The sequence below is a fragment of the Hypanus sabinus genome, unplaced genomic scaffold (genome assembly GCF_030144855.1).
Source record: "Hypanus sabinus isolate sHypSab1 unplaced genomic scaffold, sHypSab1.hap1 scaffold_1710, whole genome shotgun sequence".
Classification (NCBI taxonomy): domain Eukaryota; kingdom Metazoa; phylum Chordata; class Chondrichthyes; order Myliobatiformes; family Dasyatidae; genus Hypanus; species Hypanus sabinus.
Window position 1 is genome coordinate 1 of NW_026779795.1, and position 71,759 is coordinate 71,759.

Here is a 71,759-nt window from a genome sequence, read left to right on the forward strand (position 1 = left end):
GGGGAGGGGAGCTGGACGTCCCCCCACAGGTCCGGGAGGGTACGGGGGGGGGGGATCGGTCACTGGGAGCAGGGATCCTTCCCCCGGGGTGGGGGAGGGGAGCTGGACGTCCCCCCACAGGTCCGGGAGGGACGGGGGGTGGGGGATCGGTCTCTGGGGCAGGGAAAACCTTCCCCCGGGGTGGGGGAGGGGAGCTGGACGTCCCCCCACAGGTCCGGGAGGGACGGGGGGTGGGGGAGGGGAGCTGGACGTCCCCCCACAGGTCCGGGAGGGACGGGGGGTGGGGGAGGGGAGCTGGACGTCCCCCCACAGGTCCGGGAGGGACGGGGGGTGGGGGAGGGGAGCTGGACGTCCCCCCACAGGTCCGGGAGGGACGGGGGGTGGGGGATCGGTCTCTGGGGCAGGGAACCTTCCCCGGGGTGGGGGAGGGGAGCTGGACGTCCCCCCACAGGTCCGGGAGGGACGGGGGGGTGGGGGAGGGGAGCTGGACGTCCCCCCACAGGTCCGGGAGGGACGGGGGGGTGGGGGATCGGTCTCTGGGGCAGGGATCCTTCCCCCGGGGTGGGGCGAGGGGAGCTGGACGTCCCCCCACAGGTCCGGGAGGGACGGGGGGTGGGGGATCGGTCTCTGGGGCAGGGATCCTTCCCCCGGGGTGGGGGAGGGGAGCTGGACGTCCCCCCACAGGTCCGGGAGGGACGGGGGGTGGGGGAGGGGAGCTGGACGTCCCCCCACAGGTCCGGAAGGGACGGGGGGGTGGGGGATCGGTCTCTGGGGCAGGGATCCTTCCCCCGGGGTGGGGGAGGGGAGCTGGACGTCCCCCCCACAGGTCCGGGAGGGACGGGGGGTGGGGGATCGGTCTCTGGGGCAGGGAACCTTCCCCCGGGGTGGGGGAGGGGAGCTGGACGTCCCCCCACAGGTCCGGGAGGGACGGGGGGTGGGGGAGGGGAGCTGGACGTCCCCCCACAGGTCCGGAAGGGACGGGGGGTGGGGGATCGGTCTCTGGGGCAGGGATCCTTCCCCCGGGGTGGGGGAGGGGAGCTGGACGTCCCCCCACAGGTCCGGGAGGGACGGGGGGGGGGGATCGGTCTCTGGGGCAGGGATCCTTCCCCCGGGGTGGGGGAGGGGAGCTGGACGTCCCCCCACAGGTCCGGGAGGGACGGGGGGTGGGGGATCGGTCTCTGGGGCAGGGATCCTTCCCCGGGGTGGGGGAGGGGAGCTGGACGTCCCCCCACAGGTCCGGGAGGGACGGGGGGGGGGGGATCGGTCACTGGGGCAGGAAACCTTCCCCCGGGGTGGGGGAGGGGAGCTGGACATCCCCCCACAGGTCCGGGAGGGACGGGGGGGTGGGGGAGGGGGAGCTGGACGTCCCCCCACAGGTCCGGGAGGGACGGGGGGGTGGGGGATCGGTCTCTGGGGCAGGGAACCTTCCCCCGGGGTGGGGGGAGGGGAGCTGGACGTCCCCCCACAGGTCCGGGAGGGACGGGGGGTGGGGGAGGGGAGCTGGACGTCCCCCCACAGGTCCGGGAGGGACGGGGGGTGGGGGAGGGGAGCTGGACGTCCCCCCACAGGTCCGGGAGGGACGGGGGGGTGGGGGATCGGTCTCTGGGGCAGGGAACCTTCCCCCGGGGTGGGGGGAGGGGAGCTGGACGTCCCCCCACAGGTCCGGGAGGGACGGGGGGTGGGGGAGGGGAGCTGGACGTCCCCCCACAGGTCCGGAAGGGACGGGGGGTGGGGGATCGGTCTCTGGGGCAGGGATCCTTCCCCCGGGGTGGGGGAGGGGAGCTGGACGTCCCCCCACAGGTCCGGGAGGGACGGGGGGGGGGATCGGTCACTGGGGCAGGAAACCTTCCCCCGGGGTGGGGGAGGGGAGCTGGACATCCCCCCACAGGTCCGGGAGGGACGGGGGGTGGGGGAGGGGAGCTGGACGTCCCCCCACAGGTCCGGGAGGGACGGGGGGTGGGGGATCGGTCTCTGGGGCAGGGATCCTTCCCCCGGGGTGGGGGAGGGGAGCTGGAAGTCCCCCCACAGGTCCGGGAGGGACGGGGGGGGGGGGATCGGTCACTGGGGCAGGAAACCTTCCCCCGGGGTGGGGGAGGGGAGCTGGACGTCCCCCCACAGGTCCGGGAGGGACGGGGGGTGGGGGATCGGTCTCTGGGGCAGGAAACCTTCCCCCGGGGTGGGGGAGGGGAGCTGGACGTCCCCCCACAGGTCCGGGAGGGACGGGGGGTGGGGGATCGGTCACTGGGGCAGGGATCCTTCCCCCGGGGTGGGGGAGGGGAGCTGGACGTCCCCCCACAGGTCCGGGAGGGACGGGGGGGTGGGGGAGGGGAGCTGGACGTCCCCCCACAGGTCCGGGAGGGACGGGGGGTGGGGGATCGGTCTCTGGGGCAGGGATCCTTCCCCCGGGGTGGGGGAGGGGAGCTGGACGTCCCCCCACAGGTCCGGGAGGGACGGGGGGTGGGGGAGGGGAGCTGGACGTCCCCCCACAGGTCCGGGAGGGACGGGGGGTGGGGGATCGGTCACTGGGGCAGGGATCCTTCCCCCGGGGTGGGGGAGGGGAGCTGGACGTCCCCCCACAGGTCTGGGAGGGACGGGGGGGGGGGGCGGATCGGTCACTGCGGCAGGAAACCTTCCCCTGGGGTGGGGGTGGGGGAGGGGAGCTGGACGTCCCCCCACAGGTCCGGGAGGGACGGGGGGGTGGGGGGGGATCGGTCACTGGGGCAGGAAACCTTCCCCTGGGGTGGGGGTGGGGGAGGGGAGCTGGAAGTCCCCCCACAGGTCCGGGAGGGACGGGGGGGTGGGGGGGGATCGGTCACTGCGGCAGGAAACCTTCCCCTGGGGTGGGGGTGGGGGAGGGGAGCTGGACGTCCCCCCACAGGTCCGGGAGGGACGGGGGGGTGGGGGATCGGTCACTGGGGCAGGAAACCTTCCCCTGGGGTGGGGGAGGGGGAGCGGAGCTGGACGTCGTCTGTGGAAGGAGCTGCCGGAGGAAGTGGTCGAGGCGGGTACATTAACAACACTCGGACAGGGACACGGACAGGAAAGGTTTAGAGGGATACGGGTGGTCCGTCTGTGGAAGGAGCTGCCGGAGGAAGTGGTCGAGGCGGGTACATTAATGACACTCGGACAGGGACACGGATAGGAAAGGTTTAGAGGGATACGGGTGGTCTGTCTGTGGAAGGAGCTGCCGGAGGAAGTGGTCGAGGCGGGTACGTTAACGACACTCGGACAGGGACGCGGATAGGAAAGGTTCAGAGGGATACGGGTGGTCCGCCTGTGGGAGGAGCTGCCGGAGGAAGTGGTCGAGGCGGGTACATTAACGACACTCGGACAGGGACACGGTTAGGAAAGGTTCAGAGGGATACGGGTGGTCCGCCTGTGGGAGGAGCTGCCGGAGGAAGTGGTCGAGGCGGGTACATTAACGACACTCGGACAGGGACACGGACAGGAAAGGTTTAGAGGGATACGGGTGGTCCGTCTGTGGAAGGAGCTGCCGGAGGAAGTGGTCGAGGCGGGTACATTAACGACACTCGGACAGGGACGCGGATAGGAAAGGTTCAGAGGGATACGGGTGGTCCGCCTGTGGGAGGAGCTGCCGGAGGAAGTGGTCGAGGCGGGTACATTAACGACACTCGGACAGGGACACGGATAGGAAAGGTTTAGAGGGATACGGGTGGTCCGTCTGTGGAAGGAGCTGCCGGAGGAAGTGGTCGAGGCGGGTACATTAACGACACTCGGACAGGGACACGGATAGGAAAGGTTTAGAGGGATACGGGTGGTCCGTCTGAGGAAGGAGCTGCCGGAGGGAGTGGTCGAGGTGGGTACATTAACGACACTCAGACAGGGACACGGATAGGGAAGGTTTAGAGGGATACGGGTGGTCCGTCTGTGGAAGGAGCTGCCGGAGGAAGTGGTCGAGGCGGGTACATTAACGACACTCGGACAGGGACACGGACAGGAAAGGTTCAGAGGGATACGGGTGGTCCGTCTGTGGAAGGAGCTGCCGGAGGAAGTGGTCGAGGCGGGTACATTAACGACACTCGGACAGGGACACGGATAGGAAAGGTTCAGAGGGATACGGGTGGTCCATCTGTGGAAGGAGCTGCCGGAGGAAGTGGTCGAGGCGGGTACATTAACGACACTCGGACAGGGACACGGATAGGAAAGGTTCAGAGGGATACGGGTGGTCCGTCTGTGGAGGGAGCTGCCGGAGGAAGTGGTCGAGGCGGGTACATTAATGACACTCGGACAGGGACACGGATAGGAAAGGTTCAGAGGGATACGGGTGGTCCGTCTGTGGAAGGAGCTGCCGGAGGAAGTGGTCGAGGCGGGTACATTAACGACACTCGGACAGGGACACGGATAGGAAAGGTTTGGAGGGATACGGGTGGTCCGTCTGTGGAAGGAGCTGCCGCAGGAAGTGGTCGAGGCGGGTACATTAACGACACTCGGACAGGGACACAGATAGGAAAGGTTCAGAGGGATACGGGTGGTCCGTCTGTGGAAGGAGCTGTCGGAGGAAGTGGTCAAGGCGGGTACATTAACGACACTCAGGGCAGGAAGGGTTCAGAGAGATCCAGGCAGAGGGTATTGGCTCGGACGTGGGTCTGAGGGCCAGCACAATGCGGATGTGCTGAAGGGTCTGTTTTTGAGCGGTGAGATTCTGACCTTACGCCCCTCCCCTCCCCTCCCCTCCCCTCTCCCGCCAGACTCCGAGGATGCTGGAGGCCGCCCCTGGGGACAGGGCGAAGGAGGGAGAGATCCCGCCGAGGAAACTCCGCAGATTGGGTGAGTGTCAGCCAGGGTGGGGGATGGGGGGGTCCTCTCGAGGGAGGGTAGGGGAGAGGATAGCCAGGAGCTGCCCCCTCCCCCCCAGCCCTCTCCTCCTCCACGACCCCTCAGCTCCAACTCCTCCAGCCTCTCTCCAGTGACCCCCCACCCCCGGCAGACACAGTGGAGGGGCTCTGCAGTGAACTACCTGTCTCTACACCCCCCCCCCCCCGCCCACTGCTCCTGTGGCTCCTCCCACAGACCCCTGTATAAAGGCGATTGGAGGCACTGCTCCTCCCCCAGTCTCCGGGATGTTGTGTGATGGTCTCTTGCTGCTGGCAGTGCTTTCTTCCAGCCATTAAAAGCCCAACTCGCCTCATGTCTCCGAGAGTTATTGACGGTGCATCGTCCTCTTAATATCTTGTGCACCTCTACCATGTCTCCTCTCATCCTCCTCCTCTCCAGAGAATAAAGCTCCAGCTCCCTTAATCTCTGATCATCATGCACAATCTCTATACCAGGCAGCATCCTGGTAAATCTCCTCTGTTCCCTTTCCAATGCTTCCACATCCTTCCTATAGTGAGGCGACCAGAACTGGACACAGTACTCCAAGTGTGGCCCAACCAGAGTTTTATAGAGCTGCATCATTACCCCGTGACTCTTAAACTCTATCCCTCGACTTAAGAAAGCTAACACCCCATAAGCTTTCGTAACTACCCTATCTACCTGTGAGGCAACTTTCAGGGATCTGTGGACATGTATCCCCAGATCCCTCTGCTCCTCCACACTACCCAGTATCCTGCCATTTACTTTGTACTCTGCCTTGGAGTTTGTCCTTCCAAAATGAACCACCTCACTCTTCTCCGGGTTGAACTCCATCTGCCACTTCTCAGCCCACTTCTGCATCCCATCAATGTCCCTCTGCAATCTTCGACAATCCTCTACACTCTCCACAACACCAACAACCTTTGTGTCGTCTGCTAACCTGCCAACCCACCCTTCCACCCCCACATCCCGGTCGTTAATGATTCTCGCTCTCTTTCGACTGAAGCCGCACACGGACGCAGTGGCTGAGCACTCGGCTGCCCCCCGTCTCCTCTCTCCCTCCCGCTTCTCCTCCAGCTCTCACCCCGCGGACACAGTTCCCTGGCCTGACTGACTCTCTCGGCTTGCTCCTCTCCCCCGCAGAGACGGCCGAGGGCTCCCTGGACGACGGCGACGGGCCCCCTCTCCTGCTGCGTGCTCCCCTGCTCGGAGGAGTTCTACCGGCGTCATCGGGAGACGGTGAGAAACCGGGGCCCAGCTCCCGGCCCTCGCGTGCGGCCGAGCTACAGAATCTGGGGCTGCTCGTAGCTCACAAGGGAGAAGGAGATCTCCGATCTCAGACCATATAACAATTACAGCACGGAAACAGGCCGTCTCGGCCCTTCTAGTCCGTGCCGAACGCTGACTCTCACCTAGTCCCACCGACCCATATAACCATATCACAATTACACACGGAAACAGGCCGTCTCGGCCCTTATGGTCCGTGCCGAACACTTACTCTCACCTAGTCCCACTGGCCCATATAACCATATCACAATTACACACGGAAACAGGCCGTCTCGGCCCTTATGGTCCGTGCCGAACACTGACTCTCACCTAGTCCCACTGGCCCATATAACCATATCACAATTACACACGGAAACAGGCCGTCTCGGCCCTTATGGTCCGTGCCGAACACTTACTCTCACCTAGTCCCACTGGCCCATATAACCATATCACAATTACACACGGAAACAGGCCGTCTCGGCTCTTCTAGTCCGTGCAGAACGGTTACTCTCACCTAGTCCCACTGGCCCATATAACCATATCACAGATACACACGGAAACAGGCCGTCTCGGCCCTTCTAGTCCGTGCCGAACACTGACTCTCACCTAGTCCCACTGGCCCATATAACCATATCACAATTACACACGGAAACAGGCCGTCTCGGCCCTTCTAGTCCGTGCCGAACGCTGACTCTCACCTAGTCCCACTGGCCCGTATAACCATATCACAATTACACACGGAAACAGGCCGTCTCGGCCCTTATGGTCCGTGCCGAACACTGACTCTCACCTAGTCCCACTGGCCCGTATAACCATATCACAATTACACACGGAAACAGGCCGTCTCGGCCCTTATGGTCCGTGCCGAACACTGACTCTCACCTAGTCCCACCGACCCATATAACCATATCACAATTACACACGGAAACAGGCCGTCTCGGCCCTTCTAGTCCGTGCCGAACACTTACTCTCACCTAGTCCCACTGGCCCATATAACCATATCACAATTACACACGGAAACAGGCCGTCTCGGCCCTTATGGTCCGTGCCGAACACTTACTCTCACCTAGTCCCACTGGCCCATATAACCATATCACAATTACACACGGAAACAGGCCGTCTCGGCCCTTCTAGTCCGTGCCGAACGCTTACTCTCACCTAGTCCCACTGGCCCATATAACCATATCACAATTACACACGGAAACAGGCCGTCTCGGCCCTTCTAGTCCGTGCAGAACGGTTACTCTCACCTAGTCCCACTGGCCCATATAACCATATCACAGATACACACGGAAACAGGCCGTCTCGGCCCTTCTAGTCCGTGCCGAACGCTGACTCTCACCTAGTCCCACTGGCCCATATAACCATATCACAATTACAGCACAGAAACAGGTCATCTCGGCCCTTCTAGTCCGTGCCGAACGCTTACTCTCACCTAGTCCCACTGGATCATATAACCATATCACAATTACAGCACGGAAACAGGCCGTCTCGGCCCTTCTAGTCCGTGCAGAACGGTTACTCTCACCTAGTCCCACTGGCCCATATAACCATATCACAATTACACACAGAAACAGGCCGTCTCAGCCCTTCTAGTCTGTGCCGAACGCTGACTCCCGCCTAGTCCCACTGGCCCATATAACCATATCACAATTACAGCACGGAAACAGGCCATCTCGGCCCTTCTAGTCCGTGCCGAACGCTTACTCTCACCTAGTCCCACTGGCCCATATAACCATATCACAATTACAGCACGGAAACAGGCCGTCTCGGCCCTTCTAGTCCGTGCCGAACGCTTACTCTCACCTAGTCCCACTGGCCCATATAACCATATCACAATTACACATGGAAACAGGCCATCTCGGCCCTTCTAGTCCGTGCCGAACGCTGACTCTCACCTAGTCCCACTGGCCCATATAACCATATCACAATTACAGCACAGAAACAGGTCATCTCGGCCCTTCTAGTCTGTGCCGAACGCTTACTCTCACCTAGTCCCACTGGATCATATAACCATATCACAATTACAGCACGGAAACAGGCCGTCTCGGCCCTTCTAGTCCGTGCCAAACGCTTACTCTCACCTAGTCCCACTGGCCCACATAACCATATCACAATTACAGCACAGAAACAGGCCGTCTCGGCCCTTCTAGTCTGTGCCGAACGCTGACTCCCACCTAGTCCCACTGGCCCATATAACCATATCACAATTACACACGGAAACAGGCCATCTCGGCCCTTCTAGTCCGTGCCGAACGCTTACTCTCACCTAGTCGCACTGGCCCATATAACCATATCACAATTACAGCACGGAAACGGGCCATCTCGGCCCTTCTAGTCCGTGCCGAACGCTTACTCTCACCTAGTCGCACTGGCCCATATAACCACATCACAATTACAGCACGGAAACAGGTCATCTCGGCCCTTCTAGTCCGTGCCGAACGCTTACTCTCACCTAGCCCCACTGGCCCATATAACCATATCACAATTACAGCATGGAAACAGGCCATCTCGGCCCTTCTAGTCCGTGCTGAACGCTTACTCCCACCTAGTCCCACTGGCCCATATAACCACATCACAATTACAGCATGGAAACAGGGCATCTCGGCCCTTCTAGTCCGTGCCAAACGCTTACTCTCACCTAGTCCCACTGGCCCATATTACCATATCACAATTACAGCACGGAAACAGGCCATCTCGGCCCTTCTAGTCCCTGCTGAACGCTGACTCTCACCTAGTCCCACTGGCCCATATAACCATATCACAATTACATACGGAAACAGGCCATCTCGGCCCTTCTAGTCCGTGTCGAACGCTTACTCTCATCTAGTCCCACCGACCCGCACTCAGCCCATAACCCTCCATTCCTTTCCTGTCCATATACCTATCCAATTTTACTTTAAATGACAATACCGAACCTGCCTCTACCACTTCTACTGGAAGCTCGTTCCACACAGCTACCACTCTCTGAGTGAAGAAACTCCCCCTCGTGTTAACCCTAAACTTTTGCCCCCTAACTCTCAACTCATGTCCTCTTGTTTGAACCTCCCCTACTCTCAATGGAGATGGCACCACGTCCTCTTTAATATTCTTCTCCCCTTGGAATGAATGCCAACTTTGCAAGTTTCTGCAGGTATACAGGGGAGGGAACTCTAATTGCCTGTGTCACCGTCTGGCATCGGGAAGGGTGGGGAGTGGCCTCTGCACAAGATCAGAGAGTTGTTAACCCTATCGTGGGCACCAGCCTGCCCGACGTCCAGGACGTCTTCAAGGAGCGGTGCCTCAAAAAGGCGGCGTCCGTCACCGAGGACCCCCGTTGCCCAGGGGCGCGCCCTCTTCTCATTGCCACCGTCGGGGAGGAGGCACAGGAGCCTGCGGGCACACACTCGGCCATTCTGAAACAGCTTCTTCCCCTTGGCCGTCAGATCTTTGAATGGGCACTGAACCCTAAAACACTACCTCGCTGTGTTTGAATTTCACAATCAGGTTTATAATCACCGATTCAATTTTACTTCAAATGTCAATACGGAACCTGCCTCTGCCACTTCTACTGGAAGCTCGTTCCACACAGCTACCACTCTCCGAGTGAAGAAATTCCCCCTTGTGTTACCCCTAAACTTTTGCCCCCTTATTCCCAACTCTTCGTGTCCTCTTGTTTGAATCTCCGCTACTCTCAATGGAAAAATGCCAATCCACGTCAACTCTATCTATCCCCCTCTGTCTGAGCATAGTCCGTCCCCCCTCAAATCCGTGCGCTCCCTCAGGTCAGCCGGTTAGGAAACACCTCAAATCCTCTCCTGCCCTGTGGAATGCCCGGGCTTCCTCCCAGAGTCGAAAAGTGCGCCAGTTAGTGAGAGCCGAGAGGGAGTGTTACTGCTATACCGGACCCCGGTCAGACCCCACTTGGAGTACTGTGCTCAGTTCTGGTCGCCTCACTACAGGAAGGACGTGGAAACCATAGAAAGGGTGCGGAGGAGATTTACAAGGATGTTGCCTGGATTGAGTTTAGGAGCCGAGGGGTAATGTTACAGCTCTATAGGACCCTGGTCAGACCCCACTTGGAGTACTGTGCTCAGTTCCGGTTGCCTCACTACAGGAAGGACGTGGAAGCCATAGAAAGGGTGCGGAGGAGATTTACAAGGATGTTGCCTGGATTGAGTTTAGGAGCCGAGAGGTAATGTTACAGCTCTATAGGACCCTGGTCAGACCCCACTTGGAGTACTGTGCTCAGTTCTGGTCGCCTCACTACAGGAGGGACGTGGAAACCATAGAAAGGGTGCGGAGGAGATTTACAAGGATGTTGCCTGGATTGAGTTTAGGAGCCGAGAGGTATTGTTACAGCTCTATAGGACCCTGGTCAGACCCCACTTGGAGTACTGTGCTCAGTTCTGGTCGCCGCACTGCAGGAAGGACGTGGAAGCCATAGAAAGGGTGCGGAGGAGATTTACAAGGATGTTGCCTGGATTGAGTTTAGGAGCCGAGGGGTAATGTTACAGCTCTATAGGACCCTGGTCAGACCCCACTTGGAGTACTGTGCTCAGTTCTGTTCGCCTCACTACAGGAAGGACGTGGAAGCCATAGAAAGGGTGCGGAGGAGATTTACAAGGATGTTGCCTGGATTGAGTTTAGGAGCCGAGAGGTAATGTTACAGCTCTATAGGACCCTGGTCAGACCCCACTTGGAGTACTGTGCTCAGTTCTGGTCGCCTCACTACAGGAAGGACGTGGAAGCCATAGAAAGGGTGCGGAGGAGATTTACAAGGATGTTGCCTGGATTGGGGAGCGTGCCCTGTGAGAATAGGTTGAGTGAACTCGGCCTTTTCTCCTCGGAGCGACGGAGGGTGAGAGGTGACCCGATAGAGGGGTACGAGATGATGAGAGGCATTGATGGTGTGGATAGTCAGAGGCTTTTTCCCCAGGGCTGAAATGGTTGCCACAAGAGGACACAGGTTTGAGGTGCTGGGGGGCAGGTACAGAGGGGATGTCAGGGGTAAGTTTTTCACTCAGAGAGTGGTGAGTGTGTGGAATGGGCTGCCGGCGACGGTGGTGGAGGCGGATATGAGAGGGTCTTTTAAGGGACTTTTGGATGGGTCGGTGCAGTGGGGTCTGACCAGAGTCCTATAGAGCTGTAACATCACCTCTTGGCTCCTAAACTCAATCCAGGCAACATCCTTGTAAATCTCCTCCGCACCCTTTCTATGGTTTCCACATCCTTCCTGTAGTGAGGCGACCAGAACTGAGCACAGTACCCCAAGTGGGGTCTGACCAGGGTCCTATAGAGCTGTAACATTACCCCTCGGCTCCTAAACTCAATCCAGGCAACATCCTTGTAAATCTCCTCCGCACCCTTTCTATGGTTTCCACGTCCTTCCTGTAGTGAGGCGACCAGAATTGAGCACAGTACTCCAAGTGGGGTCTGACCAGGGTCCTATAGAGCTGTAACATTACCCCTCGGCTCCTAAACTCAATCCAGGCAACATCCTTGTAAATCTCCTCCGCACCCTTTCTATGGCTTCCACGTCCTTCCTGTAGTGAGGCGACCAGAACTGAGCACAGTACCCCAAGTGGGGTCTGACCAGGGTCCTATAGAGCTGTAACATTACCCCTCGGCTCCTAAACTCAATCCAGGCAACATCCTTGTAAATCTCCTCCGCACCCTTTCTATGGTTTCCACGTCCTTCCTGTAGTGAGGCGACCAGAACTGAGCACAGTACCCCAAGTGGGGTCTGACCAGGGTCCTATAGAGCTGTAACATTACCCCTCGGCTCCTAAACTCAATCCAGGCAACATCCTTGTAAATCTCCTCCGCACCCTTTCTATGGTTTCCACGTCCTTCCTGTAGTGAGGCGACCAGAATTGAGCACAGTACTCCAAGTGGGGTCTGACCAGGGTCCTATAGAGCTGTAACATTACCCCTCGGCTCCTAAACTCAATCCAGGCAACATCCTTGTAAATCTCCTCCGCACCCTTTCTATGGCTTCCACGTCCTTCCTGTAGTGAGGCGACCAGAACTGAGCACAGTACTCCAAGTGGGGTCTGACCAGGGTCCTATATAGCTGTAACATTAGCTCTCGGCTCCTAAACTCAATCCAGGCAACATCCTTGTAAATCTCCTCCGCACCCTTTCTATGGCTTCCACGTCCTTCCTGTAGTGAGGCGACCAGAACTGAGCACAGTACTCCAAGTGGGGTCTGACCAGGGTCCTATAGAGCTGTAACATTACCCCTCGGCTCCTAAACTCAATCCAGGCAACATCCTTGTAAATCTCCTCCGCACCCTTTCTATGGTTTCCACGTCCTTCCTGTAGTGAAGCGACCAGAACTGAGCACAGTACTCCAAGTGGGGTCTGACCAGGGTCCTATAGAGCTGTAACATTACCCCTCGGCTCCTAAACTCAATCCCACGATCGATGAAGGCCAACACACCGTCCGCCTTCTTAACCACAGAGTCAACCTGCGCAGCTGCTTTGATAAGATTACGGGACGCATATTTAACTGTGGATCGTTGGAATAATGAAATATATAGCTGCATTCCACTTGAATTTCAGAAATGGAAATGATATATTTTTGAAAAATTGGCACCCCTATGTACAAAAGGTAGGATTAAATATATAGGTCCTTTGAAGATAAAATTATAAGTTATTTGGGGAAAATAAAAACTGAAGTTATTTTGAACTCCATGGAGCATGTGGATAGGGATCTAAGTGGGGGGGGGGGTGGGCCAATATTAATTTTTCTCTATTCTAATATTGTATTTGTTTTATGTAATTCTCTTAAAAGTTCAATGAATAAGTAATTACGGGAGTAATAATAATTACTTATTACGGGAGGTAGAGATGCGCAGGGGGTGTCCTTCTCCCCCACTGACACTCGAGGGTGCGTGTTTAAGATCAAGAGGCTCGAATCTCCTCTGGGCGTTCACAGTCTGCACTCTCCTTACGTCCGTCTGCCCGTCCAAAGCTTTCTTAAAAACCTCTAAATAATGCCGTAATCAGACACCCACTTCTCTGCTGTCGGCGCGCAGTCCGCCCCCCTCCACCCGTCCCGGCACATCCACGAGACTCCATCGCAGACGCCTCTGCCGTCTCCTCCCCACCCACCCCGGCAGGCCGCCCGGGGCAACAAATTCCACAGATTCACCACCCTCTGGCGGAAGGGATTTCTCCGCATCTCCGTTTTAAATGGATGCCCCTCTATCCTGAGGCTGTGCCATCACGTCCTAGACTCCCCCACCAGGGGAAACATCCTCTCCACATCCACTCTATCTGTGTCCTCTGGTCCTAGACTCCCCTCAATAGGAAACATCCTCTCCACATCCACTCTATCTGTGTCCTCTGGTCCTAGACTCCCCTCAATAGGAAACATCCTCTCCACATCCACTCTATCAGTGTCCTCTGGTCCTAGACTCGCTCACGATAGGAAACATCCTCTCCACATCCACTCTATCGGTGTCCTCTGGTCCTAGACTCGCTCACGATAGGAAACATCCTCTCCACATCCACTCTATCGGTGTCCTCTGGTCCTAGACTCCCCCACTATAGGAAACATCCTCTCCACATCCACTCTATCTGTGTCCTCTGGTCCTAGACTCCCCCACTACAGGAAACATCCTCTCTACATCCACTCTATCTGTATCCTCTGGTCCTAGACTCCCCCACTACAGGAAACATCCTCTCCACATCCACTCTATCAGTGTCCTCTGGTCCTAGACTCGCTTACGATAGGAAACATCCTCTCCACATCCACTCTATCAGTGTCCTCTGGTCCTAGACTCCCCGACTACAGGAAACATCCTCTCCACATCCACTCTATCCATGTCTTCTGGTCCTAGACTCCCCCACTACAGGAAACATCCTCACCACATCCACTCTATCTGTGTCCTCTGGTCCTAGACTCCCCCCACTACAGGAAACATCCTCTCCACATCCACTCTATCTGTGTCCTCTGGTCCTAGACTCCCCCCACTACAGGAAACATCCACTCCACATCCACTCAATCTGTGTCCTCTGGTCCTAGACTCCCCCACTACAGGAAACATCCTCTCCACATCCACTCTATCTGTGTCCTCTGTTCCTAGACTCCCCGACTACAGGAAACATCCTCTCCACATCCACTCTATCTGTGTCTTCTGGTCCTAGACTCCCCCACTACAGGAAACATCCTCTCCACATCCACTCTATCTGTGTCCTCTGGTCCTAGACTCCCCCACCAGGGGAAACATCCTCTCCACATCCACTCTATCAGTGTCCTCTGGTCCTAGACTCCCCCACTACAGGAAACATCCTCTCCACATCCACTCTATCTGTGTCCTCTGGTCCTAGACTCCCCCACTATAGGAAACATCCTCTCCAAATCCACTCTCTCTGTGTCCTCTGGTCCTGGACTCCCCCACTACAGGAAACATCCTCTCCACATCCACTCTGTCTGTGTCCTCTGGTCCTGGACTCCCCCACTACAGGAAACATCCTCTCCACATCCACTCTATCTGTGTCCTCTGGTCCTGGACTCCCCCACTACAGGAAACATCCTCTCCACATCCACTCTATCTGTGTCCTCTGGTCCTAGACTCCCCCACTACAGGAAACATCCTCCCCACATCCACTCTATCAGTGTCCTCTGGTCCTAGACTCCCCCACTACAGGAAACATCCTCTCCACATCCACTCTATCTGTGTCCTCTGGTCCTAGACTCCCCCACTACAGGAAATATCCTCTCCACATCCACTCTATCTGTGTCCTCTGGTCCTAGACTCCCCCACTACAGGAAACATCCTCTCCACATCCACTCTATCTGTGTCCTCTGGTCCTGGACTCCCCCACTACAGGAAACATCCTCTCCACATCCACTCTGTCTGTTTCCTCTGGTCCTAGACTCCCCCACTACAGGAAACACCCTCTCCACATCCACTCTGTGTCCTCTAGTCCAAGACTCCCCCACTACAGGAAACATCCTCTCCACATCCACTCTATCTGTGTCCTCTGGTCCTACACTCCCCCACTACAGGAGACATCCTCTCCACATCCACTCTATCTGTGTCCTCTGGTCCTAGATTCCCCCACTATAGGAAACATCCTCTCCACATCCACTCTATCTGTGTCCTCTTGTCCTGGACTCCCCAGTATAGGAAACATCCTCTCCACATCCACTCTATCTGTGTCCTCTGGTCCTAGACTCCCCCACTATAGGAAACATCCTCTCCACATCCACTCTATCTGTGTCCTCTGGTCCTGGACTCCCCAACTACAGGAAACGTCCTCTCCACATCCACTCTATCTGTGTCCTCTGGTCCGAGACTCCCCCACTACAGGAAACATCCTCTCCGCATCCACTCTATCTGTGTCCTCTGGTCCTAGACTCTCCCACTATAGGAAACATCCTCTCCACTTCCACTCTATCTGTGTCCTCTGGTCCTAGACTCCCCCACTATAGGAAACATCCTCTCCACATCCACTCTATCTGTGTCCTCTGGTCCTAGACTCCCCCACTACAGGAAACATCCTCTCCACATCCACTCTATCTGTGTCCTCTGGTCCTAGACTCCCCCACTATAGGAAACATCCACTCCACATCCACTCTATCTGTGTCCTCTGGTCCTAGACTCCCCCACTATAGGAAACATCCTCTCCACATCTACTCTATCTGTGTCCTCTCGTCTTAGACTCCCCCACTACAGGAAACATCCTCTCCACATCCACTCTATCTGTGTCCTCTGGTCCTAGGCTCCCCCACTACAGGAAACATCTTCTCCACATTCACTCTATCTGTGTCCTCTGGCCCTAGGCTCTCCCACTACAGGAAACATCCTCTCCACATCCACTCTATCTGTGTCCTCTGGTCCTAGACTCCCCCACTACAGGAAACATCCTCTCCACTTCAGCTCTACCTGTGTCCTCTGGTCCTAGACTCCCCCACTACAGGAAACATCCTCTCCACATCCACTCTATCTGTGTCCTCTGGTCCAAGACTCCCTCACTACAGGAAACATCCTCTCCACATCCACTCTATCTGTGTCCTCTGGTCCTAGACTCCCTCACTACAGGAAACATCCTCTCCACATCCACTCTATCTGTGTCCTCTGGTCCTAGACTCCCCCACTACAGGAAACATCCTCTCCGCATCCACTCTATCTGTGTCCTCTGGTCCTAGACTCCCCCACTATAGGAAACATCCTCTGCACATCCACTCTATCTGTGTCCTCTGGTCCTAGACTCCCCCACTACAGGAAACATCCTCTCCACATCCACTCTATCTGTGCCCTCCGGTCCTAGAATCCCCACAACAGGAAACATCCTCTCCAGGCCTCTCAACATTCGAAAGGTTTCCCTCATCTTTCTAAATTCCAGTGAGTACAGGCCCAGAGCCATCGAACGTCCTTTGTATGTTAACCCTTTCATTCCCAGAATCCTGCTTGTAAAACTCCTCCAGACCCTCTCCAATGCCAGCACGTCTTTTCTAAGACAAGGGGCCCAAAACTGTTCACAATACTCGAGGCGAGGCCTCACCGGTGCCTCATAAAGCCCCAGCACCTCATCCCTGCCCTCGTACTTGAGACCTCTCGAAATGAGTACTGACGTGGCATTTTGTCTTCCTCGTCTGGTGGGGAATTGGTGATTGTAAATTGCCCCGTGCTTGGGCTGGAGTTAAATGGGGGGGGGGGGGGTGGGAGTGCCGGGCGGCGAGGCGTCTCGAGGGGGACGTTCCGCGTTTTCTAAATGCATGAAGTCCAGATGGTAGTGTCCAGGCTGCGCTTATATAATTGATCTTATTTAGAGATCCAGCCCAGAATAGGCCCCTTGGCCTGCCAAGCGTATCAGATTAAATTAAATCCCCTATCTATAGCAGTGCAAAATTGAGTCGCGTTTTAAAAAAGAACAATAGGCGTCGAGGCAGGGCCGGCTCAGGGTCCTGACTGAGTTGGGGACGGCGGCTGTTCCTGAATCGTCGAGTGAGGGCGGCACTGAGACGGGGGCACGCCTTGGGTGCCGGGCGTCATTAACGACGGAGGCCGGAACCGGCGACTCTCTGCCGCCCGTTCCGATCCTGTGAGGCCGCAGACGCCACGCCCGACGGTGTCAGAGCCTGTCAGAACGCGCCTCCCCCCCGAGGTGCGCCCGTGTTGACCGCCACGAATCCGCGCAGACTGTCTCCCGGATAGGAAGCCGAGGATCCGATGGTGGAGGGAGGTACAGGGGCCCAGGCTCTGCAGCTGCTCAGATCAGGATTGTGGGAGTGATGGCGTTAACGGACGGTAGGTGCAGGAGTCGGCCATTCGGCCCTTCGAGCCAGCCCCGCCATTCACTGTGATCGTGGCTGATCGTCCACAATCAGTACCCCGTTCCTGCCCACTCCCCATATCCCTCGACCCCGCTATCTATAAGAGCTCTATCTAACTCTCTCTCGAATGCATCCAGAGACTTGGCCTCCACTGCCTTCTGGGGCAGAGCATTCCACAGATCCACCACTCTCTGGGTGAAAAAGTTTATCCGCATCTCCGTTCGAAATGGCCGACCCCTCATTCTTAAACTGTGGCCTCTAGTTCTGGACTCACCCATCAGCGGGAACATGCTTCCTGCCTCCAGCGTGTCCAGTCCCTTAATAATCTTATGTGTTTCAATCAGATCCCCTCTCATCCTTCCAAATTCCAGTGTGTACAAGCCCAGTCGCTCCAATCATTCAACATATGACAGTCCCGCCATTCCGGGAATTAACTTGGTGAACCTACGCTGCACTCCCTCAATAGCAAGAATGTCCTTCCTCAAATTTGGAGACCAAAACTGCACACAATACTCCAGGTGGGGTCTCACCAGGGCCCTGTACAGCTGCAGAAGGACGTCTTTACTCCTATACTCAATTCCTCTTGTTATAAAGGCCAGCATGCCATTAGCTTTCTTCACGGCCTGCTGTACCTGCATGCTTGCTTTCATTGACTGATGAACAAGAACACCTAGATCTCGTTGTGCTTCCCCTTTTCCTAACTTCTTGAGTGCTCAGCTCCAGTCGATGAACGTGATGTAGGCGCTTGCGTTGTCCAGGCGGTCTAAATCTGCGTGGAGAGCCGTTGAGGTTGCGCCTGCCTTCGACCGGTTGTGGCGGTGTGTGAATTGTAGCGTGTCCAGGCCCTTGCACACCTGGAACCACACCTGCACGTGCACGAGGAGCAGAAATCTTTCCACCGCGTCTCTGTGTAAACGTGCGAGTTACGATGAAAAGAGCAGTACAGAGTACTCTCAGATCAGCGTGGTTTCATCAGTCCGATGGCCTGCTGGAAGAGGCTATCTCGGAGCCCGCCGGTCCTGGCTTTTCAGCTGCGGTACCGTTTCCCGGACGGTAGCAGCCCGAGCAGTTTGTGGTTGGGGTGACTCGGGGCCCCCAGTGATCCTTCGGGCCCCTTTTTTACACTCCTGTCTCTGTAAACGTCCTGAATGGTGGGAGGTCCGCACCACTCTCGGCCGAGCCCCGCGATCGAATGAGGTGCGGTTCCCGTACCGGGCAGCGATGCAGCCGGTTAGGGTGCTCTCGACTGTGCCCCTGTAGGAAGGATTTTGGGGCCCCACACCAAACTTTGCCAACCGTCCGAGGTGGGAGAGGCTCGGCCGGTGTGTTCAGACCCCGTGCGGCCCTCGGTGAAGGGGATGCCCAGGAACTCACCAGCTTGACCCTAGCCCGATGACAGGACCAATTAACCTACTATTGGTCACGTCTTTGGACCGCGGGAGGAAACCGGGGGAAACGCCCGTGGCCACGGGGAGACCAAACACTCTCTTGGTTGGGGTGGGCGCTGTTGTTTGCGCGTACGCGCTCTGCGTCCTTCCTCGGCCCCTGACCCCCTCCTCTCTAATGGAATGCTGGCCTTTATTACAAAGGGAATTGAGTACAAGAGCAAGGAAATCCTCTTGCATTTGTACAGAGCCCTGGTGAGACCACACCTGGAGTATTGTGTACAGTTTTGGTCTCCAGGGTTAAGGAAGGACATCCTGGCTGCAGAGGAAGTGCAGCGTAGATTTACCAGGTTAATTCCTGGGATGTCCGGACTGTCTTACGCAGAGAGGTTAGAGAGACTGGGCTTGTACACGCTGGGATTCAGGAGATTGAGAGGGGATCTGATTGTAGTGAATAAGATTATTAAGGGATTGGACAAGATAGAGGCAGGAAATATGTTCCAGATGCTGGGAGAGTCCAGTACCAGAGGGCATGGTTTGAGAATAAGGGATAGGTCATTTAGGACAGAGTTAAGGAGAAACTTCTTCTCCCAGAGAGTTGTGGGGGTCTGAAATGCACTGCCTCGGAAGGCAGTGGAGGCCAATTCTCTGGATGCTTTCAAGAAGGAGCTAGATAGGTATCTTATGGATAGGGGAATCAAGGGATATGGGGACAAGGCAGGGACTGGGTATTGATAGCAGATGATCAGCCATGATCTCAGAATGGCGGTGCAGGCTCGAGGGGCCGAATGGTCTCCTTCTGCACCTCTTGTCTATAAATATGGAGCATATGCAGCTCTTTTGGAAGAGGACAACGAAGCTTGAGAGGAAGAGCGGCGGCGGCCATTTTCAAATTGTCCAATTGCTTCTCAGATCGGAGTTCTGAGTGGCGGGACTGCGCAGGCGCGTGAAGGAGGCCCGGGAAGGAGGGAAGATATATAAAGAACGCCGCCTTAAGAAGCGGGCAGTGAGCCGGGCGCAGAGTGTAGGGCTTGGGCTCAGAGGGCTTAGGCGGAAGAGGGCTTATCTTTTAGTTCTTGTAGTTTCAGTTATTTGGGAGGTATGAGTGTGAGGGCAGCTTGTTGTTCTCGGTGTCGGATGTGGGAGATCCTGGAGTCTCCGAGCCTCCCGGACGTCCACATCTGCGCCAGGTGCGCCGAACTGCAGCTCCTGAGGGACCGAGTTAGGGAACTGGAGCTGCAGCTCGATGACCTTCGCCTGGTCAGGGAGAGTGAGGAGGTGATAGAGAGGAGTTACAGGCAGGTGGTCACTCCGGGACCACGGGAGGCAGATAGGTGGGTTACAGTCAGGAAGGGGAAGAGGCAGGTACTAGAGAGTACCCCAGTGGCTGTACCCCTTGACAATAAGTACTCATGTTTGAGTACTGTTGGGGGGGACAACCTACCTGGTGGGAGTGACAGTGGCCGAGCCTCCGGCACAGAGGACGGCCCTGTAGCTCAGAAGGGTATGGTTAGAAGAAAGAGGTCCATAGTAATAGCGGACTTAATAGTCTGGGGCTCAGACAGGCGTTTCTGTGGAGGTGACCGGGAGTCCCGGATGGTAATTTGCCTCCCTGGTGCCAGGGTTCGGGACGTTTCTGATCGCGTCCAAGATATCCTGAAGTGGGAGGGTGAGGAGCCAGAGGTCGTGGTACATGTAGGTACCAATGACATAGGAAGGAAAGGGGAAGAGGTCCTGAAACGAGAGTATAGGGAGTTAGGAAGGCAGTTAAGAAGAAGGACCGCAAAGGTAGTAATCTCGGGATTACAGTGAGACAGTGAGAGTAGGAATAGAATTAGGTGGAGGATGAATGCGTGGCTGTGGGATTGGAGCAGGGGGCAGGGATTCAAGTTTCTGGATCATTGGGACCTCTTCTGGGGCAGGAGTGACCTGTTCAAGAAGGACGGGTTACACTTGAATCGTGGGGGGACAAATATCCTAGCGGGGAGGATTGCTAGGGCTACAGGGCAGACTTTAAACTAGTAAGATGGGGGGGTGGGAGACTATTTGAGGAGACTATGGGAGAGGAGGTTAGTTCACCAGTGGAGCAAGTAAATAGACAGTGTGTGAGGGAGGAAAGGCAGGTGATGGAGAAGGGATGCGCTCAGCCCGAAGATGTAGGGGAGAAGAAAGAAAAGGATAATAAATTTGAATGCATTGTTAGGGATGGAAAGAGGAGGAGATGGAGAATATCTTAAATGTATCTATTTTAACGCTAGGAGCATTGTAAGAAAGGTGAATGAGCTTAAAGCGTGGATTGATACCTGGAATTATGATGTTGTAGCTATTAGTGAAACATGGTTGCAGGAGGGGTGTGATTGGCAACTAAATATTCCTGGATTTAGTTGCTTCAGGTGTGATAGAGTAGGGGGGGCCAGAGGAGGAGGTGTTGCATTGCTTGTCCGAGAAAATCTTATGGCGGTGCTTTGGAAGGATAGATTAGAGAGCTCCTCTAGGGAGGCCATTTGGGTGGAATTGAAGAATGGGAAAGGTGCAGTAACACTGATAGGAGTGTATTATAGGCCACCTAATGGGGCGCGTGAGTTGGAAGAGCAAATGTGTAAGGAGATAGCAGAAATTTGTAGTAAACACAAGGTGATGATTGTGGGAGATTTTAATTTTCCACACGTAGACTGGGAAGCTCATTCTGTAAAAGGGCTGGATGGTTTAGAGTTTGTGAAATGTGTGCAGGATAGTTTTTTGCAACAATACATAGAAGTACCGACTAGAGATGGGGCAGTGTTGGATCTCCTGTTAGGGAATGCGATAGGTCAGCTGACAGATGTATGTGTTGGGGAGCACTTCGGGTCCAGTGATCACAATAGCATTAGCTTCAATATAATTATGGAGAAGGACAGGACTGGACCTAGAGTTGAGATTTTTGATTGGAGAAAGGCTAACTTTGAGGAGATGCGAAAGGATTTAGAGAGAGTGGATTGGGTCAAGTTGTTTTATGGGAAGGATGGAATAGAGAAGTGGAGGTCATTTAAGGGTGAAATTATGAGGGTACAGAATCTTTATGTTCCTGTTAGGGTGAAAGGAAAGGTTAAAGGTTTGAGAGCACCATGGTTTTCAAGGGATATTAGAAATTTGGTTCAGAAAAAGAGGGATGTCTACAATAGATATAGGCAGCATGGAGTAAAGGAATTGCTCGAGGAATATAAAGAATGTAAAAGGAATCTTAAGAAAGAGATTAGAAAAGCTAAAAGAAGATACGAGGTTGGTTTGGCAAATAAGGTGAAATTAAATCCGAAAGGTTTCTACAGTTATATTAAAAGCAAGAGGACAGTGAGGGATAAAATTGGCCCCTTAGAGAATCAGAGTGGTCAGCTATGTGTGGAACCGAAGGAGATGGGAGAGATTGTGAATGATTTCTTCTCTTCGGTATTCACTAAGGAGAAGGATATTGAATTGTCTGAGGTGTGGGAAACAAGTAAGGAAGTTATGGAACCTATGACAATTAAAGAGGTGGAGGTACTGGCGCTTTTAAGAAATTTAAAAGTGGATAAATCTCCGGATCCTGACAGGATATTCCCCAGGACCTTGAGGGAAGTTTGTGTAGAAATAGCAGGAGCTCTGACGGAGATCTTTAATATGTCATTAGAAACGGGGATTGTGCCGGAGGATTGGCGTATTGCTCATGTGGTTCCATTGTTTAAAAAGGGTTCTGGAAGGAAGCCTAGCAATTATAGACCTGTCAGTTTGACATCAGTGGTGGGTAAGTTAATGGAAAGTATTCTTAGAGATAGTATTTATAATTATCTGGATAGACGGGATCTGATTAGAAGTAGCCAGCATGGATTTGTGCGTGGAAGGTCATGTTTGACAAACCTTATTGAATTTTTTGAAGAAGTTACGAGGAATGTTGACGAGGGTAAGGCAGTGGATGTAGTCTATATGGACTTCAGCAAAGCCTTTGACAAAGTTCCAGATGGAAGGTTAGTTAAGAAGGTTCAGTCGTTAGGTATTCATGCTGGAGTAATAAAATGGATTCAACAGTGGCTAGATGGGAGATGCCAGAGAGTAGTGGTGGATAATTGTTTATCGGGATGGAGGCCGGTGACTAGCGGGGTGCCTCAGGGATCTGTTTTGGGCCCAATGTTGTTTGTAATATACATAAATGATCTGGATGATGGGGTGGTAAATTGGATTAGTAAGTATGCCGATGATACTAAGGTAGGAGGTGTTGTGGATAATGAGGTGGGTTTTCAAAGCTTGCAGGGAGATTTATGCCGGTTAGAAGAATGGGCTGAAAGTTGGCAGATGGAGTTTAATGCTGAGAAGTGTGAGGTTCTACATTTTGGCAGGAATAATCCAAATAGAACATACAGGGTAAATGGTAGGACATTGAGGAATGCAGAGGAACAGAGAGATCAAGGAATAACTGTGCATAGTTCCCTGAAGGTGGAGTCTCATGTAGATAGGGTGGTGAAGAGGGCTTTTGGAACGCTGGCCTTTATAAATTGACTACAGAAGTTGGGATGTAATGCTAAAGTTGTACAAGGCATTGGTAAGGCCAAATTTGGAATATTGTGTGCAGTTCTGGTCACCGAATTATAGGAAAGATATCAATAAATTAGAGAGAGTGCAGAGACGATTTACTAGGATGTTACCTGGGTTTCAGCAATTAAGTTACAGAGAAAGGTTGAACAAGTTAGGTCTCTATTCATTGGAGCGTAGAAGGTTGAGGGGGGATTTGATCAAGGTATTTAAAATTTTGAGAGGGATGGATAGAGTTGACGTGAATAGGCTGTTTCCATTGAGAGTAGGGGAGATTCAAACTAGAGGACATGATTTGAGAGTCAGGGGGCAGAAGTTCAAGGGAAACACGAGGGGGTATTTCTTTACTCAAAGAGAGATAGCTGTGTGGAATGAGCTTCCTGTAGAAGTAGTAGAGGCCAGTTCAGTTGTGTCATTTAAGGTAAAATTGGATAGGTATATGGACAGGAAAGGAGTGGAGGGTTATGGGCTGAGTGCGGGTCGGTGGGACTAGGTGAGAGTAAGCGTTCGGCACGGACTAGAAGGGCCGAGATGGCCTGTTTCCATGCTGTAATTGTGATATGGTTACATGGGCCAGTGGGACAAGGTGAGAGTAAGCGTTCGGCACGGACTAGAAGGGCCGAGATGGCCTGTTTCCGTGTGTAATTGTGATATGGTTATATGGGCCAGTGGGACTAGGTGAGAGTAAGCGTTCGGCACGGACTAGAAGGGCCGAGATGGCCTGTTTCCATGCTGTAATTGTGATATGGTTATATGGGCCAGTGGGACTAGGTGAGAGTCAGCGTTCGGCACGGACTAGAAGGGCCGAGATGGCCTGTTTCTGTGCTGTAATTGTGATATGGTTATATGGGCCAGTGGGACTAGGTGAGAGTAAGCGTTCGGCACGGACTAGAAGGGCCGAGATGGCCTGTTTCCGTGCTGGAATTGTGATATGGTTATATGGGCCAGTGGGACTAGGTGAGAGTAAGCGTTCGGCACGGACTAGAAGGGCCGAGATGGCCTGTTTCCATGCTGGAATTGTGATATGGTTATATGGGCCAGTGGGACAAGGTGAGAGTAAGCGTTCGGCACGGACTAAAAGGGCCGAGACGGCCTGTTTCCGTGCTGTAATTGTGATATGGTTATATGGGCCAGTGGGACTAGGTGAGAGTCAGCATTCGGCACGGACTAGAAGGGCCGAGATGGCCTGTTTCCGTGTGTAATTGTGATATGGTAATATGGGCCAGTGGGACTAGGTGAGAGTAAGCGTTCGGCACGGACTAGAAAGGCCGAGATGGCCTGTTTCCGTGCTGTAATTGTGATATGGTTATATGGGCCAGTGGGACTAGGTGAGAGTCAGCGTTCGGCACGGACTAGAAGGGCCGAGATGGCCTGTTTCCGTGTGTAATTGTGATATGGTTATATGGGCCAGTGGGACTAGGTGAGAGTAAGCGTTTGGCACGGACTAGAAGGGCCGAGATAGCCTGTTTCCGTGTGTAATTGTGATATGGTTATATGGGCCAGTGGGACTAGGTGAGAGTCAGCGTTCGGCACGGACTAGAAGGGCCGAGATGGACTGTTTCCGTGCTGTAATTGTGATATGGTTATATGGGCCAGTGGGACTAGGTGAGAGTCAGCGTTCGGCACGGACTAGAAGGGCCGAGATGGCCTGTTTCCGTGTGTAATTGTGATATGGTTATATGGGCCAGTGGGACTAGGTGAGAGTAAGCGTTTGGCACGGACTAGAAGGGCCGAGATGGACTGTTTCCGTGCTGTAATTGTGATATGGTTATATGGGCCAGTGGGACTAGGTGAGAGTAAGCGTTCGGCACGGACTAGAAGGGCCGAGATGGCCTGTTTCTGTGCTGTAATTGTGATATGGTTATATGGGCCAGTGGGACTAGGTGAGAGTAAGTGTTCGGCACGGACTAGAAGGGCCGAGATGGCATGTTTCCATGCTGGAATTGTGATATGGTTATATGGGCCAGTGGGACAAGGTGAGAGTAAGCGTTCGGCACGGACTAGAAGGGCCGAGAATGCCTGTTTCCGTGCTGGAATTGTGATATGGTTATATGGGCCAGTGGGACAAGTGAGAGTAAGCGTTCGGCACGGACTAGAAGGGCCGAGATGGCCTGTTTCCATGCTGTAATTGTGATATGGTTATATGGGCCAGTGGGACTAGGTGAGAGTCAGCGTTCGGCACGGACTAGAAGGGCCGAGATGGCCTGTTTCCGTGCTGTAATTGTGATATGGTTATATGGGCCAGTGGGACTAGGTGAGAGTCAGCGTTCGGCACGGACTAGAAGGGCCGAGATGGCCTGTTTCCGTGTGTAATTGTGATATGGTTATATGGGCCAGTGGGACTAGGTGAGAGTCAGCGTTCGGCACGGACTAGAAGGGCCGAGATGGACTGTTTCCGTGCTGTAATTGTGATATGGTTATATGGGCCAGTGGGACTAGGTGAGAGTCAGCGTTCGGCACGGACTAGAAGGGCCGAGATGGCCTGTTTCCGTGTGTAATTGTGATATGGTTATATGGGCCAGTGGGACTAGGTGAGAGTCAGCGTTCGGCACGGAGTAGAAGGGCCGAGATGGACTGTTTCCGTGCTGTAATTGTGATATGGTTATATGGGCCAGTGGGACTAGGTGAGAGTAAGCGTTCGGCACGGACTAGAAGGGCCGAGATGGCCTGTTTCTGTGCTGTAATTGTGATATGGTTATATGGGCCAGTGGGACTAGGTGAGAGTAAGCGTTCGGCACGGACTAGAAGGGCCGAGATGGCCTGTTTCCATGCTGGAATTGTGATATGGTTATATGGGCCAGTGGGACTAGGTGAGAGTAAGCGTTCGGCAAGGACTAGAAGGGCCGAGATGGCCTGTTTCCGTGTGTAATTGTGATATGGTTATATGGGCCAGTGAGACTAGGTGAGAGTAAGCGTTCGGCACGGACTAGAAGGGCCGAGACGGCCTGTTTCCGTGCTGTAATTGTGATATGGTTATATGGGCCAGTGGGACTAGGTGAGAGTCAGCGTTCGGCACGGACTAGAAGAGCCGAGATGGCCTGTTTCCGTGTGTAATTGTGATATGGTAATATGGGCCAGTGGGACTAGGTGAGAGTAAGCGTTTGGCACGGACTAGAAAGGCCGAGATGGCCTGTTTCCGTGCTGTAATTGTGATATGGTTATATGGGCCAGTGGGACTAGGTGAGAGTCAGCGTTCGGCACGGACTAGAAGGGCCGAGATGGCCTGTTTCCGTGTGTAATTGTGATATGGTTATTTGGGCCAGTGGGACTAGGTGAGAGTAAGCGTTTGGCACGGACTAGAAGGGCCGAGATAGCCTGTTTCCGTGTGTAATTGTGATATGGTTATATGGGCCAGTGGGACTAGGTGAGAGTCAGCGTTCGGCACGGACTAGAAGGGCCGAGATGGACTGTTTCCGTGCTGTAATTGTGATATGGTTATATGGGCCAGTGGGACTAGGTGAGAGTCAGCGTTCGGCATGGACTAGAAGGGCCGAGATGGCCTGTTTCCGTGTGTAATTGTGATATGGTTATATGGGCCAGTGGGACTAGGTGAGAGTAAGCGTTCGGCACGGACTAGAAGGGCCGAGATGGTCTGTTTCCGTGCTGTAATTGTGATATGGTTATATGGGCCAGTGGGACTAGGTGAGAGTAAGCGTTCGGCACGGACTAGAAGGGCCGAGATGGCCTGTTTCTGTGCTGTAATTGTGATATGGTTATATGGGCCAGTGGGACTAGGTGAGAGTAAGCGTTCGGCACGGACTAGAAGTGCCGAGATGGCCTGTTTCCGTGCTGGAATTGTGATATGGTTATATGGGCCAGTGGGACAAGGTGAGAGTAAGCGTTCGGCACGGACTAGAAGGGCCGAGAATGCCTGATTCCGTGCTGTAATTGTGATATGGTTATATGGGCCAGTGGGACAAGTGAGAGTAAGCGTTCGGCAAGGACTAGAAGGGCCGAGATGGCCTGTTTCCGTGTGTAATTGTGATATGGTTATATGGGCCAGTGGGACTAGGTGAGAGTAAGCGTTCGGCACAGACTAGAAGGGCCGAGATGGCCTGTTTCCGTGTGTAATTGTGATATGGCTGTATGGGCCAGTGGGACTAGCTGAGAGTAAGCGTTCGGCACGGACTAGAAGGGCCGAGATGGCCTGTTTCCGTGTGTAATTGTGATATGGTTATATGGGCCAGTGGGACTAGGTTAGAGTCAGCGTTCGGCACGGACTAGAAGGGCCGAGATGGCCTGTTTCCGTGTGTAATTGTGATATGGTTATATGGGCCAGTGGGACTAGGTGAGAGTAAGCGTTCGGCACTTTCTAGAAGGGCCGAGATGGACTGTTTCCGTGTGTAATTGTGATATGGCTGTATGGGCCAGTGGGACTAGGTGAGAGTAAGCGTTCGGCACGGACTAGAAGGGCCGAGATGGCCTGTTTCCGTGTTGTAATTGTGATATGGTTATATGGGCCAGTGGGACTAGGTGAGAGTCAGCATTCGGCACGGACTAGAAGGGCCGAGATGGCCTGTTTCCGTGTTGTAATTGTGATATGGTTATATGGGCCAGTGGGACTAGGTGAGAGTAAGCGTTCGGTACGGAGTAGAAGGGCCGAGACGGCCTGTTTCCGTGTTGTAATTGTGATATGGTTATATGGGCCAGTGGGACTAGGTGAGAGTAAGCGCTCGGCACGGACTAGAAGGGCCGAGATGGCCTGTTTACGTGTGTAATTGTGATATGGTTATATGGGCCAGTGGGACTAGGTGAGAGTAAGCGTTCGGCACGGACTAGAAGGGCCGAGACGGCCTGTTTCCGTGTGTAATCGTGACATGGTTATATGGGCCAGTGGGACTAGGTGAGAGTCAGCGTTCGGCACGGACTAGAAGGGCCGAGATGGCCTGTTTCCGTGTGTAATTGTGATATGGTTATATGGGCCAGTGGGACTAGGTGAGAGTAAGCGTTCGGCACGGACTAGAAGGGCCGAGATGGACTGTTTCCGTGCTGTAATTGTGATATGGTTATATGGGCCAGTGGGACTAGGTGAGAGTAAGCGTTGGGCACGGACTAGAAGGGCCGAGACGGCCTGTTTCCGTGCTGTAATTGTGCTATGGTTATATGGGCCAGTGGGACTAGGTGAGAGTCAGCGTTCGGCACGGACTAGAAGGGCCGAGATGGCCTGTTTCCGTGTGTAATTGTGATATGGTTATATGGGCCAGTGGGACTAGGTGAGAGTAAGCGTTCGGCACTTTCTAGAAGGGCCGAGATGGACTGTTTCCGTGTGTAATTGTGATATGGCTGTATGGGCCAGTGGGACTAGGTGAGAGTAAGCGTTCGGCACGGACTAGAAGGGCCGAGATGGCCTGTTTCCGTGTGTAATTGTGATATGGTTATATGGGCCAGTGGGACTAGGTGAGAGTTAGCGTTCGGCACGGACTAGAAGGGCCGAGATGGCCTGTTTCCGTGTGTAATTGTGATATGGTTATATGGGCCAGTGGGACTAGGTGAGAGTAAGCGTTCGGCACTTTCTAGAAGGGCCGAGATGGACTGTTTCCGTGTGTAATTGTGATATGGCTGTATGGGCCAGTGGGACTAGGTGAGAGTCAGCGTTCGGCATGGACTAGAAGGGCCGAGATGGCCTGTTTCCGTGTGTAATTGTGATATGGTTATATGGGCCAGTGGGACTAGGTGAGAGTAAGCGTTCGGCACGGACTAGAAGGGCCGAGATGGCCTGTTTCCGTGTGTAATTGTGATATGGTTATATGGGCCAGAGGGACGAGGTGAGAGTCAGCGTTCGGCACGGACTAGAAGGGCCGAGATGGCCTGTTTCCGTGTGTAATTGTGATATGGTTATATGGGCCAGTGGGACTAGGTGAGAGTAAGCATTCGGCACGGACTAGAAGGGCCGAGATGGCCTGTTTACATGCTGTAATTGTGATATGGTTATATGGGCCAGTGGGACTAGGTGAGAGTAAGCGTTGGGCACGGACTAGAAGGGCCGAGATGGCCTGTTTCCGTGCTGTAATTGTGATATGGTTATATGGGCCAGTGGGACTAGGTGAGAGTCAGTGCTCGGCACGGACTAGAAGGGCCGAGACGGCCTGTTTCCGTGTGTAATTGTGATATGGTTATATGGGCCAGTGGGACTAGGTGAGAGTCAGCGTTCGGCACGGACTAGAAGGGCCGAGACGGCCTGTTTCCGTGTGTAATTGTGATATGGTTATATGGGCCAGTGGGACTAGGTGAGAGTCAGCGTTCGGCACTGACTAGAAGGGCCGAGATGGTCTGTTTCCGTGCTGTAATTGTGATATGGTTATATGGGCCAGTGAGACTAGGTGAGAGTAAGCGTTCGGCACGGACTAGAAGGGCCGAGATGGTCTGTTTCCATGCTGTAATTGTGATATGGTTATATGGACCAGTGGGACTAGGTGAGATTCAGCGTTCGGCACGGACTAGAAGGGCCGAGATGGTCTGTTTCCGTGTGTAATTGCGATATGGTTATATGGGCCAGTGGGACTAGGTGAGAGTAAGTGTTCGGCACGGACCAGAAGGTCCGAGATGACCTGTTTCCGTGTGTAATTGTGATATGGTTATATGGGCCAGTGGGACTAGGTGAGAGTCAGCATTCGGCATGGACTAGAAGGGCCGAGATGTCCTGTTTCCGTGTGTAATTGTGATATGGTTATATGGGCCAGTGGGAGTAGGTGAGAGTAAGCGTTCAGCACGGACTAGAAGGGCCGAGATGGCCTGTTTCCGTGTGTAATTGTGATATGGTTATATGGGCTAGTCGGACTAGGTGAGAGTAAGCGTTCAGCACAGACTAGTAGGGCCGAGATGGCCTGTTTCCGTGTGTAATTGTGATATGGTTATATGGGCCAGTGGGACTAGGTGAGAGTCAGAGTTCGGCACAGACTAGAAGGGCCGAGATGGCCTGTTTCCGTGTGTAATTGTGATATGGTTATATGGGCCAGTGGGACTAGGTGAGAGTCAGCGTTCGGCACAGACTAGAAGGGCTGAGATGACCTGTTTCCGTGTGTAATTGTGATATGGTTATATGGGCCAGTGGGACTAGGTGAGAGTCAGCGTTCGGCACGGACTAGAAGGGCTGAGATGGCCTGTTTCCGTGTGTAATTGTGATATCGTTATATGGGCCAGTGGGACTAGGTGAGAGTAAGCGTTCGGCATGGACTAGAAGGGCCGAGACGGCCTGTTTCCGTGTGTAATTGTGATATGGTTATATGGGCCAGTGGGACTAGGTGAGAGTCAGCGTTCCGCATGGACTAGAAGGGCCGAGACGGCCTGTTTCCGTGTGTAATTGTGATATCGTTATATGGGCCAGTGGGACTAGGTGAGAGTAAGCGTTCGGCATGGACTAGAAGGGCCGAGACGGCCTGTTTCCGTGTGTAATTGTGATATGGTTATATGGGCCAGTGGGACTAGGTGAGAGTCAGCGTTCGGCACGCACTAGAAGGGCCGAGATGGCCTGTTTCCGTGCTGTAATTGTGATATGGTTATATGGGCCAGTGGCACTAGGTGAGAGTCAGCGTTCCGCATGGACTAGAAGGGCTGAGATGACCTGTTTCCGTGTGTATTTGTGATATGGTTATATGGTTATAATGGAGTACGGTTGCGGTGGGCGCTGACCTCCTCCTCTCCCCGCAGTCCTACAGGATGGTGTCGCAGCCCAAAGGCCTGGCCGTGATCGTCAGCAACGTGCGGTTCGGGGGCGCGCAGGAGCTGGTGGACCGGCAGGGCGGCGAGGTTGACCACTGGGCCCTCGAGAGGCTGCTCATCTCCCTCGGCTTCGACGTCAGGAGTTTTCACGACCGGACGGCCGAGGTAGGCGCGAGGGAGAGGACGGAGAGACGGGGGAGAGAGAGAGAGAGAGAGACGGGGGATCAGGAGGGAGTGGGGGATATGGGGGATCGGGAGGGAGTGGGGGAGATGGGGGATCGGGAGGGAGTGGGGGAGATGGGGGATCGGGAGGGAGTGGGGGAGATGGGGGATCGGGAGGGAGAGGACGGAGAGACGGGGGTGAGAGAGAGAGAGAGAGAGAGACGGGGGATCGGGAGGGAGTGGGGGAGATGGGGGATCGGGAGGGAGTGGGGGAGATGGGGGATCGGGAGGGAGAGGACGGAGAGACAGGGGTGAGAGAGAGAGAGAGAGAGACGGGGGATCGGGAGGGAGTGGGGGAGATGGGGAGGGAGAAGAGAGAGAGACGGGGGATCGGGAGGGAGGGAGGGAGAGGGGGGATCGGGAGGGAGAGGGGGGATCGGGAGGGAGTGGGGGAGATGGAGGGAGACGGGATCAGGAGTGGGGGAGATCAGGAGGGAGGGAGGGAAAGGAGAGAGAGACGGGGGTGAGAGAGAGGGGGGATTGGGAGGGAGTGAGGGAGATGGGGTATCCGGAGGGAGGGAGGGAGACGGGGATGGGGAGGGAGTGAGGGAGATGAAGGGAGACGGGGATTGGGGGGGAGTGAGGGAGATGGAGGATCGGGAGAGAGTGAGGGAGATGGAGGGAGACGGGATTGGGAGTGAGTGAGGGAGATGGAGCGAGACGGGATTGGGAGGGAGTGAGGGAGATGGAAGATGGGATTGGGAGAGAGTGAAGGAGATGGAGGGAGACAGGGATGGGGAGGGATTGAGGGAGATGGAGGGAGACGGGATTGGGAGAGAGTGAGGGAAATGGGGGATGGGGAGGGAGTGAGGGAGATGGAGGGAGACGGGATTGGGAGGGAGTGAGGGAAATGGGGGATGGGGAGGGAGTGAGGGAGATGGAGGGAGACAGGGATCGGGAGGGAGTGAGGGAGATGGAGGGAGACAGGGATTGGGAGGGAGTGAGGGAGATGGAGGGAGACGGGATTGGGAGAGAGTGAGGGAAATGGGGCATGGGGAGGGAGTGAGGGAGATGGAGGGAGACGGGATTGGGAGGGAGTGAGGGAAATGGGGGATGGGGAGGGAGTGAGGGAGATGGAGGGAGACGGGATTGGGAGGGAGTGAGGGAAATGGGGTATGGGGAGGGAGTGAGGGAGATGGAGGGAGACAGGGATCGGGAGGGAGTGAGGGAGATGGAGGGAGACAGGGATTGGGAGGGAGTGAGGGAGATGGAGGTAGACGGGATTGGGAGGGAGTGAGGGAGATGGAGGGAGATGGGATTGGGAGGGAGTGAGGGAGGGAGGGAGACGACATTGGGTGGGAGTGAGTCAGATGGAGGGAGATGGGATTGGGAGGGAGTGAGGGAGATGGAGGGAGACGGGATTGGGAGGGAGTGAGGGAGATGGAGGGAGAGGGATGGGGAGGGAGTGAGGGTGATGGAGGGAGACAGGGATGGGGAGGGAGTGAGGGAGATGGAGGGAGACAGATCGGGAGGGAGTGAGGGAGATGGAGGGAGACGGGATTGGGAGGGAGAGAGGGAGATGGAGGGAGACGGGGTTGGGAGGGAGTGAGGGAGATGGAGGGAGACAGGGATCGGGAGGGAGTGAGGGAGATGGAGACAGGGATCGGGGGAGTGAGGGAGATGGAGGATCGGGAGGGAGTGAGGGAGATGGAGGGAGACAGGGATCGGGAGGGAGTGAGGGAGATGGGAGACGGGATTGGGAGGGAGTGAGGGAGATGGAGGGAGACGGGATTGGGAGGGAGTGAGGGAGATGGGATTGGGAGGGAGGGAGATGGAGGATCGGGAGGGAGTGAGGGAGATGGAGGGAGACAGGGATTGGGAGGGTGTGAGGGAGATGGAGGGAGACAGGGATCGGGAGGGAGTGAGGGAGATGGAGGGAGACGGGATTGGGAGGGAGTGAGGGAGTTGGAGGGAGACGGGATTGGGAGGGAGTGAGGGAGATGGGATTGGGAGGGAGTGAGGGAGATGGAGGGAGACGGGATTGGGAGAGAGTGAGGGAAATGGGGGATGGGGAGGGAGTGAGGGAGATGGAGGGAGACAGGGATCGGGAGGGAGTGAGGGAGATGGAGGGAGACAGGGATGGGGAGGGAGTGAGGGAGATGGAGGGAGACGGGATTGGGAGGGAGTGAGGGAGATGGAGGGAGACAGGGATGGGGAGGGAGTGAGGGAGATGGAGGGAGACGGGATTGGGAGGGAGTGAGGGAGATGGAGGGAGTGAGGGAGATGGAGGGAGACGGGATTGGGAGAGAGTGAGGGCAATGGGGGATGGGGAGGGAGTGAGGGAGATGGAGGGAGACAGGGATCGGGAGGGAGTGAGGGAGATGGAGGGAGACAGGGATGGGGAGGGAGTGAGGGAGATGGAGGGAGACGGGATTGGGAGGGAGTGAGGGAGATGGAGGGAGATGGGATTGGGAGAGAGTGAGGGCAATGGGGGATGGGGAGGGAGTGAGGGAGATGGAGGGAGACGGGATTGGGAGAGAGTGAGGGAAATGGGGGATGGGGAGGGAGTGAGGGAGATGGAGGGAGACGGGATTGGGAGGGAGTGAGGGAGATGGAGGGAGACGGGATTGGGAGGGAGTGAGGGAGATGGAGGGAGACGGGATTGGGAGGGAGTGAGGGAGATGGAGGGAGACGGGATTGGGAGGGAGTGAGGGAAATGGGGGATGGGGAGGGAGTGAGGGAGATGCAGGGAAACGATTCAACGATTGCTTTTACAAGAAGGAATGCAGTTCGAATGACTTGTGAGAATGAGTGAGGGCTGGAGGGAAACAGGGAAGTGGGGGGAGCAGGGTGGGAGAGAATGCAGCGGCGAAGGGCGAGGGGGGGAAAGGCAGGGAACGAGGGAAGAGAGAGAAGGAGGTGGGAAACTGGCAGGAGGAGAGGAAGTTAGGTGTTGAGAGGGAAAAGGCGGGGAGCTCGGAGATGGAGAGGGCGGCCTGCTGACTAATCTCTCCCCTCCCTCCCTCCCTCCCTCGCTCCCTCTGCCTCAACAGGTGATGAGGTCGGAGTTGTTGCAGTTCGCCCGGCTGCCTGATCACCGATCCAACCACTCCTGCGTGGTGGCTCTGCTCTCGCACGGCGTGGAGGGGGCAATCTACGGCACAGACGGGGAGCTCCTGCAGGTCGGGCACAGAGTGCAGGGAGAGGGGCGGAGAAGGGGAAAGGCCATTGCGTGTTAACCCGCATCTCATTAGGGAGCTTGAGGCAAAGGAACCCTCAGGAGGCAGTGCGCACAGCGTTATTGAATTCATACTGGAAATAGACGACAGACAGTAGGTGCAGGAGTCGGCCATTCAGCCCTTCGAGCCAGCACCGCCATTCACTGTGATCGTGGCTGATCGTCCACAATCAGTACCCTGTTCCTGCCCTCTCCCCATATCCCTTGACCCCGCTATCTATAAGGGCTCTATCTAACTCTCTCTTGAATGCATCCAGAGACTTGGCCTCCTCTGCCTTCTGGGGCAGAGCATTCCACAGATCCACCACTCTCTGGGTGAAAAAGTTTTTCCGCATCTCTGTTCTAAATGGTTCACCCCTCATTCTTAAACTGTGGCCTCTAGTTCTGGACTCACCCATCAGCGGGAACATGCTTCCTGCCTCCAGCGTGTCCAATCCCTTAATAATCTTATGTGTTTCAATCAGCTCCCCTCTCATCCTTCTAAATTCCAGTGTGTACAAGCCCAGTCGCTCCAATCTTTCAACATATGACAGTCCCGCCATTCTGGGAATTAACCTCGTGAACCTACGCTGCACTCCCTCAATAGCAAGAATGTCCTTCCTCAAATTTGGAGACCAGAACTGCACACAATACTCCAGGTGGGGTCTCACCAGGGCCCTGTACAGCTGCAGAAGGACCTCTTTACTTCTATACTCAACTCCTCCTGTTATAAAGGCCAGCATGCCATTAGCAGAGCAAGTGGAGTGTGGAGGGGTGGGAGAGAGACAAGGAAGGGCTGGGGGAATGCGAGGAGGAGAGAGTTCTGACAGTGGCGGAAAGGTGGGAGAGGGGAGGGGTGTGGGGAAAGGTGGGTGAGGGGAGGGGTGTGGGGAAAGGTGGGCGAGGGGAGGGGTGTGGGGAAAGGTGGGCGAGGGGAGGGGTGTGGGGAAAGGTGGGCGAGGGGAGGGGTGTGGGGAAAGGTGGGAGAGGGGAGGGGTGTGGGGAAAGGTGGGCGAGGGGAGGGGCTTGGGGAAAGGTGGGCGAGGGGAGGGGTGTGGGGAAAGGTGGGAGAGGGGAGGGGTGTGGGGAAAGGTGGGAGAGGGGAGGGGTGTGGGGAAAGGTGGGCGAGGGGAGGGGTGTGGGGAAAGGTGGGAGAGGGGAGGGGTATGGGGAAAGGTGGGCGAGGGGAGGGGTGTGGGGAAAGGTGGGCGAGGGGAGGGGTGTGGGGAAAGGTGGGAGAGGGGAGGGGTGTGGGGAAAGGTGGGCGAGGGGAGGGGTGTGGGGAAAGGTGGGAGAGGGGAGGGGTGTGGGGAAAGGTGGGCGAGGGGAGGGGTGTGGGGAAAGGTGGGCGAGGGGAGGGGTGTGGGGAAAGGTGGGAGAGGGGAGGGGTGTGGGGAAAGGTGGGAGAGGGGAGGGGTGTGGGGAAAGGTGGGCGAGGGGAGGGGTGTGGGGAAAGGTGGGAGAGGGGAGGGGTGTGGGGAAAGGTGGGAGAGGGGAGGGGTGTGGGGAAAGGTGGGAGAGGGGAGGGGTGTGGGGAAAGGTGGGAGAGGGGAGGGGTGTGGGGAAAGGTGGGCGAGGGGAGGGGTGTGGGGAAAGGTGGGCGAGGGGAGGGGTGTGGGGAAAGGTGGGAGAGGGGAGAGGTGTGGGGAAAGGTGGGAGAGGGGAGGGGTGTGGGGAAAGGTGGGAGAGGGGAGGGGTGTGGGGAAAGGTGGGTGAGGGGAGGGGTATGGGGAAAGGTGGGCGAGGGGAGGGGTGTGCGGAAAGGTGGGAGAGGGGAGGGGTGTGGGGAAAGGTGGGCGAGGGGAGGGGTGTGGGGAAAGGTGGGCGAGGGGAGAGGTGTGGGGAAAGGTGGGAGAGGGGAGGGGTGTGGGGAAAGGTGGGCGAGGGGAGGGGCTTGGGGAAAGGTGGGCGAGGGGAGGGGTGTGGGGAAAGGTGGGAGAGGGGAGGGGTGTGGGGAAAGGTGGGCGAGGGGAGGGGCTTGGGGAAAGGTGGGCGAGGGGAGGGGTGTGGGGAAAGGTGGGCGAGGGGAGGGGTGTGGGGAAAGGTGGGCGAGGGGAGGGGTGTGGGGAAAGGTGGGCGAGGGGAGGGGTGTGGGGAAAGGTGGGAGAGGGGAGGGGTGTGGGGAAAGGTGGGCGAGGGGAGGGGCTTGGGGAAAGGTGGGCGAGGGGAGGGGTGTGGGGAAAGGTGGGCGAGGGGAGGGGCTTGGGGAAAGGTGGGCGAGGGGAGGGGCTTGGGGAAAGGTGGGCGAGGGGAGGGGTGTGGGGAAAGGTGGGCGAGGGGAGGGGTGTGGGGAAAGGTGGGAGAGGGGAGGGGTGTGGGGAAAGGTGGGAGAGGGGAGGGGTGTGGGGAAAGGTGGGAGAGGGGAGGGGTGTGGGGAAAGGTGGGAGAGGGGAGGGGTGTGGGGAAAGGTGGGAGAGGGGAGGGGTGTGGGGAAAGGTGGGAGAGGGGAGGGGTGTGGGGAAAGGTGGGAGAGGGGAGGGGTGTGGGGAAAGGTGGGAGAGGGGAGGGGTGTGGGGAAAGGTGGGAGAGGGGAGGGGTGTGGGGAAAGGTGGGCGAGGGGAGGGGTGTGGGGAAAGGTGGGAGAGGGGAGGGGTGTGGGGAAAGGTGGGCGAGGGGAGGGGTGTGGGGAAAGGTGGGAGAGGGGAGGGGTGTGGGGAAAGGTGGGCGAGGGGAGGGGTGTGGGGAAAGGTGGGAGAGGGGAGGGGTGTGGGGAAATGTGGGCGAGGGGAGGGGTGTGGGGAAAGGTGGGCGAGGGGAGGGGTGTGGGGAAAGGTGGGAGAGGGGAGGGGTGTGGGGAAAGGTGGGAGAGGGGAGGGGTGTGGGGAAAGGTGGGAGAGGGGAGGGGTGTGGGGAAAGGTGGGAGAGGGGAGGGGTGTGGGGAAAGGTGGGAGAGGGGAGGGGTGTGGGGAAAGGTGGGCGAGGGGAGGGGTGTGGGGAAAGGTGGGCGAGGGGAGGGGTGTGGGGAAAGGTGGGAGAGGGGAGGGGTGTGGGGAAAGGTGGGCGAGGGGAGGGGTGTGGGGAAAGGTGGGAGAGGGGAGGGGTGTGGGGAAAGGTGGGCGAGGGGAGGGGTGTGGGGAAAGGTGGGCGAGGGGAGGGCTGTGGGGAAAGGTGGGCGAGGGGAGGGGTGTGGGGAAAGGTGGGAGAGGGGAGGGGTGTGGGGAAAGGTGGGCGAGGGGAGGGGTGTGGGGAAAGGTGGGCGAGGGGAGGGGTGTGGGGAAAGGTGGGCGAGGGGAGGGGTGTGGGGAAAGGTGGGCGAGGGGAGGGGTGTGGGGAAAGGTGGGCGAGGGGAGGGGTGTGGGGAAAGGTGGGCGAGGGGAGGGGTGTGGGGAAAGGTGGGAGAGGGGAGGGGTGTGGGGAAAGGTGGGAGAGGGGAGGGGTATGGGGAAAGGTGGGAGAGGGGAGGGGTGTGGGGAAAGGTGGGAGAGGGGAGGGGTATGGGGAAAGGTGGGCGAGGGGAGGGGTGTGGGGAAAGGTGGGCGAGGGGAGGGGTGTGGGGAAAGGTGGGAGAGGGGAGGGGTGTGGGGAAAGGTGGGCGAGGGGAGGGGCTTGGGGAAAGGTGGGAGAGGGGAGGGGTGTGGGGAAAGGTGGGCGAGGGGAGGGGTGTGGGGAAATGTGGGCGAGGGGAGGGGTGTGGGGAAAGGTGGGCGAGGGGAGGGGTGTGGGGAAAGGTGGGAGAGGGGAGGGGTGTGGGGAAAGGTGGGAGAGGGGAGGGGTGTGGGGAAAGGTGGGCGAGGGGAGGGGTGTGGGGAAATGTGGGCGAGGGGAGGGGTGTGGGGAAAGGTGGGCGAGGGGAGGGGTGTGGGGAAAGGTGGGAGAGGGGAGGGGTGTGGGGAAAGGTGGGAGAGGGGAGGGGTGTGGGGAAAGGTGGGCGAGGGGAGGGGTGTGGGGAAAGGTGGGAGAGGGGAGGGGGTGTGGGGAAAGGTGGGCGAGGGGAGGGGTGTGGGGAAAGGTGGGCGAGGGGAGGGGTGTGGGGAAAGGTGCGAGAGGGGAGGGGTGTGGGGAAAGGTGGGCGAGGGGAGGGGTGTGGGGAAAGGTGGGCGAGGGGAGGGGTGTGGGGAAAGGTGGGAGAGGGGAGGGGTGTGGGGAAAGGTGGGAGAGGGGAGGGGTGTGGGGAAAGGTGGGCGAGGGGAGGGGTGTGGGGAAAGGTGGGCGAGGGGAGGGGTGTGGGGAAAGGTGGGCGAGGGGAGGGGTGTGGGGAAAGGTGGGCGAGGGGAGGGGTGTGGGGAAAGGTGGGAGAGGGGAGGGGTGTGGGGAAAGGTGGGCGAGGGGAGGGGTGTGGGGAAAGGTGGGAGAGGGGAGAGGTGTGGGGAAAGGTGGGCGAGGGGAGGGGTGTGGGGAAAAGTGGGCGAGGGGAGGGGTGTGGGGAAAGGTGGGCGAGGGGAGGGGTGTGGGGAAAGGTGGGCGAGGGGAGGGGTGTGGGGAAAGGTGGGCGAGGGGAGGGGTGTGGGGAAAGGTGGGCGAGGGGAGGGGTGTGGGGAAAGGTTGGCGAGGGGAGGGGTGTGGGGAAAGGTGGGAGAAGGGAGAGGTGTGGGGAAAGGTGGGCGAGGGGAGGGGTGTGGGGAAAGGTGGGCGAGGGGAGGGGTGTGGGGAAAGGTTGGCGAGGGGAGGGGTGTGGGGAAAGGTGGGAGAGGGGAGGGGTGTGGGGAAAGGTGGGCGAGGGGAGGGGTGTGGGGAAAGGTGGGCGAGGGGAGGGGTGTGGGGAAAGGTGGGCGAGGGGAGGGGTGTGGGGAAAGGTGGGAGAGGGGAGGGGTGTGGGGAAAGGTGGGAGAGGGGAGGGGTGTGGGGAAAGGTGGGCGAGGGGAGGGGTGTGGGGAAAGGTGGGCGAGGGAAGGGGTGTGGGGAAAGGTTGGCGAGGGGAGGGGTGTGGGGAAAGGTGGGAGAGGGGAGGGGTGTGGGGAAAGGTGGGCGAGGGGAGGGGTGTGGGGAAAGGTGGGCGAGGGGAGGTGTGTGGGGAAAGGTGGGCGAGGGGAGAGGTGTGGGGAAAGGTGGGCGAGGGGAGGGGTGTGGGGAAAGGTGGGAGAGGGGAGGGGTGTGGGGAAAGGTGGGCGAGGGGAGGGGTGTGGGGAAAGGTGGGCGAGGGGAGGGGTGTGGGGAAAGGTGGGAGAGGGGAGGGGTGTGGGGAAAGGTGGGCGAGGGGAGGGGCTTGGGGAAAGGTGGGCGAGGGGAGGGGTGTGGGGAAAGGTGGGCGAGGGGAGGGGCTTGGGGAAAGGTGGGCGAGGGGAGGGGCTTGGGGAAAGGTGGGAGAGGGGAGGGGTGTGGGGAAAGGTGGGCGAGGGGAGGGGCTTGGGGAAAGGTGGGCGAGGGGAGGGGTGTGGGGAAAGGTGGGAGAGGGGAGGGGTGTGGGGAAAGGTGGGAGAGGGGAGGGGTGTGGGGAAAGGTGGGAGAGGGGAGGGGTGTGGGGAAAGGTGGGAGAGGGGAGGGGTGTGGGGAAAGGTGGGCGAGGGGAGGGGTGTGGGGAAAGGTGGGAGAGGGGAGGGGTGTGGGGAAAGGTGGGAGAGGGGAGGGGTGTGGGGAAAGGTGGGAGAGGGGAGGGGTGTGGGGAAAGGTGGGAGAGGGGAGGGGTGTGGGGAAAGGTGGGCGAGGGGAGGGGTGTGGGGAAAGGTGGGAGAGGGGAGGGGTGTGGGGAAAGGTGGGAGAGGGGAGGGGTGTGGGGAAAGGTGGGCGAGGGGAGGGGTGTGGGGAAAGGTGGGAGAGGGGAGGGGTGTGGGGAAAGGTGGGCGAGGGGAGGGGTGTGGGGAAAGGTGGGAGAGGGGAGGGGTGTGGGGAAAGGTGGGCGAGGGGAGGGGTGTGGGGAAAGGTGGGAGAGGGGAGGGGTGTGGGGAAAGGTGGGAGAGGGGAGGGGTGTGGGGAAAGGTGGGAGAGGGGAGGGGTGTGGGGAAAGGTGGGCGAGGGGAGGGGTGTGGGGAAAGGTGGGCGAGGGGAGGTGTGTGGGGAAAGGTGGGAGAGGGGAGGGGTGTGGGGAAAGGTGGGCGAGGGGAGGGGTGTGGGGAAAGGTGGGCGAGGGGAGGGGTGTGGGGAAAGGTGGGAGAGGGGAGGGGTGTGGGGAAAGGTGGGCGAGGGGAGGGGTGTGGGGAAAGGTGGGAGAGGGGAGGGGTGTGGGGAAAGGTGGGAGAGGGGAGGGGTGTGGGGAAAGGTGGGCGAGGGGAGGGGTGTGGGGAAAGGTGGGCGAGGGGAGGGGTGTGGGGAAAGGTGGGCGAGGGGAGGGGTGTGGGGAAAGGTGGGCGAGGGGAGGGGTGTGGGGAAAGGTGGGCGAGGGGAGGGGTGTGGGGAAAGGTGGGCGAGGGGAGGGGTGTGGGGAAAGGTGGGCGAGGGGAGGGGTGTGGGGAAAGGTGGGCGAGGGGAGGGGTGTGGGGAAAGGTGGGAGAGGGGAGGGGTGTGGGGAAAGGTGGGCGAGGGGAGGGGTGTGGGGAAAGGTGGGAGAGGGGAGGGGTGTGGGGAAAGGTGGGAGAGGGGAGGGGTGTGGGGAAAGGTGGGAGAGGGGAGGGGTGTGGGGAAAGGTGGGAGAGGGGAGGGGTATGGGGAAAGGTGGGCGAGGGGAGGGGTGTGGGGAAAGGTGGGAGAGGGGAGGGGTGTGGGGAAAGGTGGGAGAGGGGAGGGGTGTGGGGAAAGGTGGGCGAGGGGAGGGGTGTGGGGAAAGGTGGGCGAGGGGAGGGGTGTGGGGAAAGGTGGGCGAGGGGAGGGGTGTGGGGAAAGGTGGGCGAGGGGAGGGGTGTGGGGAAAGGTGGGCGAGGGGAGGGGTGTGGGGAAAGGTTGGCGAGGGGAGGGGTGTGGGGAAAGGTGGGCGAGGGGAGGGGTGTGGGGAAAGGTGGGCGAGGGGAGGGGTGTGGGGAAAGGTGGGCGAGGGGAGGGGTGTGGGGAAAGGTGGGCGAGGGGAGGTGTGTGGGGAAAGGTGGGAGAGGGGAGAGGTGTGGGGAAAGGCGGGAGAGGGCTGAGATAAAACTCATTTCTGTCACGTGTGATATTTGAACTGGTGATGGCCGATCAAGGAGGGGAGAAGAAAGGGAGGGGGGCAGGAGGGAGTGCGCGGAGGTGGGGGAGATTGACGGAGGTGTGAAAGGGGTGGGGAGAGGAGGTGGAGGGAGACAGACACTGGGAAACGGGCTTCCAGTAGAAGTGGTAGAGGCAGGTTCGGTATTGTCACTTAAAGTAAAATTGGATAGGTATATGGACAGGAAAGGAATGGAGGGTTATGGGCTGAGTGCGGGTCGGTGGAACTAGGTGAGAGTAAGCGTTCGGCACGAACTAGAAGGGCCGAGATGGCCTGTTTCCGTGTGTAATTGTGATATGGTTATACTGTACTAAGTACAGATACAAAGCCAAATGAAATGCTGTTGGTATTTAACCAGAAATGCAAAGGATATTGTGATTTACAAATCATTAACGACCAGGATGTGGGGGCAGAAGGGTGGGTTGGCAAGTTTGCAGACGACACAAAGGTTGTAGGTGTTGTGGATAGTGTAGACGATTGTCGAAGATGGCAGAGGGACATTGATGGGATGCAGAAGTGGGCTGAGAAGTGGCAGATGGAGTTCAACCCGGAGAAGAGTGAGGTGGGACACTTTGGAAGGACAAACTCCAAGGCAGAGTACAAAGTAAATGGCAGGATACTGGGTAGTGTGGAGGAGCAGAGGGATCTGGGGATACATGTCCACAGATCCCTGAAAGTTGCCTCACAGGTAGATAGGGTAGTTACGAAAGCTTATGGGGTGTTAGCTTTCTTAAGTCGAGGGATAGAGTTTAAGAGTCACGGGGTTATGATACAGCTCTATAAAACTCTGGTTGGGCCACACTTGGAGTACTGTGTCCAGTTCTGGTCGCCTCACTATAGGAAGGATGTGGAAGCATTGGAAAGGGAACAGAGGAGATTTACCAGGATGCTGCCTGGTTTAGAGAGTGTGCATGATGATCAGAGATTAAGGGAGCTAGGGCTTTACTCTCTGGAGAGAAGGAGGATGAGAGGTGACATGGTAGAGGTGTACAAGATATTAAGAGGAATAGACAGAGTGGACAGCCAGCGCCTCTTCCCCAGGGCACCACTGCTCAGTACAAGAGGACGTGGCTTTAAGGTGAGGGGAGGGAAGTTCAAGGGGGATATTAGAGGAAGGTTTTTCACTCAGAGAGTGGTTGGTGCGTGGAATGCCTTTATTCTTTGGAGCGTAGAAGGTTGAGGGGGGCTCGAAAGAGGTATTTAAAATTACGAGGGGGATAGATAGAGTTGACGTGGATAGGCTTTTTCCATTGAGGGTAGGGGAGATTCAAACGAGAGGACATGAGTTGAGAGTTAGGGGGCAAAAGTTTAGGGGTAACACAAGGGGGAACTTCTTTACTCAGAGAGTAGTAGCTGTGTGGAACAAGCTTCCAGTAGAAGTGGTAGAGGCAGGTTCGGTATTAGCAGAGTGAAGGCTTAGGGGGTTTGGCTCAACGGGCGTAGGCGGAACCGGGCGAGGCAAGGTAGCTTCAGGTGTCAGTGTTTCCTGCTATTTGAGGAAAGGGGAGGTACGAGTGTGAGGGCAGCTTGTTGTCCTCGGTGTCGGATGTGAGAGGTCCTGGAGTCTCCGAGCCTCCACAACTGCAGCTCCTGAGGGACCGAGTTAGGGAACTGGAGCTGCAGCTCGATGACCTTCGCCTGGTCAGGGAGAGTGAGGAGGTGATAGAGAGGAGTTACAGGCAGGTGGTCACACCAGGGCTACGGGAGGCAGACAAGTGGGTCACGGTTAGGAGAGGGAAGGGGAAGAGTCAGGTACTGGAGAGTACCCCAGTGGCTGAACCCTTATTGTGAAATTCAAACACAGCGAGGTAGTGTTTTAGGGTTCAGTGCCCATTCAGAGATCTGACGGCCGAGGGGAAGAAGCTGTTCCCGAATGGCCAAGTGTGTGCCCGCAGGCTCCTGTGCCTCCTCCCCGACGGTGGCAATGAGAAGAGGGCGCGCCCCTGGGCAACGCGGGTCCTTGGTGACGGACGCCGCCTTTTTGAGGCACCGCTCCTTGAAGACGTCCTGGACGTCGGGCAGGCTGGTGCCCACGATAGGGTTAACAACTCTCTGATCTTGTGCAGAGGCCACTCCCCACCCTTCCCGATGCCAGACGGTGACACAAGGCAGTTAGAGTTCCCTCCCCTGTATACCTGCAGAAACTTGCAAAGTTGGCATTCATTCCAAGGGGAGAAGAATATTAAAGAGGACGTGGTGCCATCTCCATTGAGAGTAGGGGAGATTCAAACAAGAGGACAGGAGTTGAGAGTTAGAGGGCAAAAGTTTAGGGGTTAACACGAGGGGGAACTTCTTCACTCAGAGAGTGGTAGCTGTGTGGAACGAGCTTCCAGTAGAAGTGGTGGAGGCAGGTTCGGTATTGTCATTTAGAAAAAAAAATTCTTAATACATTTTCTACGCAACTACAGATTAAAAAAAACCCCCCAGATCAAAATGAAGAACATTGATACAGCGCAAAAATAAACATACAATAATAATATGATACAAAGAAAGACCATTGAGAAAGCACCCAAATTGAAGACATGTAAAATTAGTATCCTGCCCAAGCCCCGCAACACAAAAAAAAACTCCAGACCAACCACAACACAATATAGAGAATATAAATCAGGACATTCAAACCCCCAAAACCGTAAATACACTTAGCAACAGAAGATATTGATGCCTACTACCAGAAAAAAAGGAACTGAAAGCAAGGGACCGAAAAAAAAACCTTAGTTAAGAGGAAGGTTATGAAAGTACTCGATAAAAGGTCCCCAGACCTTATGGAAATTTATATCCGAATTAAGAACTGAATAATGAATTTTTTCACGGCCTAAGCAGGCCATAATATTATTAAGCCATTGAGCATGCGTGGGCGGGGCAACATCTCTCCATCTAAGGAGGATTAAACGTCTGGCCAGGAGAGAGGCAAAAGATAATATTCGACACTTAGTCGAACTCAGAAGTAATTCTGTCTCACCCCAGGAACCGAACACAGCAATTAAAGGGTTAGGTTCTAGGTGGTGATTCAGAATATACGATAACGTTATGAAGACATCTTTCCAAAATTTCTCCAAGCTAGGACAAAACCAGTACATATGAATGAGAGAGGCCTCGCCCCTTTTGCAGATCTCTGAAGCGGACTGATGTTAGGGTAGAATCGAGATAATTTAGACTTAGACATATGGGCTCTATGAACAATCTTAAGCTGTAAAAGGCAATGGCGAGCACAAAGGGAGGTTGAATTAACCGATTTGAGAATCGAGTCCCAAGTCTCATCAGAGAAGGAGGTATTTAAATCCTGCTCCCATGCCATTTTAATCTTATCCACGGGCACGACGTAAGGCTGCTAATTTATCAGTCACTTAAAGTAAAATTGGATAGGTATATGGACGGGAAAGGAATGGAGGGTTATGGGCTGAGTGCGGGTCAGTGGGTCTAGGTGAGAGTAAGCGTTTGGCACGGACTAGAAGGGCCGAGATGGCCTGTTTCCGTGTGTAATTGTGATATGGTTATATGGGCCGGTGGGACTAGGTGAGAGTAAGCGTTCGGCACGGACTAGAAGGGCCGAGATGGCCTGTTTCAGTGCTGTGATTGTGATATGGTTATATGAGCCAGTGGGACTAGGTGAGAGTCAGCGTTCGGCATGGACTAGAAGGGCCGAGATGGCCTGTTTCCGTGCTGTAATTGTGATATGGTTATATGGACTAGTGGGACTAGGTGAGAGCAAGCGTTCGGTACGGTCTAGAAGGGCTGAGACGGCCTGTTTCCGAGTGTAATTGTGATATGGTTATATGGGCAGGTGAGACTAGGTGAGAGTAAGCGTTTGGCACGTACTAGAAGGGCCGAGACGGCCTGTTTCCGTGTGTAATTGTGATATGGTTATATGGGCAGGTGAGACTAGGTGAGAGTAAGCGTTTGGCACGTACTAGAAGGGCCGAGATGGCCTGTTTCCGTGAGTAATTGTGATATGGTTATATGGGCCAGTGGGACTAGGTGAGAGTAAGCGTTCGGCACGGACTAGAAGGGCCGAGACGGCCTGTTTCCGTGCTGTAATTGTGATATGGTTATATGGGCCAGTGGGACTAGGTGAGAGTCAGCGTTCGGCACGGACTAGAAGGGCCGAGACGGCCTGTTTCCGTGCTGTAATTGTGATAGGGTTATATGGGCCAGTGGGACTAGGTGAGAGTCAGCGTTGGGCACGGACTAGAAGGGCCGAGATGGACTGTTTCCGTGCTGTAATTGTGATATGGTTATATGGGCCAGTGGGACTAGGTCAGAGTAAGCGTTCGGCACGGACTCGAAGGGCCGAGATGGCCTGTTTCCGTGTGTAATTGTGATATGGTTATATGGGCCAGTGGGACTAGGTGGGAGTAAGCGTTCGGCACGGACTAGAAGGGCCGAGACGGCCTGTTTCCGGGCAGTAATTGTGCTATGGTTATATGGGCCAGTGGGACTAGGTGGGAGTAAGCGTTCGGCACGGACTAGAAGGGCCGAGACGGCCTGTTTCCGTGCTGTAATTGTGATATGGTTATATGGGCCAGTGGGACTAGGTGAGAGTAAGCGTTCGGCACGGACTAGAAGGGCCAAGATGGCCTGTTATGAGCTGTAATTGTTATATGGTTATATGGGCCAGTGGGACTAGGTGAGAGTCAGCGTTCGGCACGGACTAGAAGGGCCGAGATGGCCTGTTTCCGAGCTGTAATTGTGATATGGTTATATTGGCCAGTGGGACTAGGTGAGAGTAAGCGTTCAGCACGGACTAGAAGGGCCGAGATGGCCTGTTTCCGTGCTGTAATTGTGATATGGTTATATGGGCCAGTGGGACTAGGTGAGAGTAAGCGTTCGGCACGGACTAGAAGGGCCAAGATGGCCTGTTATGAGCTGTAATTGTTATATGGTTATATGGGCCAGTGGGACTAGGTGAGAGTCAGCGTTCGGCACGGACTAGAAGGGCCGAGATGGCCTGTTTCCGTGCTGTAATTGTGATATGGTTATATGGGCCAGTGGGACTAGGTGAGAGTCAGCGTTCGGCACGGACTAGAAGGGCCGAGATGGCCTGTTTCCGAGCTGTAATTGTTATATGGATCTCCGCCCACCTGTCCCCGTGAGTGAACTGGCTGCCTCTTTCCCTCCACTCCCTCAGCTCCAGGATGTGTTCCGGCTCTTCGACAACGACAGCTGCCCCCAGCTGCAGAACAAGCCGAAGATCTTCTTCATTCAGGCCTGTCGAGGAGGTGAGTCGCCCCTCCCTCGTTCTCCACCCCCGTCTCCTCCTTGTCACTGTGTCCCAACGCCCGCTGTCTTCTCTCTGTCTTTTCTCTCCGTCGTTCGCCCACCGTCTCTCCTCCCTCGTGTCTACCCTTCCGTCTGCCAGCCACCATCTCTACTCTCCCCTCCCAGCCTGCTTCTCCCTTCCCCTTCATCACTCTCCACCATCTCTTCTCCCGCGTTCCTCTCTCCTCTTCCTTTCCCCCCCATCGCGCTCTCTCCCTCCCTCTCTGTCGCTCTCCATCTCCCTCCACTACCCTTTCCTCCTTTCCCACTATCTGCCCCGCTCTCTTCATCCACTCTCCCCTTCCCCATCCGCTCCTCTTTTTCTCCCTCTCTTACCTCCTTTCCCTCTATTCCCCTTCCCTCCCCTCCACTCCAGCTCTCCCCTTCTGTCCCTCCCCACTCCATCCCTCCAAACTCACTCTCTCGCCCTCCGCTCCTTTCCTCGCCATGTCTTCTCCTTCGGTCTCTTCCCCACCACTTCCAGCCCTCCCCGTCCGTCTCTCATTTTCTCTCTCCCCCACCCCCCCATCTCTGCCTCGCGTCTTTCTCGGCCGTCCTCTTCCCCTCGCTCGCTTCCCCTTCCCCATCTCTTTTCCGTATGCCTTCCATTCTGTCCACGTTTCTCTCCCTGACCTCCTCTCTCCTTCTGTCTCTTCCCCTCCTGACAGTCCCCTTCCCTCCCCTGCCAAATCACACCTCCCCTCCCACCCTCTCCTACCAAACCATCTGTCCCTCTCCTACCAATCTTTCCCCTCCCTCACTCTCCTACCAAACAATCTCTCCCCTCCTTCCCCTCTTCTACCAAACCATCCCTCCCCTCCCTCTCCTATCAAACCATCCCTCCCCTCCCTCTCCTATCAAACCATCCCTCCCCTCCCTCCCTCTCCTACCAAACCATCCCTCCCCTCCCTCCACTCTCCTACCAAACCATCCCTCCCCTCCTTCTTCTATCAAACCATCCCTCCCCTCCCTCTCCTATCAAACCATCCCTCCCCTGCCTCCCTCTCCTACCAAACCATCCCTCCTCTCCCTCCCTCTCCTACCAAACAATCTCTCCCCTCCTTCCCCTCTTCTACCAAACCACCCCTCCCCTCCCTCCCCTCTCCTACCAAACCATCCCTCCTCTCCCTCTCCTACCAAACCATCCCTCCTCTCCCTCCCCTCTCCTACCAAACAATCTCTCCCCTCCTTCCCCTCTTCTACCAAACCACCCCTCCCCTCCCTCCCCTCTCCTACCAAACCATCCCTCCTCTCCCTCCCTCTCCTACCAAACAATCTCTCCCCTCCTTCCCCTCTTCTACCAAACCACCCCTCCCCTCCCTCCCCTCTCCTACCAAACCATCCCTCCCCTCCCTCTCCTACCAAACCATCCCTCCCGTCCCTCCCTCTCCTACCAAACCATCCCTCCCCTCCCTCCCCTCTCCTACCAAACCATCCCTCCCCACCTTCTTCTATCAAACCATCCCTCCCCTCCCTCCCCTCTCCTACCAAACCATCCCTCCCCACCTTCTTCTATCAAACCATCCCTCCCCTCCCTCCCCTCTCCTACCAAACCATCCCACCCCTTCCTCCCTCCTATCCCTCCCGTCGCTCCCTCTCCTCCCAGTCTCTCCCGTTCTCACCGTGCTCAAGCCACTCCCTCTCTCTGCAGAGGAGACGGACTGTGGCGTGGACATTCAGGATGGGAAGGACCGAGCTCTGTCCCCGGGCTGTGAGCAGAGCGATGCTGGGCGGGAGGAGCCACACAGGATGAAACTGCCAACCAGATCCGACATCATCTGCGGCTACGCCTGTTTAAAGGGTGAGACTGTCGGCAGTCTGCAGCCCCTCTCCACTAGAGGACACTGTGTCACTGACTGTATCCCCACTGACATTAATCCCTCTCCCTCACACCGTCCCTCAGTGACCCCTCTCCCCCAGGACACTGTGTCACTGACCGTATCCCCACTGACGTTAATCCCTCTCCCTCACACCGTCCCTCAGTGACCCCTCTCCCCCAGGACACTGTGTCACTGACTGTATCCCCACTGACGTTAATCCAGCTCCCTCACACCGTCCCTCAGTGACCCCTCTCCCTCAGGACACTGTGTCACTGACTGTATCCCCACTGACGTTAATCCAGCTCCCTCACACCGTCCCTCAGTGACCCCTCTCCCCCAGGACACTGTGTCACTGACCGTATCACCACTGACGTTAATTCCTCTCCCTCACACCGTCCCTCAGTGACCCCTCTCTCCCAACCCTGTGTCACTGCATGTATCCACACCAACGTTAATCCCTCTCCCTCACACCGTCCCTCAGTGACCCCTCTCCCCCAGGACACTGTGTCACTGACCGTATCCCCACTGACGTTAATCCCTCTCCCTCACACCGTCCCTCAGTGACCCCTCTCCCCCAGGACACTGTGTCACTGACTGTATCCCCACTGACATTAATCCCTCTCCCTCACACCGTCCCTCAGTGACCCCTCTCCCCCAGGACACTGTGTCACTGACTGTATCCCCACTGACGTTAATCCCTCTCCCTCACACCGTCCCTCAGTGACCCCACTCCCCCAGGACACTGTGTCACTGACCGTATCCCCACTGACATTATTCCCTCTCCCTCACACCGTCCCTCAGTGACCCCTCTCCCCCAGGACACTGTGTCACTGACTGTATCCCCACTGACGTTAATCCCTCTCCCTCACACCGTCCCTCAGTGACCCCTCTCCCTCAGGACACTGTGTCACTGACTGTATCCCCACTGACGTTAATCCCTCTCCCTCACACCGTCCCTCAGTGACCCCTCTCCCCCAGGACACTGTCACTGACTGTATCCCCACTGACGTTAATCCAGCTCCCTCACACCGTCCCTCAGTGACCCCTCTCCCCCAGGACACTGTGTCACTGACTGTATCCACACTGACGTTAATCCAGCTCCCTCACACCGTCCCTCAGTGACCCCTCTCCCCCAGGACACTGTGTCACTGACTGTATCCCCACTGACGTTAATCCCTCTCCCTCACACCGTCCCTCAGTGACCCCTCTCCCTCAGGACACTGTGTCACTGACTGTATCCCCACTGACGTTAATCCCTCTCCCTCACACCTTCCCTCAGTGACCCCTCTCCCTCAGGACACTGTGTCACTGACTGTATCCCCACTGACGTTAATCCCTATCCCTCACACCGTCCCTCAGTGACCACTCTCCCCCAGGACACTGTGTCACTGACCGTATCCCCACTGACGTTAATCCCTCTCCCTCACACAGTCCCTCTGTGACCCCTCTCCCCCAGGACCCTATGTCACTGACTGTATCCCCACTGACGTTAATCCCTCTCCCTCACACCGTCCCTCAGTGACCCCTCTCCCCCAGGACACTGTGTCACTGACTGTATCCCCACTGACGTTAATACCTCTCCCTCACACCGTCCCTCAGTGACCCCTCTCCCTCAGGACACTGTGTCACTGACTGTATCCCCACTGACGTTAATCCAGCTCCCTCACACCGTCCCTCAGTGACCCCTCTCCCCCAGGACACTGTGTCACTGACCGTATCCCCACTGACGTTAATCCCTCTCCCTCACACCGTCCCTCAGTGACCCCTCTCCCCCAGGACACTGTGTCACTGACTGTATCCCCACTGACGTTAATCCAGCTCCCTCACACTGTCCCTCAGTGACCCCTCTCCCCCAGGACACTGTGTCACTGACTGTAACCCCACTGACATTAATCCCTCTCCCTCACATCGTCCCTCAGTGACCCCTCTCCCCCGGACACGGTGTCACTGACTGTATCCACACTGATGTTAATCCAGCTCCCTCACACCGTCCCTCAGTGACCCCTCTCCCCCAGGACACTGTGTCACTGACTGTATCCCCACTGACGTTAATCCAGCTACCTCACACCGTCCCTCAGTGACCCCTCTCCCCCAGGACACTGTGTCACTGACTGTAACCCCACTGACGTTAATCCCTCTCCCTCACATCGTCCCTCAGTGACCCCTCTCCCCCGGACACGGTGTCACTGACTGTATCCCCAGTGATGTTAATCCAGCTCCCTCACACCGTCCCTCAGTGACCCCTTTCCCCCAGGACACTGTGTCACTGACCGTATCCCCACTGACGTTAATCCAGCTCCCTCACACCGTACCTCAGTGACCCCTCTCCCCCAGGACACTGTGTCACTGACTGTATCCCCACTGACGTTAATCACTCTCCCTCACACCGTCCCTCAGTGACGCCTCTCCCCCAGGACACTGTGTCACTGACTGTAACCCCACTGACGTTAATCCCTCTCCCTCACACCGTCCCTCAGTGACCCCTCTCCCCCAGGACACTGTGTCACTGACTGTATCCCCACTGACGTTAATCCCTCTCCCTCACACCGTCCCTCAGTGACCCCTCTCCCCCAGGACACTGTGTCACTGACTGTATCCCCACTGACGTTAATCCCTCTCCCTCACACCGTCCCTCAGTGACCCCTCTCCCTCAGGACACTGTGTCACTGACTGTATCCCCACTGACGTTAATCCCTCTCCCTCACACCGTCCCTCAGTAACCCCTCTCCCCCAGGACACTGTGTCACTGACTGTACCCACACTGACGTTAATCCAGCTCCCTCACACCGTCCCTCAGTGACCCCTCTCCCCCAGGACACTGTGTCACTGACCGTATCCCCACTGACGTTAATCCCTCTCCCTCACACCGTCCCTCAGTGACCCCTCTCCCCCAGGACACTGTGTCACTGACTGTATCCCCACTGACGTTAATCCAGCTCCCTCACACCGTCCCTCAGTGACCCCTCTCCCTCAGGACACTGTGTCACTGACTGTATCCCCACTGACGTTAATCCAGCTCCCTCACACCGTCCCTCAGTGACCCCTCTCCCCCAGGACACTGTGTCACTGACCGTATCACCACTGACGTTAATTCCTCTCCCTCACACCGTCCCTCAGTGACCCCTCTCTCCCAACCCTGTGTCACTGCATGTATCCACACCAACGTTAATCCCTCTCCCTCACACCGTCCCTCAGTGACCCCTCTCCCCCAGGACACTGTGTCACTGACCGTATCCCCACTGACGTTAATCCCTCTCCCTCACACCGTCCCTCAGTGACCCCTCTCCCCCAGGACACTGTGTCACTGACTGTATCCCCACTGACATTAATCCCTCTCCCTCACACCGTCCCTCAGTGACCCCTCTCCCCCAGGACACTGTGTCACTGACTGTATCCCCACTGACGTTAATCCCTCTCCCTCACACCGTCCCTCAGTGACCCCACTCCCCCAGGACACTGTGTCACTGACCGTATCCCCACTGACATTATTCCCTCTCCCTCACACCGTCCCTCAGTGACCCCTCTCCCCCAGGACACTGTGTCACTGACTGTATCCCCACTGACGTTAATCCCTCTCCCTCACACCGTCCCTCAGTGACCCCTCTCCCTCAGGACACTGTGTCACTGACTGTATCCCCACTGACGTTAATCCCTCTCCCTCACACCGTCCCTCAGTGACCCCTCTCCCCCAGGACACTGTCACTGACTGTATCCCCACTGACGTTAATCCAGCTCCCTCACACCGTCCCTCAGTGACCCCTCTCCCCCAGGACACTGTGTCACTGACTGTATCCACACTGACGTTAATCCAGCTCCCTCACACCGTCCCTCAGTGACCCCTCTCCCCCAGGACACTGTGTCACTGACTGTATCCCCACTGACGTTAATCCCTCTCCCTCACACCGTCCCTCAGTGACCCCTCTCCCTCAGGACACTGTGTCACTGACTGTATCCCCACTGACGTTAATCCCTCTCCCTCACACCTTCCCTCAGTGACCCCTCTCCCTCAGGACACTGTGTCACTGACTGTATCCCCACTGACGTTAATCCCTATCCCTCACACCGTCCCTCAGTGACCACTCTCCCCCAGGACACTGTGTCACTGACCGTATCCCCACTGACGTTAATCCCTCTCCCTCACACAGTCCCTCTGTGACCCCTCTCCCCCAGGACCCTATGTCACTGACTGTATCCCCACTGACGTTAATCCCTCTCCCTCACACCGTCCCTCAGTGACCCCTCTCCCCCAGGACACTGTGTCACTGACTGTATCCCCACTGACGTTAATACCTCTCCCTCACACCGTCCCTCAGTGACCCCTCTCCCTCAGGACACTGTGTCACTGACTGTATCCCCACTGACGTTAATCCAGCTCCCTCACACCGTCCCTCAGTGACCCCTCTCCCCCAGGACACTGTGTCACTGACCGTATCCCCACTGACGTTAATCCCTCTCCCTCACACCGTCCCTCAGTGACCCCTCTCCCCCAGGACACTGTGTCACTGACTGTATCCCCACTGACGTTAATCCAGCTCCCTCACACTGTCCCTCAGTGACCCCTCTCCCCCAGGACACTGTGTCACTGACTGTAACCCCACTGACATTAATCCCTCTCCCTCACATCGTCCCTCAGTGACCCCTCTCCCCCGGACACGGTGTCACTGACTGTATCCACACTGATGTTAATCCAGCTCCCTCACACCGTCCCTCAGTGACCCCTCTCCCCCAGGACACTGTGTCACTGACTGTATCCCCACTGACGTTAATCCAGCTACCTCACACCGTCCCTCAGTGACCCCTCTCCCCCAGGACACTGTGTCACTGACTGTAACCCCACTGACGTTAATCCCTCTCCCTCACATCGTCCCTCAGTGACCCCTCTCCCCCGGACACGGTGTCACTGACTGTATCCCCAGTGATGTTAATCCAGCTCCCTCACACCGTCCCTCAGTGACCCCTTTCCCCCAGGACACTGTGTCACTGACCGTATCCCCACTGACGTTAATCCAGCTCCCTCACACCGTACCTCAGTGACCCCTCTCCCCCAGGACACTGTGTCACTGACTGTATCCCCACTGACGTTAATCACTCTCCCTCACACCGTCCCTCAGTGACGCCTCTCCCCCAGGACACTGTGTCACTGACTGTAACCCCACTGACGTTAATCCCTCTCCCTCACACCGTCCCTCAGTGACCCCTCTCCCCCAGGACACTGTGTCACTGACTGTATCCCCACTGACGTTAATCCCTCTCCCTCACACCGTCCCTCAGTGACCCCTCTCCCCCAGGACACTGTGTCACTGACTGTATCCCCACTGACGTTAATCCCTCTCCCTCACACCGTCCCTCAGTGACCCCTCTCCCTCAGGACACTGTGTCACTGACTGTATCCCCACTGACGTTAATCCCTCTCCCTCACACCGTCCCTCAGTAACCCCTCTCCCCCAGGACACTGTGTCACTGACTGTACCCACACTGACGTTAATCCAGCTCCCTCACACCGTCCCTCAGTGACCCCTCTCCCCCAGGACACTGTGTCACTGACTGTATCCCCACTGACGTTAATCCCTCTCCCTCACACCGTCCCTCAGTGACCCCTCTCCCCCAGGACACTGTGTCACTGACTGTATCCCCACTGACGTTAATCCCTCTCCCTCACACCGTCCCTCAGTGACCCCTCTCCCCCAGGTCACTGTCACTGACTGTATCCCCACGGACGTTAATCCAGCTCCCTCACACCGTCCCTCAGTGACCCCTCTCCCCCAGGACACTGTGTCACTGACTGTATCCCCACTGACGTTAATCCAGCTCCCTCACCCCGTCCCTCAGTGACCCCTCTCCCCCAGGACACTGTGTCACTGACCGTATCCCCACTGACGTTAATCCCTCTCCCTCACACCGTCCCTCAGTGACCCCTCTCCCCCAGGACACTGTGTCACTGACTGTATCCCCACTGACGTTAATCCCTCTCCCTCACACCGTCCCTCAGTGACCCCTCTCCCCCAGGACACTGTGTCACTGACTGTATCCACACAGACGTTAATCCCTCTCCCTCACACCGTCCCTCAGTAACCCCTCTCCCCCAGGACACTGTGTCACTGACTGTATCCCCACTGACGTTAATCCCTATCCCTCACCCCGTCCCTCAGTGACCCCTCTCCCCCAGGACACTGTGTCACTGACTGTATCCCCACTGACGTTAATCCAGCTCCCTCACACCGTCCCTCAGTGACCCCTCTCCCCCAGGACACTGTGTCACTGACTGTATCCCCACTGACGTTAATCCCTATCCCTCACCCCGTCCCTCAGTGACCCCTCTCCCCCAGGACACTGTGTCACTGACTGTATCCCCACTGACGTTAATCCAGTTCCCTCACCCCGTCCCTCAGTGACCCCTCTCCCCCAGGACACTGTGTCACTGACCGTATCCCCACTGACATTAATCCCTCTCCCTCACACCGTCCCTCAGTGACCCCTCTCCCCCAGGACACTGTGTCACTGACTGTATCCCCACTGACGTTAATCCCTCTCCCTCACACCGTCCCTCAGTGACCCCTCTCCCCCAGGACGCTGTGTCACTGACTGTATCCCCACTGAAGTTAATCCCTCTCCCTCACACCGTCCGTCAGTGACCCCTCTCCCCCAGGACACTGTGTCACTGACTGTATCCCCACTGACATTAATCCCTCTCCCTCACACCGTCCCTCAGTGACCCCTCTCCCCCAGGACGCTGTGTCACTGACTGTATCCACACTGACGTTAATCAGCTCCCTCACACCGTCCCTCAGTGACCCCTCTCCCCCAGGACGCTGTGTCACTGACTGTATCCCCACTGAAGTTAATCCCTCTCCCTCACACCGTCCGTCAGTGACCCCTCTCCCCCAGGACACTGTGTCACTGACTGTATCCACACTGACGTTAATCAGCTCCCTCACACCGTCCCTCAGTGACCCCTCTCCCCCAGGACGCTGTGTCACTGACTGTATCCCCACTGAAGTTAATCCCTCTCCCTCACACCTTCCCTCTGTGACCCCTCGCCCCCAGGGCACTGTGTAACTGACTGTATCCCCACTGACGTTAATCCCTCTCCCTCACACCGTCTCTCAGTGTCCCCTCTCCCCCAGGACACTGTGTCACTGACTGTATCCCCACTGACGTTAATCCCTCTCCCTGACACCGTCCCTCAGTGACCCCTCTCCCCCAGTACACTGTGTCACTCACCGTATCCCCACTGACGTTAATCCCTCTCCCTCACACCGTCCCTCAGTGACGCCTCTCCCCCAGGACACTGTGTCACTGATTGTACCCACACTGACGTTAATCCAGCTCCCTCACACCGTCCCTCAGTGACCCCTCTCCCCCAGGACACTGTGTCACTGACTGTATCCCCACTGACGTTATTCCCTCTCCCTCACACCGTCTCTCAGTGTCCCCTCTCCCCCAGGACACTGTGTCACTGACTGTATCCCCACTGACGTTAATCCCTCTCCCTCACACCGTCCCTCAGTGACCCCTCTCCCCCAGGACACTGTCACTGACTGTATCCCCACTGACGTTAATCCAGCTCCCTCACCCCAGCCCTGAGTGACCCCTCTCCCCCAGGACACTGTGTACTGACTCTATCCCCACTGACGTTAATTCCTCTCCCTCACACCGTCCCTCAGTGACCCCTCTCACCCAGGACACTGTGTCACTGACTGTATCCCCACTGACGTTAATCCAGCTCCCTCACTCCGTCCCTCAGTGACCCCTCTCCCCCAGGACACTGTGTCACTGACCGTATCACCACTGACGTTAAATCCTCTCCCTCACACCGTCTCTCAGTGACCCCTCTCCCCCAGGACACTGTGTCACTGACCGTATCCCCACTGACGTTAATCCCTCTCCCTCACACCGTACCTCAGTGACCCCTCTCCCCCAGGACACTGTGTCACTGACTGTATCCCCACTGATGTTAATCCCTCTCCCTCACACCGTCCCTCAGTGACCCCTCTCCTCCAGGACACTGTGTCGCTGACTGTATCCCCACTGACGTTAATCCCTCTCCCTCACACCGTCCCTCAGTGACCCCTCTACCCCAGGACACTGTGTCACTTACCGTATCCCCACTGACGTTAATCCCTCTCCCTCACACCGTACCTCAGTGACCCCTCTCCCCCAGGACACTGTGTCACTGACCGTATCCCCACTGACGTTAATTCCTCTCCCTCACACCGTCACTCAGTGACCCCTCTCCCCCAGGACACTGTGTCACTGACCGTATCCCCACTGACGTTAATCCAGCTCCCTCACACCGTCCCTCAGTGACCCCTCTCCCCCAGGACACTGTGTCACTGACTGTATCCCCACTGACGTTAATCCCTCTCCCTCACACCGTCCCTCAGTGACCCCTCTCCCCCAGGACACTGTGTCACTGACTGTATCCCACTGACGTTAATCCAGCTCCCTCACACCGTCCCTCAGTGACCCCTCTCCCCCAGGACACTGTGTCACTGACTGTATCCCCACTGACGTTAATCCAGCTCCCTCACCCCGTCCCTCAGTGACCCGTCTCCCCCAGGACACTGTGTCACTGACCGTATCACCACTGACGTTAATTCCTCTCCCTCACACCGTCCCTCAGTGACCCCTCTCCCTCAGGACACTGTGTCACTGACCGTATCCCCACTGACGTTAATCCAGCTCCCTCACCCCGTCCCTCAGTGACCCCTCTCCCCCAGGACACTGTGTCACTGACCGTATCACCACTGACGTTAATTCCTCTCCCTCACACCGTCTCTCAGTGACCCCTCTCCCCCAGGACACTGTGTCACTGACCGTATCCCCACTGACGTTAATCCCTCTCCCTCACACCGTACCTCAGTGACCCCTCTCCCCCAGGACACTGTGTCACTGACTGTATCCCCACTGACGTTAATCCCTCTCCCTCACACCGTCCCTCAGTGACCCCTCTCCCCCAGGACACTGTGTCGCTGACTGTATCCCCACTGACGTTAATCCCTCTCCCTCACACCGTCCCTCAGTGATCCCTCTACCCCAGGACACTGTGTCACTGACCGTATCCCCACTGACGTTAATCCCTCTCCCTCACACCGTCACTCAGTGACCCCTCTCCCCCAGGACACTGTGTCACAGACCGTATCCCCACTGACGTTAATCCAGCTCCCTCACACCGTCCCTCAGTGACCCCTCTCCCCCAGGACACTGTGTCACTGACTGTATCCCACTGACGTTAATCCAGCTCCCTCACACCGTCCCTCAGTGACCCCTCTCCCCCAGGACACTGTGTCACTGACTGTATCCCCACTGACGTTAATCCAGCTCCCTCACCCCGTCCCTCAGTGACCCGTCTCCCCCAGGACACTGTGTCACTGACCGTATCACCACTGACATTAATTCCTCTCCCTCACACTGTCCCTCAGTGACCCCTCTCCCTCAGGACACTGTGTCACTGACCGTATCCCCACTGACGTTAATCCAGCTCCCTCACCCCGTCCCTCAGTGACCCCTCTCCCCCAGGACACTGTGTCACTGACCGTATCACCACTGACGTTAATTCCTCTCCCTCACACCGTCTCTCAGTGACCCCTCTCCCCCAGGACACTGTGTCACTGACCGTATCCCCACTGACGTTAATCCCTCTCCCTCACACCGTACCTCAGTGACCCCTCTCCCCCAGGACACTGTGTCACTGACTGTATCCCCACTGACGTTAATCCCTCTCCCTCACACCGTCCCTCAGTGACCCCTCTCCCCCAGGACACTGTGTCGCTGACTGTATCCCCACTGACGTTAATCCCTCTCCCTCACACCGTCCCTCAGTGATCCCTCTACCCCAGGACACTGTGTCACTGACCGTATCACCACTGACGTTAATCCCTCTCCCTCACACCGTCACTCAGTGACCCCTCTCCCCCAGGACACTGTGTCACAGACCGTATCCCCACTGACGTTAATCCAGCTCCCTCACACCGTCCCTCAGTGACCCCTCTCCCCCAGGACACTGTGTCACTGACTGTATCCCACTGACGTTAATCCAGCTCCCTCACACCGTCCCTCAGTGACCCCTCTCCCCCAGGACACTGTGTCACTGACCGTATCCCCACTGACGTTAATCCCTCTTCCTCACACCGTCCCTCAGTGACCCCTCTCCCCCAGGACACTGTGTCACTGACTGTATCCCACTGACGTTAATCCAGCTCCCTCACACCGTCCCTCAGTGACCCGTCTCCCCCAGGACTCTGTGTCACTGACCGTATCCCCACTGACGTTAATCCAGCTCCCTCACACCGTCCCTTAGTGACCCCTCTCCCTCAGGACACTGTGTCACTGACCGTATCCCCACTGACGTTAATCCAGCTCACTCACCCCGTCCCTCAGTGACCCTTCTCCCCCAGGACACTGTGTCACTGACCGTATCACCACTGACGTTAATTCCTCTCCCTCACACCGTCCCTCAGTGACCCCTCTCCCCCAGGACACTGTGTCACTGACCTTATCACCACTGACGTTAATTCCTCTCCCTCATACCGTCCCTCAGTGACCCCTCTCCCTCAGGACACTGTGTCACTGACCGTATCCCCACTGACGTTAATCCAGCTCCCTCACCCCGTCCCTCAGTGACCCCTCTCCCCCAGGACACTGTGTCACTGACCGTATCACCACTGACGTTAATTCCTCTCCCTCACACCGTCTCTCAGTGACCCCTCTCCCCCAGGACACTGTGTCACTGACCGTATCCACACTGACGTTAATCCCTCTCCCTCACACCGTACCTCAGTGACCCCTCTCCCCCAGGACACTGTGTCACTGACTGTATCCCCACTGACGTTAATCCCTCTCCCTCACACCGTCCCTCAGTGACCCCTCTCCCCCAGGACACTGTGTCGCTGACTGTATCCCCACTGACGTTAATCCCTCTCCCTCACACCGTCCCTCAGTGACCCCTCTACCCCAGGACACTGTGTCACTGACCGTATCCCCACTGACGTTAATCCCTCTCCCTCACACCGTCACTCAGTGACCCCTCTCCCCCAGGACACTGTGTCACTGACCGTATCCCCACTGACGTTAATCCAGCTCCCTCACACCGTCCCTCAGTGACCCCTCTCCCCCAGGACACTGTGTCACTGACTGTAACCCCACTGACGTTAATCCCTCTCCCTCACACCGTCCCTCAGTGACCCCTCTCCCCCAGGACACTGTGTCACTGACTGTATCCCCACTGACGTTAATCCCTCTCCCTCACACCGTCCCTCAGTGACCCCTCTCCCCCAGGACACTGTGTCACTGACTGTATCCCACTGACGTTAATCCAGCTCCCTCACTCCGTCCCTCAGTGACCCCTCTCCCCCAGGACACTGTGTCACTGACTGTATCCCCACTGACGTTAATCCAGCTCCCTCACCCCGTCCCTCAGTGACCCGTCTCCCCCAGGACACTGTGTCACTGACCGTATCACCACTGACATTAATTCCTCTCCCTCACACCGTCCCTCAGTGACCCCTCTCCCTCAGGACACTGTGTCACTGACCGTATCCCCACTGACGTTAATCCAGCTCCCTCACCCCGTCCCTCAGTGACCCCTCTCCCCCAGGACACTGTGTCACAGACCGTATCACCACTGACGTTAATTCCTCTCCCTCACACCGTCTCTCAGTGACCCCTCTCCCCCAGGACACTGTGTCACTGACCGTATCCCCACTGACGTTAATCCCTCTCCCTCACACCGTACATCAGTGACCCCTCTCCCCCAGGACACTGTGTCACTGACTGTATCCCCACTGACGTTAATCCCTCTCCCTCACACCGTCCCTCAGTGACCCCTCTCCCCCAGGACACTGTGTCACTGACCGTATCCCCACTGACGTTAATCCAGCTCCCTCACACCGTCCCACAGTGACCCCTCTCCCCCAGGACACTGTGTCACTGACCGTATCCCCACTGACGTTAATCCCTCTCCCTCACACCGTCCCTCAGTGACCCGTCTCCCCCAGGACACTGTGTCACTGACGGTATCCCCACTGACGTTAATCCCTCTTCCTCACACCGTCCCTCAGTGACCCCTCTCCCCCAGGACACTGTGTCACTGACTGTATCCCACTGACGTTAATCCAGCTCCCTCACACCGTCCCTCAGTGACCCGTCTCCCCCAGGACACTGTGTCACTGACCGTATCCCCACTGACGTTAATCCAGCTCCCTCACACCGTCCCTTAGTGACCCCTCTCCCCCAGGACACTGTGTCACAGACCGTATCACCACTGACGTTAATTCCTCTCCCTCATACCGTCCCTCAGTGACCCCTCTCCCTCAGGACACTGTGTCACTGACCGTATCCCCACTGACGTTAATCCAGCTCCTTCACCCAGTCCCTCAGTGACCCCTCTCCCCCAGGACACTGTGTCACTGACCGTATCACCACTGACGTTAATTCCTCTCCCTCACACCGTCTCTCAGTGACCCCTCTCCCCCAGGACACTGTGTCACTGACCGTATCCCCACTGACGTTAATCCCTCTCCCTCACACCGTACCTCAGTGACCCCTCTCCCCCAGGACACTGTGTCACTGACTGTATCCCCACTGACGTTAATCCCTCTCCCTCACACCGTCCCTCAGTGACCCCTCTCCCCCAGGACACTGTGTCGCTGACTGTATCCCCACTGACGTTAATCCCTCTCCCTCACACCGTCCCTCAGTGACCCCTCTACCCCAGGACACTGTGTCACTGACCGTATCCCCACTGACGTTAATCCCTCTCCCTCACACCGTCACTCAGTGACCCCTCTCCCCCAGGACACTGTGTCACTGACCGTATCCCCACTGACGTTAATCCAGCTCCCTCACACCGTCCCTCAGTGACCCCTCTCCCCCAGGACACTGTGTCACTGACTGTAACCCCACTGACGTTAATCCCTCTCCCTCACACCGTCCCTCAGTGACCCCTCTCCCCCAGGACACTGTGTCACTGACTGTATCCCCACTGACGTTAATCCCTCTCCCTCACACCGTCCCTCAGTGACCCCTCTCCCCCAGGACACTGTGTCACTGACTGTATCCCACTGACGTTAATCCAGCTCCGTCCCTCAGTGACCCCTCTCCCCCAGGACACTGTGTCACTGACTGTATCCCCACTGACGTTAATCCAGCTCCCTCACCCCGTCCCTCAGTGACCCGTCTCCCCCAGGACACTGTGTCACTGACCGTATCACCACTGACATTAATTCCTCTCCCTCACACCGTCCCTCAGTGACCCCTCTCCCTCAGGACACTGTGTCACTGACCGTATCCCCACTGACGTTAATCCAGCTCCCTCACCCCGTCCCTCAGTGACCCCTCTCCCCCAGGAGACTGTGTCACAGACCGTATCACCACTGACGTTAATTCCTCTCCCTCACACCGTCTCTCAGTGACCCCTCTCCCCCAGGACACTGTGTCACTGACCGTATCCCCACTGACGTTAATCCCTCTCCCTCACACCGTACATCAGTGACCCCTCTCCCCCAGGACACTGTGTCACTGACTGTATCCCCACTGACGTTAATCCCTCTCCCTCACACCGTCCCTCAGTGACCCCTCTCCCCCAGGACACTGTGTCACTGACCGTATCCCCACTGATGTTAATCCAGCTCCCTCACACCGTCCCACAGTGACCCCTCTCCCCCAGGACACTGTGTCACTGACCGTATCCCCACTGACGTTAATCCCTCTCCCTCACACCGTCCCTCAGTGACCCGTCTCCCCCAGGACACTGTGTCACTGACCGTATCCCCACTGACGTTAATCCCTCTTCCTCACACCGTCCCTCAGTGACCCCTCTCCCCCAGGACACTGTGTCACTGACTGTATCCCACTGACGTTAATCCAGCTCCCTCACACCGTCCCTCAGTGACCCGTCTCCCCCAGGACACTGTGTCACTGACCGTATCCCCACTGACGTTAATCCAGCTCCCTCACACCGTCCCTTAGTGACCCCTCTCCCCCAGGACACTGTGTCACAGACCGTATCACCACTGACGTTAATTCCTCTCCCTCACACCGTCTCTCAGTGACCCCTCTCCCCCAGGACACTGTGTCACTGACCGTATCCCCACTGACGTTAATCCCTCTCCCTCACACCGTCCCTCAGTGACCCGTCTCCCCCAGGACACTGTGTCACTGACGGTATCCCCACTGACGTTAATCCCTCTTCCTCACACCGTCCCTCAGTGACCCCTCTCCCCCAGGACACTGTGTCACTGACTGTATCCCACTGACGTTAATCCAGCTCCCTCACACCGTCCCTCAGTGACCCGTCTCCCCCAGGACACTGTGTCACTGACCGTATCCCCACTGACGTTAATCCAGCTCCCTCACACCGTCCCTTAGTGACCCCTCTCCCCCAGGACACTGTGTCACAGACCGTATCACCACTGACGTTAATTCCTCTCCCTCATACCGTCCCTCAGTGACCCCTCTCCCTCAGGACACTGTGTCACTGACCGTATCCCCACTGACGTTAATCCAGCTCCCTCACCCCGTCCCTCAGTGACCCCTCTCCCCCAGGACACTGTGTCACTGACCGTATCACCACTGACGTTAATTCCTCTCCCTCACACCGTCTCTCAGTGACCCCTCTCCCCCAGGACACTGTGTCACTGACCGTATCCCCACTGACGTTAATCCCTCTCCCTCACACCGTACCTCAGTGACCCCTCTCCCCCAGGACACTGTGTCACTGACTGTATCCCCACTGACGTTAATCCCTCTCCCTCACACCGTCCCTCAGTGACCCCTCTCCCCCAGGACACTGTGTCGCTGACTGTATCCCCACTGACGTTAATCCCTCTCCCTCACACCGTCCCTCAGTGACCCCTCTACCCCAGGACACTGTGTCACTGACCGTATCCCCACTGACGTTAATCCCTCTCCCTCACACCGTCACTCAGTGACCCCTCTCCCCCAGGACACTGTGTCACTGACCGTATCCCCACTGACGTTAATCCAGCTCCCTCACACCGTCCCTCAGTGACCCCTCTCCCCCAGGACACTGTGTCACTGACTGTAACCCCACTGACGTTAATCCCTCACACTCACACCGTCCCTCAGTGACCCCTCTCCCCCAGGACACTGTGTCACTGACTGTATCCCCACTGACGTTAATCCCTCTCCCTCACACCGTCCCTCAGTGACCCCTCTCCCCCAGGACACTGTGTCACTGACTGTATCCCACTGACGTTAATCCAGCTCCCTCACTCCGTCCCTCAGTGACCCCTCTCCCGCAGGACACTGTGTCACTGACTGTATCCCCACTGACGTTAATCCAGCTCCCTCACCCCGTCCCTCAGTGACCCGTCTCCCCCAGGACACTGTGTCACTGACCGTATCACCACTGACATTAATTCCTCTCCCTCACACCGTCCCTCAGTGACCCCTCTTCCCCAAGACAGTGTGTCACTGACCGTATCACCACTAACGTTACTCCAACTCCCTCACCCCGTCCCTCAGTGACCCCTCTCCCCCAGGACACTGTGTCACTGACTGTATCCACACTGACGTTAATCCCTCTCCCTCACCTTGTCCCTCAGTGACCCCTCTCCCCCAGGACACTGTGTCACTGACTGTATCCCCACTGACGTTAATCCAGCACCCTCACACCGTCCCTCAGTGACCCCTCTCCCCCAGGACACTGTGTCACTGACTGTATCCACACTGACGTTAATCCCTCTCCCTCACACCGTCCCTCAGTGACCCCTCTTCCCCAAGACAGTGTGTCACTGACTGTATCACCACTAACGTTACTCCAACTCCCTCACCCCGTCCCTCAGTGACCCCTCTCCCCCAGGACACTGTGTCACTGACTGTATCCACACTGACGTTAATCCCTCTCCCTCACCTTGTCCCTCAGTGACCCCTCTCCCCCAGGACACTGTGTCACTGACCGTATTCCCACTGACGTTAATCCAGCTCCCTCACACCGTCCCTCAGTGACCCCTCTCCCCCAGGACACTGTGTCACTGACTGTATCCCCACTGACGTTAATCCCTCTCCCTCACACCGTCCCTCAGTGACCCCTCTCCCCCAGGACACTGTGTCACTGACTGTATCCCCACTGACGTTAATCCCTCTCCCTCACACCGTCCCTCAGTGACCCCTCTCCCCCAGGACACTGTGTCACTGACTGTATCACCACTGACGTTAATCCAGCTCCCTCACACCGTCCCTTAGTGACCCCTCTCCCCCAGGACACTGTGTCACTGACTGTATCCCCACTGACGTTAATCCCACTCCCTCACACCGTCCCTCAGTGACCCCTCTCTCCCAGGACACTGTTTCACTGACCGTATCCCCACTGACGTTAATCCCTCTCCCTCACACCGTCCCTCAGTGACCCCTCTCCCCCAGGACACTGTGTCACTGACTGTATCACCACTGACGTTAATCCTGCTCCCTCACACCGTCCCTTAGTGACCCCTCTCCCCCAGGACACTGTGTCACTGACTGTATCCCCACTGACGTTATTCCCTCTCCCTCACACCGTCCCTCAGTGACCCCTCTCTCCCAGGACACTGTGTCACTGACCGTATCCCCACTGACGTTAATCCCTCTCCCTCACACCGTCACTCAGTGACCCCTCTCCCCCAGGACACTGTGTCACTGACCGTATCCCCACTGACGTTAATCCAGCTCCCTCACACCGTCCCTCAGTGACCCCTCTCCCACAGGACACTGTGTCACTGACTGTAACCCCACTGACGTTAATCCCTCTCCCTCACACCGTCCCTCAGTGACCCCTCTCCCCCAGGACACTGTGTCACTGACTGTATCCCCACTGACGTTAATCCCTCTCCCTCACACCGTCCCTCAGTGACCCCTCTCCCCCAGGACACTGTGTCACTGACTGTATCCCACTGACGTTAATCCAGCTCCCTCACACCGTCCCTCAGTGACCCCTCTCCCCCAGGACACTGTGTCACTGACTGTATCCCCACTGACGTTAATCCAGCTCCCTCACCCCGTCCCTCAGTGACCCGTCTCCCCCAGGACACTGTGTCACTGACCGTATCACCACTGACATTAATTCCTCTCCCTCACACTGTCCCTCAGTGACCCCTCTCCCTCAGGACACTGTGTCACTGACCGTATCCCCACTGACGTTAATCCAGCTCCCTCACCCCGTCCCTCAGTGACCCCTCTCCCCCAGGACACTGTGTCACAGACCGTATCACCACTGACGTTAATTCCTCTCCCTCACACCGTCTCTCAGTGACCCCTCTCCCCCAGGACACTGTGTCACTGACCGTATCCCCACTGACGTTAATCCCTCTCCCTCACACCGTACCTCAGTGACCCCTCTCCCCCAGGATACTGTGTCACTGACTGTATCCCCACTGACGTTAATCCCTCTCCCTCACACCGTCCCTCAGTGACCCCTCTCCCCCAGGACACTGTGTCGCTGAGTGTATCCCCACTGACGTTAATCCCTCTCCCTCACACCGTCCCTCAGTGACCCCTCTCCCCCAGGACACTGTGTCACTGACCGTATCCCCCCTGACGTTAATCCAGCTCCCTCACACCGTCCCTCAGTGACCCCTCTCCCCCAGGACACTGTGTCACTGACCGTATCCCCACTGACGTTAATCCCTCTCCCTCACACCGTCCCTCAGTGACCCGTCTCCCCCAGGACACTGTGTCAGTGACCGTATCCCCACTGACGTTAATCCCTCTTCCTCACACCGTCCCTCAGTGACCCCTCTCCCCCAGGACACTGTGTCACTGACTGTATCCCACTGACGTTAATCCAGCTCACTCACACCGTCCCTCAGTGACCCGTCTCCCCCAGGACACTGTGTCACTGACCGTATCCCCACTGACGTTAATCCAGCTCCCTCACACCGTCCCTTAGTGACCCCTCTCCCCCAGGACACTGTGTCACAGACCGTATCACCACTGACGTTAATTCCTCTCCCTCACTCCGTCTCTCAGTGACCCCTCTCCCCCAGGACACTGTGTCACTGACCGTATCCCCACTGACGTTAATCCCTCTCCCTCACACCGTCCCTCAGTGACCCGTCTCCCCCAGGACACTGTGTCACTGACCGTATCCCCACTGATGTTAATCCCTCTCCCTCACACCGTCCCTCAGTGACCCCTCTTCCCCAAGACAGTGTGTCACTGACTGTATCCCACTGACGTTAATCCCTCTCCCTCACACCGTCCCTCAGTGACCCCTCTTCCCCAAGACAGTGTATCACTGACCGTATCACCACTAACGTTACTCCAACTCCCTCACCCCGTCCCTCAGTGACCCCTCTCCCCCAGGACACTGTGTCACTGACCGTATCACCACTGACATTAATTCCTCTCCCTCACACCGTCCCTCAGTGACCCCTCTCCCTCAGGACACTGTGTCACTGACCGTATCCCCACTGACGTTAATCCAGCTCCCTCACCCCGTCCCTCAGTGACCCCTCTCCCCCAGGAGACTGTGTCACAGACCGTATCACCACTGACGTTAATTCCTCTCCCTCACACCGTCTCTCAGTGACCCCTCTCCCCCAGGACACTGTGTCACTGACCGTATCCCCACTGACGTTAATCCCTCTCCCTCACACCGTACATCAGTGACCCCTCTCCCCCAGGACACTGTGTCACTGACTGTATCCCCACTGACGTTAATCCCTCTCCCTCACACCGTCCCTCAGTGACCCCTCTCCCCCAGGACACTGTGTCACTGACCGTATCCCCACTGACGTTAATCCAGCTCCCTCACACCGTCCCACAGTGACCCCTCTCCCCCAGGACACTGTGTCACTGACCGTATCCCCACTGACGTTAATCCCTCTCCCTCACACCGTCCCTCAGTGACCCGTCTCCCCCAGGACACTGTGTCACTGACCGTATCCCCACTGACGTTAATCCCTCTTCCTCACACCGTCCCTCAGTGACCCCTCTCCCCCAGGACACTGTGTCACTGACTGTATCCCACTGACGTTAATCCAGCTCCCTCACACCGTCCCTCAGTGACCCGTCTCCCCCAGGACACTGTGTCACTGACCGTATCCCCACTGACGTTAATCCAGCTCCCTCACACCGTCCCTTAGTGACCCCTCTCCCCCAGGACACTGTGTCACAGACCGTATCACCACTGACGTTAATTCCTCTCCCTCACACCGTCTCTCAGTGACCCCTCTCCCCCAGGACACTGTGTCACTGACCGTATCCCCACTGACGTTAATCCCTCTCCCTCACACCGTCCCTCAGTGACCCGTCTCCCCCAGGACACTGTGTCACTGACCGTATCCCCACTGACGTTAATCCCTCTCCCGCACACCGTCCCTCAGTGACCCCTCTTCCCCAAGACAGTGTGTCACTGACTGTATCCCACTGACGTTAATCCCTCTCCCTCACACCGTCCCTCAGTGACCCCTCTCCCCCAGGACACTGTGTCACTGACCGTATCCCCACTGACGTTAATCCCTCTCCCTCACACCGTCCCTCAGTGACCCCTCTCCCCCAGGACACTGTGTCACAGACCGTATCCCCACTGACGTTAATCCCTCTCCCTCACGCCGTCCCTCAGTGACCCCTCTCCCCCAGGACACTGTGTCACTGACCGTATCCCCACTGACGTTAATCCCTCTCCCTCACACCGTCCCTCAGTGACCCCTCTTCCCCAAGACAGTGTGTCACTGACCGTATCACCACTAACGTTACTCCAACTCCCTCACCCCGTCCCTCAGTGACCCCTCTCCCCCAGGACACTGTGTCACTGACTGTATCCACACTGACGTTAATCCCTCTCCCTCACCTTGTCCCTCAGTGACCCCTCTCCCCCAGGACACTGTGTCACTGACTGTATCCCCACTGACGTTAATCCAGCACCCTCACACCGTCCCTCAGTGACCCCTCTCCCCCAGGACACTGTGTCACTGACTGTATCCACACTGACGTTAATCCCTCTCCCTCACACCGTCCCTCAGTGACCCCTCTTCCCCAAGACAGTGTGTCACTGACTGTATCACCACTAACGTTACTCCAACTCCCTCACCCCGTCCCTCAGTGACCCCTCTCCCCCAGGACACTGTGTCACTGACTGTATCCACACTGACGTTAATCCCTCTCCCTCACCTTGTCCCTCAGTGACCCCTCTCCCCCAGGACACTGTGTCACTGACCGTATTCCCACTGACGTTAATCCAGCTCCCTCACACCGTCCCTCAGTGACCCCTCTCCCCCAGGACACTGTGTCACTGACTGTATCCCCACTGACGTTAATCCCTCTCCCTCACACCGTCCCTCAGTGACCCCTCTCCCCCAGGACACTGTGTCACTGACTGTATCCCCACTGACGTTAATCCCTCTCCCTCACACCGTCCCTCAGTGACCCCTCTCCCCCAGGACACTGTGTCACTGACTGTATCACCACTGACGTTAATCCAGCTCCCTCACACCGTCCCTTAGTGACCCCTCTCCCCCAGGACACTGTGTCACTGACTGTATCCCCACTGACGTTAATCCCACTCCCTCACACCGTCCCTCAGTGACCCCTCTCTCCCAGGACACTGTTTCACTGACCGTATCCCCACTGACGTTAATCCCTCTCCCTCACACCGTCCCTCAGTGACCCCTCTCCCCCAGGACACTGTGTCACTGACTGTATCACCACTGACGTTAATCCTGCTCCCTCACACCGTCCCTTAGTGACCCCTCTCCCCCAGGACACTGTGTCACTGACTGTATCCCCACTGACGTTATTCCCTCTCCCTCACACCGTCCCTCAGTGACCCCTCTCTCCCAGGACACTGTGTCACTGACCGTATCCCCACTGACGTTAATCCCTCTCCCTCACACCGTCACTCAGTGACCCCTCTCCCCCAGGACACTGTGTCACTGACCGTATCCCCACTGACGTTAATCCAGCTCCCTCACACCGTCCCTCAGTGACCCCTCTCCCACAGGACACTGTGTCACTGACTGTAACCCCACTGACGTTAATCCCTCTCCCTCACACCGTCCCTCAGTGACCCCTCTCCCCAGGACACTGTGTCACTGACTGTATCCCCACTGACGTTAATCCCTCTCCCTCACACCGTCCCTCAGTGACCCCTCTCCCCCAGGACACTGTGTCACTGACTGTATCCCACTGACGTTAATCCAGCTCCCTCACACCGTCCCTCAGTGACCCCTCTCCCCCAGGACACTGTGTCACTGACTGTATCCCCACTGACGTTAATCCAGCTCCCTCACCCCGTCCCTCAGTGACCCGTCTCCCCCAGGACACTGTGTCACTGACCGTATCACCACTGACATTAATTCCTCTCCCTCACACTGTCCCTCAGTGACCCCTCTCCCTCAGGACACTGTGTCACTGACCGTATCCCCACTGACGTTAATCCAGCTCCCTCACCCCGTCCCTCAGTGACCCCTCTCCCCCAGGACACTGTGTCACAGACCGTATCACCACTGACGTTAATTCCTCTCCCTCACACCGTCTCTCAGTGACCCCTCTCCCCCAGGACACTGTGTCACTGACCGTATCCCCACTGACGTTAATCCCTCTCCCTCACACCGTACCTCAGTGACCCCTCTCCCCCAGGATACTGTGTCACTGACTGTATCCCCACTGACGTTAATCCCTCTCCCTCACACCGTCCCTCAGTGACCCCTCTCCCCCAGGACACTGTGTCGCTGAGTGTATCCCCACTGACGTTAATCCCTCTCCCTCACACCGTCCCTCAGTGACCCCTCTCCCCCAGGACACTGTGTCACTGACCGTATCCCCCCTGACGTTAATCCAGCTCCCTCACACCGTCCCTCAGTGACCCCTCTCCCCCAGGACACTGTGTCACTGACCGTATCCCCACTGACGTTAATCCCTCTCCCTCACACCGTCCCTCAGTGACCCGTCTCCCCCAGGACACTGTGTCAGTGACCGTATCCCCACTGACGTTAATCCCTCTTCCTCACACCGTCCCTCAGTGACCCCTCTCCCCCAGGACACTGTGTCACTGACTGTATCCCACTGACGTTAATCCAGCTCACTCACACCGTCCCTCAGTGACCCGTCTCCCCCAGGACACTGTGTCACTGACCGTATCCCCACTGACGTTAATCCAGCTCCCTCACACCGTCCCTTAGTGACCCCTCTCCCCCAGGACACTGTGTCACAGACCGTATCACCACTGACGTTAATTCCTCTCCCTCACTCCGTCTCTCAGTGACCCCTCTCCCCCAGGACACTGTGTCACTGACCGTATCCCCACTGACGTTAATCCCTCTCCCTCACACCGTCCCTCAGTGACCCGTCTCCCCCAGGACACTGTGTCACTGACCGTATCCCCACTGATGTTAATCCCTCTCCCTCACACCGTCCCTCAGTGACCCCTCTTCCCCAAGACAGTGTGTCACTGACTGTATCCCACTGACGTTAATCCCTCTCCCTCACACCGTCCCTCAGTGACCCCTCTTCCCCAAGACAGTGTATCACTGACCGTATCACCACTAACGTTACTCCAACTCCCTCACCCCGTCCCTCAGTGACCCCTCTCCCCCAGGACACTGTGTCACTGACTGTATCCACACTGACGTTAATCCCTCTCCCTCACCTTGTCCCTCAGTGACCCCTCTCCCCCAGGACACTGTGTCACTGACTGTATCCCCACTGACGTTAATCCAGCTCCCTCACACCGTCCCTCAGTGACCCCTCTCCCCCAGGACACTGTGTCACTGACTGTATCCACACTGACGTTAATCCCTCTCCCTCACACCGTCCCTCAGTGACCCCTCTCCCCCAGGACACTGTGTCACTGACCGTATCCCCACTGACGTTAATCCCTCTCCCTCACACCGTCCCTCAGTGACCCCTCTTCCCCAAGACAGTGTGTCACTGACTGTATCACCACTAACGTTACTCCAACTCCCTCACCCCGTCCCTCAGTGACCCCTCTCCCCCAGGACACTGTGTCACTGACTGTATCCACACTGACGTTAATCCCTCTCCCTCACCTTGTCCCTCAGTGACCCCTCTCCCCCAGGACACTGTGTCACTGACCGTATCCCCACTGACGTTAATCCAGCTCCCTCACACCGTCCCTCAGTGACCCCTCTCCCCCAGGACACTGTGTCACTGACTGTATCCCCACTGACGTTAATCCCTCTCCCTCACACCGTCCCTCAGTGACCCCTCTCCCCCAGGACACTGTGTCACTGACTGTATCACCACTGACGTTAATCCTGCTCCCTCACACCGTCCCTTAGTGACCCCTCTCCCCCAGGACACTGTGTCACTGACTGTATCCCCACTGACGTTAATCCCTCTGCCTCACACCGTCCCTCAGTGACCCCTCTCTCCCAGGACACTGTGTCACTGACCGTATCCCCACTGACGTTAATCCCTCTCC

At 57.0% G+C, this 71,759-nt stretch overlaps 1 protein-coding gene across 1 annotated transcript; it reads left to right on the forward strand.

Annotated features, from left to right (window-relative positions):
• Positions 1-2,824: 2,824 nt before the first annotated feature.
• LOC132387302 (caspase-2-like) lies at positions 2,825-48,560 on the forward strand (the record flags this gene model as incomplete). The annotated part of the gene is made up of 7 exons (XM_059959659.1): positions 2,825-2,878; positions 4,710-4,788; positions 5,959-6,054; positions 30,925-31,101; positions 34,152-34,280; positions 46,429-46,519; positions 48,211-48,560. Coding segments are annotated over 7 exons (961 nt in total), but the record flags the coding sequence as incomplete, so codon positions are not given.
• Positions 48,561-71,759: the final 23,199 nt, after the last annotated feature.